The 66066-nt window shown below is 34.5% G+C and overlaps 1 protein-coding gene and 2 long non-coding RNA genes across 4 annotated transcripts; 1 reads left to right on the top strand and 2 right to left on the bottom strand.

The window, feature by feature from the left end:
- Positions 1-23044: 23044 nt before the first annotated feature.
- hoka lies at positions 23045-60084 on the bottom strand. Its single transcript, XM_075306440.1, has 3 exons — positions 59948-60084; positions 56482-56565; positions 23045-23629 (listed from the first exon to the last, which is right to left on the bottom strand). The coding sequence occupies exons 1-3, from the start codon at positions 59991-59993 to the stop codon at positions 23469-23471; spliced, it is 291 nt and encodes a 96-aa protein (XP_075162555.1). The 5' UTR covers positions 59994-60084; the 3' UTR covers positions 23045-23468.
- Positions 50939-54869, top strand: LOC142236177 (uncharacterized). The gene is made up of 2 exons (XR_012721927.1): positions 50939-51128; positions 54453-54869. It is a non-coding gene; the product is annotated as an uncharacterized LOC142236177 (long non-coding RNA).
- Positions 51761-53240, bottom strand: LOC142236234 (uncharacterized). 2 transcript variants are annotated; one of them, XR_012721951.1, is made up of 4 exons: positions 53025-53240; positions 52311-52387; positions 52151-52243; positions 51761-52080 (listed from the first exon to the last, which is right to left on the bottom strand). It is a non-coding gene; the product is annotated as an uncharacterized LOC142236234 (long non-coding RNA). The 2 variants fall into 2 exon arrangements; XR_012721950.1 differs by having other exon boundaries at positions 52311-52384.
- Positions 60085-66066: the final 5982 nt, after the last annotated feature.

The following is a 66066-nucleotide window of genomic DNA, read 5'->3' as shown; positions in this document are numbered from 1 at the left end:
ATAGAATAGCGGCGCCCACGAACCGAATAAACAAAGTTTATTTAACAGAAACAAACATTTAGTTTGGCACCGTGGAGCAGTGGTTGCTACGTCCGACGTGCATGCCAAGGGTCGTGGGTTCGATCCCTGCTTCGACCAAAGTTTTTTTTTTTTACTTATGTTCCAGATATGTTCGGAAGATTCCGAAATATGTTCAACATTACATTGTACTATATTAAATTTTGAACTGTAAAATGTGTCTTATTAAAGACCTTAAGTCAGAAAAGAACAGTGTATGATATAAACGAAATGGACTGTGTTGTTGTTTCAAAAATAACTTTTTTTATTGAAAAAATAAAAATTTTGTAACAAACGAATTTTTTTGGTGATAAAAGTTTAAAATTTTCGAAGCAATTCAAAAAACTCTAACAAAAGAAACACTTTTTCGGTACACGTTTTCCAAACTTTTTTTTTCGTTGCGTGTAGAATTTCACCACGGTCATGTAAGGGGACTGAAACCAATAGTAAAGTTATAATATCTTCCACCCTGTGGTTGTTGATATTTATAATAACTTTGTTTTCAAACTCGTTATGTATCTGCTGTATTTGTTTCCGCATAAGAAGGCTATAACGGGCGACATGGCAGCCGTTATGATTGTAAAACGATATGTGTAACCAACTTGGCAAACTCAATATACTAACCACAAGACAAGACTTTTCTATATGTAGACAAGTAGAGAGTAATATGGACACTTAATGAAATTAAATTACTTCAAATTGCCATCCCAGCAAAAGCTTGTTGAATTTTCAGCAGCTTTGTAAAGGAAGAAAAGTCAAACAGCACTTACCCTTGCAAGGAATTCATTGATGAATTTATAAAGAAATATCCCACTTAAGTACGCTTCTTCTATGTATGAATTTCAACACTTTCAGAAGCACAAAATATGGATGTGGAGAGCATGAAATCGTAACTTTCTACATAGTTCGTAAGAAGTCGCGATAAAATACACAAAGAACTCTTCTTTACAGGAGTGCAACCTTGTAAGCGAGAGACGAAGCACCCGCTCACCCTAGTGCAACTCAGCTGCGTTAATTTCAGCACCACCATTATTTACATATTTTAAGTACGTTGTTCGTCTTATATGTCTTATATGTGTAGAATGGAGCGCTATATTCTGCACTGCAAATGTTGTGAGGAAAAGTAGTGCCTACAGTATGGATAATATAATTTTACTGCTTCCAAATTTACAATTATTTTTTGCTGGGATATTTTAACATACCATAAAATATTTAAAAGTCCAAACCGATTTACAATGGAGTATTACCATAGGACATAAATAAATTATTGGACCACAAGGAGGGGAACACAACACAATTGTCATTTAAGAAAAGTTTTCTCCTTATGGGTGTATCAATGAAAACAATCCTATAAATACAAATGTATGACATTTTATATTTGAATAATAATTTTTTTGATTAAAATATAACATATAAAATATGAAATGCTTATTTTAGGCAAGGCTGTGGAGACAAGTCAATTTGATGATTTTTTTCTTAACTTTAATAGTTTTCTGTTTATTTTAGTTAAATAAACTAAAAAAGGGGTAAAGTTATACACAAATGAAGCATAAATATATAGTAAATGCGTGTCTCCCTCAAAATAGTTCAAAATTTCTTAAAATATGCAAATTTTACCAATAATGCGCCCATCATGAACTTTGTATGGTACTAAAGAAGTTTTTGCAATTATTTTTCCTTTAAACTTCGAAATTGACTTTAACAAATTTATTATGTCTACCTAATAAATTTTCTTAAATTTGCCACACTGTGGAACAGGGTATTATAGGTTAGTGCATATGTTTGCAACACCCATAAGGGTGGTGTCTTTGGCAGCGTGAGTTTCTGAGTCGATCTAGCCATGTCCTTTAATCAAAGTCTACAAAATATAATGTGTCGGATATATGAAGCAAACATAAACTGCCATAAATTAGGACGGGTGGAATTTTAAATAACCACTACCATACAACAGATGACAATTATGTTACGAATATTGTTTATATAGAAGTAAAATGTTGAAACATCGATTTAGAAATGGTCTATCAGTTATGGACATTAGAGGCCATCAATTTACTGTAAATAATTTCGAGTGGCTTTGATGAAAAAAACTTTCTCCCAAAAGACCGGCTCAGATGTCAGTTAGGAGGAGGTTTAATTTAAAATTATAGCTGCCAAGGACATCGGGTGTATACACTAATATAAACAAGTAAGGAAAATCTAAAGTCGGGGGGGACCGACTATATTATACCCTGCACCACCTTGTAGATCCACATTTTCCGATCTGGGCAAAATTTGCTAGACTTCTATAAAATCTATACACTTGGTCGATAAATTAGGCAATAAACACGAATTTCACTAATTAAGAATAAAATCAAACAATATTAACATTTTATTTATATTTATTGTGTTTGCTCTTAATTATTGATATTGGGCTTATATTGCGATCTACACTTTGATCATAAAAATGTGTTCACAGACAGACGGACGGACGGACAGACTGACATGGCATTATTGCCAAAGACACCATGTGTCTATCTCGTCTCCTTCTGGGTGTTACAAACATATGCACTAACTTATAATACCCTGTTCCACAGTGTGGCGCAGGGTATAAATATGGGAACCATTTAAATCTGAAGCAATTTTAAAGAAACTTCGCAAAAGTTTATTTATGATTTATCGCTCGATATATATGTATTAGAAGTTTAGGAAAATTAGAGTCATTTTTGCAACTTTTCGACTATGCAGTGGCGATTTAACAAGGAAAATGTTGGTATTTTGACCACTTTTGTCGAAATCAGAAAAACATATATATGGGAGCTATATCTAAATCAGAACCGATTTCAATCAAATTTGGCACACATGACTATATTACTAATTGTACGTGCTCCTAGTGCAGAATTTCAACCAAATTGGGCCAAAACTCTGGCTTCTGGGGCCATATAAGTCCATATCGGACGAAAAATATATATGGAAGCTATATTTAAATCTGAACCGATTTCAATCAAATTTGGCACACATGACTATACTACCAATTGTGCTCCTTGTGCAAAATTTCAAGCTAATCGGGATAAAACTCTGGCTTCTGGGTCCATATAAGTGCATATCGGGCGAAAGATATATATGGGAGCTATATCTAAATCTGAATCGACTTCAGCCAAATTTGGCACGCATATCTACAATTCTAAATCTACTCCCTGTGCAAAATTTCAACCAAATTGGGCCAAAACTCTGGCTTTAAGGACCATATTAGTCCATATCGGGCGAAAGATGTATATGGGAGCTATATCTAAATCTGAACCGATTTCAATCAAATTTTGCACACTTAACTGCACTACTAGTTGTACTCCTAGTGCAAAATGTCAAACAAATTGGGCCAAAACTCTGGCTTCTAGGACCATATTAGTCCATATCGGGCGAAAGATATATATGGGAGCTATATCTAAATCTGAATCGATTTCAACCAAATTTGGTACGCATAGCTACAATGCTAAATCTACTCCCTGTGCTAAATTTCAACCAAATTGGGCCAAAACTCTGGCTTTAAGGACCATATCAGTCCATATCGGGCGAAAGATATATATGGGAGCTATATCTAAATCTGAACCGATTTCAATGAAATTTTGCACACTTGACTATACTACTAATTGTACACCTAGTGCAAAATTTCAACCAAATTCGGCCAAAAATCTGGCTTCTGGGGCCATATAAGTCCATATCGGTCGAAAGATATTTGTGGGAGCTATATCTAAATCTGAACCGATTTCAATCAAATTTTGCACACTTGAATACACGACTAAGTGTTATGTTTGTACAAAATTTCAAGAAAATTGGTATAAAACTCTGGCTGCTGGGTCCATATTACTGCATATCGGGCGAAAGATATATATGGGAGCTATATCTAAATCTGAACCGATTTCTTCCAAAATCAATAGGGTTCTATTGTGACCCAAATTAGAAACATGTGCCAAATTTGAAGGCGATTGGACTTGCGACCTAGACTTTGATCACAAAAATGTGTTCACAGGCAGACGGACGGACGGACAGACGGACATGGTTATATCGACTCAGGGACCGACCCTGAGCATTCTTGCCAAAGACACCATGTGTCTATCTCGTCTCCTTCTGGGTGTCTATCTCGTCTCCTTCTGGGTGTACATATGCACTAACTTATAATACCCTTTTCCACAGTGTGGCGCAGGGTATAAAAATTACTTTCCATAGTCGTGAACAGACGGTGACAAGATGAAACGGAAATGTTCACAAAAAATCAAAACGGTATGTTCACAATTTCGTCCACGGGCGTTCACGATTTCATGAACGGCATTCGTTTTTCTTTGGCCATGAAAAGTCTTAAAATAATCGTTAGACGTTATTATGGCAACTCCCTCAGTGGTGCAATGTGCTAAGGCGACTGTTAATGCGTATGGCGTAGAAAACACAGGTTGGAGTCACGGTAGCGGAAATCTTTTTTAATTCTGTTTATAAATTCGTAACCATTACGTTTTCAGATCGTGAACGCTGGTTGTTATTTCGACAACGCTTGGTGTCATTTTATCGTTGTCAGATTGAACGAATCGTTTTGAAATGCATGATTTTTTCTATGAGTGTATGGAGATTTCTCAATTAATTATCTCCATATACAAAATCTGGGCCGGCGGGAATTTTCCGCATTTGTTTATGAATTTCAAATCAACTCTAAATGTACAATTTCTGATAAAACTTATGAAAATTTTAGACTGGGAAAAATTTCGTAAAACAAATCGGAAGATGGGTTTATATGTAAGTGCTGTATCACAAAATTGTCCGGTATGACCCATCTTCGAACTCGACATGCCAGCCAAAAACAGAACGTTAGGTTCTACTGCTATATTGCATTAAAATTGAACCTTCATCAGGAGTATATATAGGGTCATAAATCTGTAGTTTAATATGTTAAAAATGGACAATACAATTGATCAATTCACCCCATATTCTAGTAAAACCTACTATTTATATCATCGTGAAATTTCACCCATATAAATACACTTTGAATGCCTTAAAATCCAGTACCCTAATGGAATCTAGTTTGTCGAAATATTTCCTAGTTACAAAGATATGAAGTGTTTTTCAAATTTTGTTTCGCCGGAGTCGAGCAAAATTTTTACGACTCCGGCTCCGACTCCGACTCCAGCAAAATCTTCAGACTCCGACTCCAAGACTCCGACTCCACAGCCCTGGTTTTAGATATAGCCCCCAAATATATCTTTGGCCCGATATCTACTAATATGGCCTCAGATGCCAGAATATCAGCCTGATTTACTTTAAATTTTGCACAAGGAGTGCAATTGGTAGTCTCGTAAAGTGTGCCGAATTTGGTTAAAATCGGTTCAGATTTAGATATAGCTCCACTATATATCTTTCGCCCGATATGCACTTATATGGCCTCAGAAGCCAGAATTTTGCCCTAATTTGTTTTAAATTTTAAATTAATGTTGTAGCTATGCATGCCAAATTTGTTGGAAATCGGCTAAGATTTATATATAGCTCCCATATACACCCTCAAAAAAAATTGCTTCTGTAACATATACAGAAGCATACATATTTTCAGGATTGGTCCAAACAAAATATTTTTTGTATTGTTCAAACATATTATGTTTCAACTGGTAGTAAAAATATTAATTTCTTATTTCGGCAAAAATGGTCAATATACCAACATTTTCCTTGTAAAAATCGCCAGTGTTAAGTCAAAAACTTGTAAGAATGACTTAAATTTTCCTATATTTCTAATACATAGCTATCGACTGATACATCATTAAGAAATACACTTTTGCAAAGTTGCCTAAACATTGCTTCAGATACAATGTGGTGCAGGGTATAATATAGTCGGCCCCGCCCGACTTTAGACTTTCCTTACTTGTGTTTTACTAACATTGTGCTCCGTCCCGGTCATTAGCCGATTTAAATTTTAAGTCTAAAGATTTTGTAGAAGTCTAAAATATGTTGTCCAACCGTTTCAGGGTCATGGTACATAAACCATTATATGTTTTATAGCACCTAAATATTTTGAAGCTTTTGATATGGTATCGAAATAATATAGTCGGCCCACCCGATTTTAGACTTTCCTTACTTGTTTTTGTTAAAATAAGCCATATTCAAACAATCTATTTTATAAAACCTCCGCATTACCTTCCTTCTCTTTGTACTTTTTTCCATTTCATAACACATTATTGGATATTGTTTCCGTATGTGTACATTGAACTCACCCTAATGATATTAATTTGTTAAACATTTAATTTCTATTGAAGAATTCATTCTCACAATTTACTATGTATATTTGTTTTCAAATATTTGTAAACCCAAATCAATTTGAAAACTCTCATTTTTACCCAAAACTATCTAAATAAAATCAAAACAATTTAAATTTATGTGAAGTCCTTAAACCACACTCACACACTATTACATCGGTTTATTTATTTACTTAGTTATTTTCTAGTCAAATTTTCCGACACACAACATGTCTACACTCATTCATACATATATATTACAACAATTACTCACATGTACAAAAACATACACGCAAAGAAAAAAACGTTTGGAAAAAGTGTACCGAAAACGTTTTTCTTTTGTTAAAGTTTTTTAATTTCTTCGAAAATTTTAAGTTTTTATCACCAAATAAAATTCGTTTGGTACAACATTTTTATTTGTTCAATATTTTTAATTTTTTATTTTTAAACCAACAAAACAGTACATTTCGTTTATATCAAGCACTGTTCTTTTCTGACTTTAAGTCTTTAATAAGACACATTTTAAAGTTTACTATGAAATTTAATATAGTAGTATGTAATATTGATCATCTTTTCGGAATCTTCCTAACATATCTGGAATATATGTCGAGCAGGGATCGAACCCATGAGCCTTGGCATGCAAGGCGGATGTACTAACCATTGCTTCACTGTACCCAACTAAATGTATGTGTCTGTTATATAAAATTTGTTTATTCGGCTCGTGGGCGCCGAAAACTATGCTATATAAATATAACTGTTTGCGTTGCTTGTGCGTTGGTGGCTATAGCGATAATTGTCTGCTGATGTACATGTTAAAATTTTTATATTCAACATTTTAAAAATATATTAAACAAATTTAAAAAATTAACATGTTTGACTGGAACACTAATTTTTGGCATTTATTGTCAAATATTATTCATAAAACTCACAAAAAGACAAAAAGATTTCATAAAATCGGATATTTTGTAGAATCATTATTTCTATGAAATTCGATTATGAAAAATCGAATATTCGAATTTTTATTGGTAAAAATAATCAAAAAACGATTTTTGACTAAAACTCAATAATATAAAAGTCGAAAAATCGATTATTGGTTTCTACTATAGATCCATAGGTCACAGCATGCATTCCCTGACTTCTGCCACTCAACTGATCGACAATTGTGTTTGTTGATACTCTACGGGAAATGGATCATCCACAGGGCCGGTACAGGACTAGTCCCTGGTGTGTATGGACCAGTCCCAGTTCTGGTCAAAACGTATGGAAAGGACCGGCCACTTGAACGTGGGTTTGTCATTGATGGGGTAAATTTACATTTTAGGACACGTCCTGGGACAATTTAATAGGTGTACAAATCCGTGAGGTGTTTCCTTTAGTGGACTGTATATAAAGATTAACTCTCGGAAATGTAAAGATTTTTTGTAACGAAAAGAGAAGAAAGCAAAAGGCAAAGTTTAAGTTTAAGAATTCAAAAGTATGGCTTTATTCAGGATGACGGCAGCTTACCAAGGGCAATGACGAAGCACAAGTGAAGTTTTACAACAAACGAAGTGACAGTCAGACATTGTGGTTTAGAATTTACAACAATTAAATTCATTTTGAGTAAAAGCTTTAGGGTTATCGCATAAAGGTTGAATTCAAGTATCGATAACAATAATTCATATTAGGTATTGGCAATTCAATTATTTACGTTAAATTCAAAATATTCAATAATGTAGATATTCAAAATATTCAATAGTTAATGAAAACAAAAAAGTTGGGGAACGGAGTTCAACAATAGGAGCACCCCATAGACAGGTACTCATGACCCAGTCTCGAACAAACTATTGAGAACCTGTTTCCTTTTTGGCACGAATCGAATCAGAAGTAAAAGACTTTCGAACTATGTTGAGCAATAGGTTATTCTGATAATCGTATTTCACTAAATGTGTATATCCAATAAGATTTTAATTTCAAGCGAGTATGGAAATCAATAAATTATGACTATTTAAAAATTGCGACAAACTGGAGCACTGGTCCTGTGATATGTCCGTCAGTATCAGTTTGCATCAATTTCCCGTAGGGTAGCTACTTCATGTCGGATACGAAGTTGGGTCTTTGCTAATGCAAAATATTCTATCTTCACTAAAAATTTTATGTTTTACTCGTATCGTGACGATTACAACAAAACCAAAATATTGAAAAGAACTGCACAACGATTCCTTTTGAATTTGATGGCTCTGCAATGCTTGACAGTGTTATCGATTTACATTCTTTCTGTTCTATACATTAATCGAAATATTCGAAGTATTCGTGGATGGTATCGCCTTCATTAGAACATCGATTACTTCGCATAGACTTGTGCAGGCCTTTGGTGTGCACCACCCCTCATTCTGGCAATTAGTGTTTCAGTGCTTGCTTGAAATCGGTTCAGATTTAGATGTCGTTCCCATACATATATCTTTCGCCCAATTTCACAGCATGTAGACTTAACGTTCTTAGAATGGATGCCAAATTTGGTTTAAATCGGTTCAGATTTTGATATAGCTCGCATGTATATCTTTAGTCCGAAGCCAAATTTTACTCCGATTAGGAATTAGACAGGTAGCAATTTTTGGTTAGTAACGACGGAAATTGAGCATTATAGATAAATAATCAGTGAACCTGTACAATCGTTGGCTATTTCTTTATGTCTGAAAAAGCCGACAGAGGATATTCAAAAGTAAAAACCGCTTGCTGAAAAAAGGATGCGTCCTACAAGGCAAATATGTGGGCAATGTAAAAAACCAGTCTGTGTGGAGCATAGCTGGGTACAAACAAAATGGTACAGTTGCCAAAAAAAAAAAAAAAAAAAAAAATATATATATATATATATATATATATATATATATATATATATATATATATATATATATATATATATATATATATATATATATATATATATATATATATATATATATATATATATATATATATATATATATATATATATATATATATATATATATATATATATATATATATATATATATATATATATATATATTTATATGTTGAGTTTTCATTTCCTCTTTTTTATACCATAGGATGGGGGTATATTAACTTTGTCATTCCGTTTGTCACACATCGAAATATTGCTCTAAGACTCCATAAAGTATACATATTCTGAGTCGATCTGAGCATGTCCGTCCGCCCGTCCGTCTGTTGAAATCACACTAACTGCCGAACGAAACAAGCTATCGAATTGAAACTTGGCACAAGTAGTTGTTATTGATGTAGGTGATGATGGTATTGCAAATGGGCCATATCGGTCCACTTTTACGTATAGCCCCCATATAAACGTACCTCCAAATTTGGCTTGCGAAACCTCTAAGAGAAGCAAATTTCATCCGATACGGCTGAAGCTTGGTACATGGTGTCAGTATATGGTCTCTAACAACCTTGCAAAAATTGGTCCACATCGTCCATAATTATATATAGCCCCCATATAAACCGATCCCCCGATTTGGCTTGCGGAGCCTCTAATAGAAGCAAATTTCATCCTATCCGGCTGAAATTAGGTATATGCTGTAAGTATATGGTCTCTAATGATCATGCAAAAATTGGTCCACATCGGTCCATAATTATATATAGCCCCCATATAAACCGATCAGCAGATTTGACCTCCGAAGCCTCTTGGAAGACCAAAATTCATCTGATTCAGCTGAAATTTAGTACGTGGTGTTAATATATGGCCTCAAACACCCATGCAAAAATTGGTCGAAATCGGTCAATAATTATATATAGGCCCCATATAAACCGATATGACCTCCGGAGCCTCTTGGAAGAGCAAAATTCATCCGATTCGGTTGAAATTTGGTACGTGATGTTAGTATATGGTATCCACCAACCATGCAGGAATTGGTTCATATCAGTTCATAATTATATATAGCCCCCATATAAACCGATCCCCAGATTTGAACTTCGGTACCTTTTGGAGAAGCAAAATTCATCCCATCTGGTTGAAATTTGGTACGTGGTGGTAGTATATGATATTTAACAACCATGCCAAAAGTGGTCCATATCAGTCCATAATCATATATAGCCCCCATATAAACCGATCCCGAGATTTGGTTTTGGATCCTCTCGGAGAAGCACATACATATGTCCGTTAACAACCATGCCTTTATCTCAAACTGAACCGCTTTTTACCATATTTGACATGCAGAGCTGGAATGTTAATTCTACGGCCTGTGCAAAATTCGGGCGAAAGATATATATGAGAGCTATATCTAAATGCGTACCGATTTCAATCAAGTTTAACACACTTTACGCTAATATTAATTGCACTCCTTGTGCAAAATTTGAAGCAACTCATGGTGAAACTCTGGCTAGTATGCGAAAATATTCTTTCGTTCTATATACAGGAACAAGGCAGTAGTGTGAACCGCCGACATAACTTAATGAAAAATTTTGATTAGCACAATGAAAACGTTCATAAATAGCATGAAATGTTTCTTTAGAAACACTCGTTATAATGAGGAAAAACGTTTTTGTATTTTTATACCCTCCACCATACACAGATAAAAATAAGTTTGAGAACCAATAACTTTTGTTGGAGAAACAACGACAACATTTGTTAATATTGTTGCAACAAATTAATTTTTAATTTTAGTAACCATTATTACGAAAAAAATTGTTAGCAATCCTTACCATCGGAAGGCAACACATCATTTGTGTTCTCAATAACATAAAGTGTAAGTAATTTGTTAAACACCAAGCATTACAAAATATTTGTTGGTGAACGTTACGTTTAACCCTCAATAAATATTTTGGAATTTGAACGACAATATTTGTATATGGTTTGTTGAATGTCTATTTATGTTCTATAACAAATTGATTGGTATCTTGGCCAAACAAGTGATCTTGTATTTGTTAATAAGCAACAGAAATGTTGTTTTTTTTTAACGCCAATATTACTCACTGTAAACTTCAAGTAAAACTGAGTAGTTTAGATTTTGCTCTATTGTTTTAAAAAAGGGACGTTCGCCTCCCTTCCCATCACCAGGGACATTTCCTAGCTCCGCCAATGTTTCTTAGTTACATTAGTAATATATTTGTATTCTCCGCTATTTGTGTAAAAATATGTAAGATTATTTTAATGTCTGACAATTGACTTAACACTTGGTCTGAGATTCAAATTCTCTAGATTTTTAATATCATGTTCTATATCGACATACCATATTATGAAATATATTCAATATTACATAGAGAATACAAGAAGTGTCAACATACGAGGTACTCAAGGTCTAAAGTATCCGTAAACAATGAAAGGGTGCAACGATGATATTATAAATGACATTGCTGAAGTGATTCTTATATTGCACAAAGTTATACGGTACGCTTACATTGGACAAATATTTTAGAGCAATAAAAAATAAAATCGTCGCCACAGTTGAACAAGCAAAACTCTTTAGTTCATACACCCTCAAAAAAATCGCTTCTGTAACATATACCCCAAACACATTTTGCTTCAAGCATATATATTTTCAGGATTGATCCAAACAAAATATTGTTTGTATTGTTCAAACATATTATGTTTCACCTTAGGGCATACACTGGCAGAAAAAAATTTTAATGGAATTTTCTTTGTGTGGATATATTTTTAAGGCGCCAATTGGTTACTTCCATTTCTAAACATATATATCTCTCTCTTTCTAAACAAATATATGTTTATAGGCTATTTCTAAATTAATATATGTTTGCATCTAAACATATTATATTTACAAACATTTTATGTCCCAAACATAATATGTTCTAACATATTAACATATATGTCCCAAACACGTTATGCTAGTTTATGAACATTTATGCTGCACTTAAAAATATTGTGTTAAAAAATTTGAGTTTCAAACATATAATTTTTACACCCAAACATATGAAAAGTCTTTTTCGTCCGTGTACTGGATATATAACATCACAATAGGTATTTCGAAAATGCTACATGAATAACATTTCACACTCATTTTGATGGCATATTAGCCTAGTGTGACTATACCCTTAGACTTTCAGTTATCTGTCTCTATGCTTTTATTGTAAAAGAAGAATAATTCCATGTATAAGAAAATGCGAATGTGGTGGTTAGTGTCTGCGTAAGTCAGTACTCAACAGAAATATGCAAATAGAGCAAAAACATTACAATGACAAACTGATCGGAATATTTTACGAAAAATGCAAATACTTCAAAGTGCTTCGAGGTATTTTGCGTATCAACGGATACATATGCAAGTTAATAAACTGGTATTGGATGATGTCCAATCCGTAAAATGTAGGCAATATGCAAGAACACGACGCAGCCGCAGGCATGTGCAATTCACACAATGCTTGAGTGTGGGTGTATACATCAGAATGTACTGTGGGGAACAAAAGTGAGTGCATGTTTTCACTTTTTGCAATCTTTATTAAACATAAAGTGACTAGTTAAGCCCACAAAGATTGGTCAGATGAGGACTGGAAATACGTTATATTGTCATATGAAACAAAAATAAACCGCTTTCCATCCCATGTAAAAGAACATTACTGGTAACGATAAAGTCTCCAAAACCGCCACGTTATGAAAACCGTTAAACATGGTGGGGAAAGCCTCATGGTATTGGGTTGTTGGTAAACTTGACAGCTGGTTAGTGTACAGAAAAAATATTATCAAAAATTTTCCAATTAAAATTTAAATTAAGTTAAAAAAATCTATTAAAAAATTAATTGATTGAAAAATTTTGTTTAGTAAATAGTAAAGAAATGGTTTTCGGGGCAAAGTTTTCAAAAGGTCACCACAAAGCCGACCTCTCAATTCCATTGACAATTTGGTGTGTGGTCAAAAGGCGTTTGAGATTACACCAAAGAGCATCAAACAATGGCTATGAGATCTAAAGCCAAGTTCAGCACAATTAGTCGGATGTTAAAAAAAAAAAAAACAAAAAACAAGTATATATGGCCGTCAGTTCTGCCAGGCCCAATCTTGTGCCAAGTTTTATGTCTTTAAAATACGAAGGTAAATTTTGCTTAGCATAGAATACGCATTTCTCTAATATAAAGTTTTTTTCCTTGTCCAAAAGTCGATAAACTTTTCAAGGAAGTCTTATTGTCCTTACATTTAAGTGATTTCACTTAAAAATGGGTATCATAACATAAAAGAAACAAGTAAGGAAAGTCTAAAGTCGGGCGGGGCCGACTATATTATACCCTGCACCACTTTGTAGATCTAAATTTTCGATACCATATCACATCCGTCAAATGTGTTGGGGGCTATATATAAAGGTTTGTCCCAAATACATACATTTAAATATCACTCGATCTGGACAGAATTTGATAGACTTCTACAAAATCCATAGACTCAAAATGTAAGTCGGCTAATGCACTAGGGTGGAACACAATGCTAGTTAAAAACAAGTAAGGAAAGTCTAAAGTCGGGCCGGGCCGACTATATTATACCCTGCACCACTTTGTAGATCTAAATTTTCGATACCATAAAGGTTTGTCCCAAATACATACATTTAGATATCATTCGATCTGGACAGAATTTGATAGACTTCTCTAAAATCTATAGACTCAAAATTTAAGTCGGCTAATGCACTAGGGTGGAACACAATGTTAGTAGAAAACAAGAAAGGAAAGACTAAAGTCGGGCGGTGCCGACTAAAGGGTGATACGGTCAAAATTTGGTCAATATAAACTTGACGTATTTCTTTCAATTTTGCATTTAAAAAACCTGAACACCCCTCATTTTGAAGGTGTGTGTGTGTAGAATGTGGCTCCTATTTTGATTTTGGAATTCACTCTTCAGTTGTCAAAATGCCGTCCAAGCAAGAAGAGCAGTGTATCAAAATTTTGCTCGCGCATCGCGAAAATCCGAGCTACTCGCACGCAAAGCTGGCAAAATCGCTAAAAGTTGCCAAATCAACCGTTACAAATGTAATTAAAGTGTTTGGGGAACGTTTGTCGACAGCCAGGAAGTCTGGATCGGGGGGAAATCGAAAACCAGAAGCCGCTGAGACGACAAAGAGAGTTGCCGGTAGTTTCAAGCGAAACCCTAACCTCTCTCTCCGAGATGCCGCAAATAAGCTGGGTGTATCGTCTACAATCGTCAATCGAGCCTAAAAACGAGCCTGACTATCGAATTACAAGAAGGTAGTGACTCCTAATCGCAATGATAAATAAAATACGACGGACAAAGCGCGATCCCGGAGGCTGTACACGACGATGCTGACGAAGTTTGACTGCGTGGTAATGGACGACGAAACCTACGTCAAAGCCGACTACAAGCAGCTTCCGGGACAGGAGATTTATACGGCAAAAGGAAGGGGAAAGGTAGCAGATATTTTCAAGCACATAAAACTGTCAAAGTTAGCAAAGAAATATCTGGTTTGGCAAGCCATCTGTACCTGTGGCTTGAAAAGCAGCATTTTCATAGCTTCCGGGACTGTCAACCAAGAAATTTACGTGAAAGAGTGTTTGAATAAACGTCTGCTGCCTTTCCTGAAGAAACACGGTTGTTCCGTACTGTATTGGCCGGATTTGGCATCTTGCCATTACGGTAAAAAGGACATGGAGTGGTACGCCGCCAACAACGTGCAGGTGGTTCCCAAGGACAAGAACCCTCCCAACACGCCAGAGCTCCGCCCAATTGAGAAATACTGGGCTATTGTCAAGCGGAACCTAAAGAAGACCAAAAAAATTGCTAAGGACGAGCAGCAGTTCAAGGCAAATTGGCTTTCTGCGGCGAAGAAGGTGGACAAGGTGGTTGTACAAAATCTGATGGCAGGTGTCAAGCGTGAGGCCCGGCAATTTGGATTTGGAAAAGCGAAAGCCAAACTGAATATTTTTCCTGAATTTTATACTAATTGAACTTGAAAAGGAAATTTAATTTGATTCTTTAAATAAACGATTTCACCGATTAACACGCGATTTCCCTTGACCAAATTTTGACCGTATCACCCTTTATATTATACCCTGCACCACTTTGTAGATCTAAATTTTCGATACCATATCACATCCCTCAAATGTGTTGGAGGCTATATATAAAGGTTTGTCCCAAATACATACATTTAAATATCACTCGATCTGGAAGAATTTGATAGACTTCTACAAAGTCTGTAGACTCAAAATTTAAGTCGGCTAATGCACTAGGGTGGAACTGTTCCACAATGTGGAGCAGAGTATAAATATGGGAAACGTTTAAATCTGAAGCAATTTTAAGGAAACTTCGAAAAAGTTTATTTATGATTTATTGCTCGATTATATGTATTAGAAGTTTAGGAAAATTAGAGTTATTTTTACAACTTTTCGACTAAGCAGTGGCGATTTAACAAGGAAAATGTTGGTATTTTGAACATTTTTGTCGAAATCAGAAAAACATATATATGGGAGTTATATCTAAATCTGAACCGATGTCAACCAAATTTGGCACGCATAGCTACAATGCTAATTCTACTCCCTGTGCAAAATTTCAACTAAATCGGAGTTAAAAATTGGCCTCTGTGGTCATATGAGTGTAAATCGGGCGAAAGCTATATATGGGAGATATATCCAAATTTGAACCGATTTCAACCAAATTTTGCACGCATAGTAACAATACTAATTCTACTCCCTATTCAAAATTTCAACTAAATCGGAGCAAAAAATTGGCCTCGTTGGGCAAATGAGTGTAAATCTGGCGAAAGCTATATATGGGAGCTATATCTAAATCTGAACCGATTTGGCTGATATTGTGCAAGTTTTTCGAGACTCATAAAATATTCGGATGTACGGAATTTGAGGAAGATCGGTGTATATACACGCCAATTATAACCAGATCGGTGAAAAATATATATGACAGCTATATCTAAATCTGAACCCATGTCAACCAAATTTGGCACGCATAGCTACAATGCTAATTCTACTCCCTGTGCAAAATTTCAACTAAATCGGAGTTAAAAATTGGCCTCTGTGGTCATATGAGTGTAAATCGGGCGAAAGCTATATATGGGACATATATCTAAATCTGAACCGATTTCAACCAAATGTGGCACGCATAGCTACAATGCTAATTCTACTTCCTGTGCAAAATTTCAATTAAATCGGAGTGAAAGATTGGCCACTGTGGTCATATGAGTGTAAATCGGGCGAACGATATATATGGGAGCTATATCTAAATCTGAACCGATTTCAATAAAATTTGGCACACTTGACTACACTACTAAATGTACTCCTAGTGCAAAATTTCAACCAAATTGGGGTAAAACTCTGGCTTCTGGGACCGTATTAGTCCATATCGGGCGAAAGATATATATGGGAGCTATATCTAAATCTGAACCGATTTCAAAATTAAAATTTGCTTCCTAGAAGCAAGTACACAAAACCCACGTTTAAAAGAGAATTGTGTCTTAAAAGTATCCATACTTGTATTTTCCGCTTCTTTGGCTCGGAATCAATACCAAAATTTTTAATGTAAAGACAAAATCTTTGGATCTGTGCATGCTTTTTATACCCTGCTCCACACTGTGGAACAGGGTATTATAAGTTAGTGCATATGTTTGCACCACCCAGAAGGAGACGAGATAGACACATGGTGTCTTTGGCAAAAATGCTCAGGGTGGGCTCTTGAGTCGATATAGCGATGTCCGTCTGTCCGTGAACACATTTTTGTAATCAAAGTCTAGGTCGCAGTTTTAGTCCAATCGACTTCAAATTTGGCACAAGTATGTGTTTTGGCTCAGCATAGATCCCTATTTTATTTTGGAAGAAATCGGTTCAGATTTAGATATAGCTCCCATATATATATATCGCCCGATATGGACTTATATGGCCCCAGAAGCCAGAGTTTTACCCTAATTTACTTAAAATTTTACACAAGAAGAACAATTAGTACTATGGTCAAGTGTGCCTAATTTTATTGAAATCGGTTCAGATTTAGATATAGCTCCCATATATATCTTTCGCCCGATATGGACTAATACGGTCCCAGAAACCAGAGTTTTACCCCAATTTGGTTGAAATTTTGCACAGGGAGTAGGATTTGCATTGTAGCTAATCGTGCCAAATTTGGTTGAAATCGGTTCAGATTTAGATATAGCTCCCATATATAGCTTTCGCACGATTTACACTCATATGACCACAGAGGCTAATTTTTTTGCTCCGATTTACTTGAAATTTTGCACAGGGAGTAGAATTAGCATTGTAGCTATGCGTGCAAAATTTGGTTGAATTCGGTTCAGGTTTAGATATATCTCTCATATATAGCTTTCGCCCGATTTACACTCATATGACCACATAGGCCAATTTTTAACTCCGATTTAGTTGAAATTTTGCACAGGGAGTAGAATTAGCATTGTTGATATGCTTGCCAAATTTGGTTGAAATCGGTTCAGATTTAGATATAGCTCCCATATATATGTTTTTCTGATTTCGACAAAAATGGTCAAAATACCAACATTTTCCTTGTAAAATCGCCACTGTTTTGTGGAAAAGTTGTAAAAACGACTCTAATTTTCCTAAACTTCTAATACGTATATATCGAGCGATAAATCATAAATAAACTTTTTCGAAGTTTCCTTAAAATTGCTTCAGATTTAAACGTTTCCCATATTTATACCCTGCTCCACACTGTGGAACAGTTCCACCCTAGTGCATTAGCCGACTTAAATTTTGAGTCTATAGATTTTGTAGAAGTCTATCAAATTCTTCCAGATCGAGTGATATTTAAATGTATGTATTTGGGACAAACCTTTATATATAGCCCCCAACACATTTGACGGATGTGATATGGTATCGAAAATTTAGATCTACAAAGTGGTGCAGGGTATAATATAGTCGGCACCGCCCGACTTTAGACTTTCCTTACTTGTTTTTATAAAATAATTTGAGAAACAAAGTATTTGTTAATTTTTAAGAAAATTTTTTTGGTGTGGTTTATAAACAACAACGAGAAACCTGTTTAGTTAGAAGGTTAAAAACTCAGGGGTATGTAAACTTGTGTAAGACTGTGTACTTGTTTACTATTATATTTTCTGGGTATCATTTTTCTTATGGCGTTTTTGCGAACATACCTGTTCCATATCTGCTTAGTTCTGCTCTATTTAACTCCAAATTTCCCTTGCGTAGTTGATATCTATTTGACCTTTAATCCTTCTCTTAATTTTCACCACATTTGAAAGCGACCTCTCAATAGCCGAGATTTTTGGCTAATGTTTATTGGCCCTTCTGCTCGCCTGGCCGTAGCTCTCGGCGCACTGCCATTAGCTGAACACCAATTATTGTCCAAAATAGACAACTTTGATGTTTCATTGTTAGCTACGAAGACCCATAAGGTTAAACAGAGTTTGTTAATTAAACATTTACAATGTGAGTAAGAAGTTTTCACAGAAAAAAAAAAAACTAAAAGAAAGCAAAATAGTTGTTTAAAAGTCGTCATCCCACATATACCAGGGACCTACAATAACAAAATTACCAAAACTCAATTTTGAAAAAGAACAAAAACAAAAATAAAGTTTTGTTGGTTGCTGCAAAATAAAACCCCCGAACATTGAAAAACGTAATAAAGGAGCACAGATACTTTATTCATTTACCTTTTCTGGTCAAGCCATTGACCTTCTTGAGCAAATTGTTAACTTTATTCAGAAGTTCGCCGCTGATAAGGTAGGTTTCCCTAAACGTTCATCTATCTTCGAGAAGATGAACCTTCTTCATAAACTCTGTCCACAAGAGGGAAATCGCTACTTTCTTTTTAAAGCCGTATCTGTATACTACTGACAATGCAATTTGCAAATGTTCACAATCACAATGGTAGAAAATAGCAAGTACAAGTACAGGATGGCTGATATGTAATGTAAACAAATTAAAACGCTATTTTTTTTACAAGCTCTACCATAGAATGGGCGTATATTGACTTTCTCATTCCATTTGTAACACATGTAAATATTGGTCTCATAATCCAAAAGGTATATGTCGCAGTGAAATTCTGAGTCTGTCTAGCTATGTCCATCCGTCCGTCCATTGAAATCACGCTAAATTCCGAATGACTCAAGCATTTGACTTGAAACTTGGTACAAGAAGTAGTTATTGAAGTTGGTCGGATGATATTGCAAATGAACAATATCGGATCAGTTTTTAAAGGAAACTATTATATTTGATTCATGGTGGTGGGTATTTAATGAATTTTAAATACCCACCACCATGAATCAAACATACTGCTGTATATATATATGCCGGCCAAACATACTGCTGTATATACTTGTTTTTATTAAATTTAGTACACAACTTTTGGAAATGTTCGTCTCTCCGTTAAGGTCATATGTCTTTGAACTGAGGCCAATTTCCCTTAAAGCAAAGAAACAAATTTTTGATTTAAAGAAATCGACTTTTAATTCATTGAAATATTGAATTAGATTGAAGATAAAAACACCTCAAATATTGGCTAAGAAGATGTTACATCTGTGATTTATTTATTTATTTACTTTTTTTTTTTTTGATTAAGAAAACATTTTTTTATTTTGAAGTATCCGTCTTAATTTGGATTAGTAAACTAGCATTTGTGAATAGCTTTATTAACAAGTTGTACACGCACAGAAAAATCATATTTGGACATGGTTGCCACATCCATTTAATGCTTATCAAGAGTATGTAATTGTCGTGAAAACTATGTATTTTGTCTTTGTAAAAATAATTTTCGAGCTGAGAAAAATATATGTTGGCAATAAGCATTTAAATGGTTCTCAAATGCCGCAAACATGTTCTTTATTTAAATGATAGAATTTCAGACCATTACATGGTACCTGACCATTCAATTTGTTTGCTTTTTTGCACAGAAAAAAGTATTTTTATAGGTTACGTATAGACATTACATGGCCATAAAGACCATGTACATTGTTTTCGTGACCATTTAATTTTTTTGCAGCGAAAAGAATTGTATAAAAACATTGAGCATGTACACACATTTTGCGCGTCAGTCGTGTGTTGATTGTTTCTTGGAATGGACGGAGAATACGGAATTACGGTGTTTTGTGTTAATTTATTTATTTAGAAGTGGCACGTGGTTTTATGTGAACACAAAAAAGAAAAGTGTAATTGAAAAAAAATGTACCTGTTTTTTGTTCTGCATTTTGATATATGGTATAATTTATTTTTATTTGCAGTTACATGATGTCTGCGTTGGCACATTTGATGGACAATAAGTAAATATGGAATAATTACTTATTGTTGAAATTGAACCGAAATAGAGCGTGTAAAAATAAGTGTTGGTTGATTCACGACATTATAAATACAAATAAACAATGAATTAGTTTATAAATAAATAAAAACAAATAAATAAAGTTAATTTTGTGTTGTTTTTTCTCAAGTGGCGTCCTTTTTTCGACGACGACAAAAGTTCTTTCATAAAGGTCAAAACATTTTTAGGTTGTGACCATGTTCTTTTAACTGGAAGAAAAACATTTTTGACGAATGCCATAACATTTTAGATCGTGACCACGCGTGAGTCGTGAGTCGCTCATGGCAACGGCGTGAGTGTGATTAACAAACCAAAATGTCGTGCGTGAGCGTAAGTCACGAAAATAGTATCTTCGTGAGTGTGCGTGAGTAAAGATTTACGCTCATGAAAATAATCCCGCTCACCAACATAAAACGCTTAAGAGTTAAATTCATTTACAATTTTAGTGACACCTGGGATGTTAAGAGTGTAACAACGCTCTCGATTTTATTAATACTCATGTTTTCAGACACGTCGTTAAGGTAAATTACTCAAAAAATTGTCCGTAAGTCACGATATTTTTCGTGAGTCACGGTAATCACAGCAATTCCTAAAGGTGAGTACTAAGTTCGAAAATAAATCAGTATAAAAACATACGTCTTCGATGCAAATTTTAATATAACTTGATGGAGAATAGCCCAAAGCAAGTGTTTTATAAAGTTTATATTCTTTATAATGGATTATTAAAGAAAAGTAATCGTGAAAAAATGGCAATTTTAGCGGCTAAAGGTAAGTACTATGTACGCTTTTCGCGTTGAAATGTTCGTGGTTACTTTATTAAAACAGTTCAATAAAGGGTGATACGGTCAAAATTTGGTCAATATAAACTTGACGTATTTCTTTCAATTTTGCATTTAAAAAACCTGAACACCCCTCATTTTGAAGGTGTGTGTGTGTGTAGAATGTTGCTCCTATTTTGATTTTGGAATTCACTCTTCAGTTGTCAAAATGCCGTCCAAGCAAGAAGAGCAGCGTATCAAAAATTTGCTCGCGCATCGCGAAAATCCGAGCTACTCGCACGCAAAGCTGGCAAAATCGCTAAAAGTTGCCAAATCAACCGTTACAAATGTAATTAAAGTGTACCATCTGTATCTGTACCTGTGGCTTGAAAAGCAGCACTTTCATAGCTTCCGGGACTGTCAACCAAGAAATTTACGTGAAAGAGCGTTTGAATAAACGTCTGCTGCCTTTCCTGAAGAAACACGGTTGCTCCGTACTGTTTTGGCCGGATTTGGCACCTTGCCATTACGGTAAAAAGGCCATGGAGTGGTACGCCGCCAACAACGTGCAGGTGGTTCCCAAGGACAAGAACCCTCCCAACACGCCAGAGCTCCGCCCAATTGAGAAATACTGGGCCATTGTCAAGCGGAACCTAAAGAAGACCAAAAAAACTGCTAAGAACGAGCAGCAGTTCAAGGCAAACTGGCATTCTGTGGCGAAGAAGGTGGACAAGGTGGCTGTACAAAATCTGATGGCAGGTGTCAAGCGTGAGGCCCGACAATTCGGATTTCAAGCGTGAGGCCCAGCAATTCGGATTTGGAAAAGCGAAAACCTAACTGAATATTTTTCCTGAATTTTATACTAATTGAACTTGAAAAAGAAATTTAATTTGATTTTTTAAATAAACGATTTCACCGATTTACACGCGTTTTCCCTTGACCAAATTTTGACCGTATCACCCTTTACGTTGTACTTCGTTAATTTGTCCTTTTAAAGGCTTTGAATTGCTTAAATAAATGGTTCTTATAAATCCAGAATCTGATATAGTCTTCGTAGGTAAAATCTTTAGATTTATCTTCGGAAAGTGTACTACACTCAAAAAAAAAGTGAACCCTCTATTTCACTAAATCCAATTTAACTTTAGTTCATATTTGGAGAAAGTATCCTTTACTCTAAAAAGTTTTTGCGTACATTAGATAAATGAACTAAAAAACGGAAAAAAATTATTCACAAATGAAGCATAAATATTTACTAAACTCGTACTTCTCACAAAATAGTTCATTATTTCTTTAAATTTGTAAATTTTACTACAAATGCGTCCATCGTGAACTTCGTATGGCACTAAAGACATTCTTGTAATTTTGAACTCCAATTTTTTCTTTCAAACTACAAAATTTTCTTTGACAAGTGAAAAAATTAAACGATGTCTAATAAATTTTCTTGAATTTGTCGAAAAATATTTACTTATTTTTGTGATATCTGCGCAATGCCAGCGTTTGTAATACTGTTTAGTTAAAATTTTCTCAAAAATAATCTAAATTTATTAAAATTAACCAAAATATTTCTTCCTGCTGGGTTCACTGTTTTTTCAGTGTAGTTGAACTGCTCTATTTGGGAGAATATCTGTCATCAAACCTCCTGAAATTTCAAAGGAAACTATAATATTTCATTCATGGTGGTGGGTATTTAAGATTAGGCCCGGTCGAATTTACTGCTGTATACACTTGTTATAAATTCAATTTGTATCCCTGCAGTGCCAACGAACAAGAAAGGAAAACACATCGTATGGAGAGGGTGTAAGGAGTTAAATCTATTCGTAAAAAAAAACTATGTAGAAAATGTTGACAAAGTTTTGCTGTTTGTTATGTTTAATAAAATATTTTTATTTTTTGCCATTGGCATCGTATTCTGTTGCATTTTTGCTGGTTGCCGTGGGTGTACGAGTTTGGTGGTTGGATGAAGATGCGATTCTATGGCGTTTTGTTATCTCATTGTTGTTTGTGTTTTTTTTTGCTAATTTTTTTCAGTTTCGAGTTTTATAATGGGATTGCTTAGGCGTTGTTTATATAGGTGTACAGTGGTCTCCCCTTCTTCTAGTATCCTCCTTTTTGCTGTATTATTGTATTTTATAGACCCAATGTCCCTACGCCACGAGACGTCATTGACTTTCCCCTCCTATTCGTTGTCTGGAAGCTATACGGATATTGATACTAAACCTCATTTGTTGCTGCTGGCGCATATGTGTTTGTGGTCGGTTCATAGTCCTTGCTGAGGATAAATTTGTACAGCACAAAGTAAAGTATGGCCCCAAGCAAAAGTTCACTAATACCAATAAGAGTCACAAGTGCCCAACCGGGTATAGCCAGGCCAGCTGCATCGACGATGTGCCCAAGACGAAGTTTAAGATGATAAAAAGAGAAAAAAAAGGATAAGGATTTTAGTGTTTATTTTAATATGTATGTAAGTATAATTATGGTATATATGTATACTTTTGACCAAACGAGAGTATATAAAAGAGAAACACATAATAAAATAAATATATACGGCCAAAAGTTCGGCAAACATGGAACGTATATAATAATTCTCTTTGAAAACATCTTTTTCTGCGGATAAAAAATGATATTTATTCACGAAATCTGCGATAGCTCCTTGCGACATTTTCATGGACAAAAAAGGCTGGTTTTCATATGTTTCGTTGTAAAAATTCTATGCCTGGAACGCAAAATTTGTAAGAAATTCTTTTTAAGTGCAAGTGTTTTGGACATATATGTTTGTATATTATATTTTCTTAGATATAATATCCATGGATGCAAACATATATTAATTTAGAATAATAAAAATATATATTATTTGTAGAAACATCAGAGTATTTATATCACAATGGACTGAATAGTCTATTTGAGTTTGAAACTAAATCGGGCTGCCACTTTAATCTAACATATACTCCCAAACATATTCTGCTTCAAGCGTATATATTTACAGAATTTGTACAAACAAAAAATTTTTTGTACTGGGCAATATATTTTATGTTTCATAAAGTACATATATTATGGGTCGTGGGACAATTCCGAGTCGGACTAGCGATGTTCGTCCGTCCATCTGTCCGGTTTCTGGAAGAACAAATCTCATCGGATCTAGTTGAAATGCGGTACAAGATGTTAGTATATACCCTCTAACAACCGTGTCAAAACTAGTCCATATCGGTTCATAATAATATATAGCCCTCTATATAAACCGATCCGATCAGGTTGAACATTGGTACGAGATATCGATCTACATCCTGTATTCACCATGCAAATATTGATCAATATCGATCCATAAATATAAATAGCCCCAAAAAACCGTTCCCCAATGCCAAAATTGGTCCATATCGGTCCATAATTATATATGGCTCCCATATAAACCGATTCCCAAATTTGACATGGAGCCTCGACTCCTCTATATAAACCGATCAAGAACCTAAATTGCTGATATAGGTATTCAATTTACGTTTTTTTGTCTAACATAAAGTCCGTGTGGACTAGGGTGTCAAGGTACCTTTTTATACCCTCCATCCTAGGATGGGGGTATATTAACTTTGTCATTCCGTTTGTAACACATCGAAATATTGCTCTAAGACCCCATAAAGTATATATATTCTGGGTCGTGGTGAAATTCTGAGTCGATCTAAGCATGTCCGTCCGTCCGTCCGTCTATCGACTTGATCGATGTAGGTCGGACGGTATTGAAAATGGGCCATATCGGTCCACTTTTGCGTATAGCCCCCATATAAAGGGATTTGGCTTGTGGAGCCTCTAACAAAAGCATATTTCATCCGATCCGGCTGAAATTTGGTATATGGTGTTGGTATATGGTCTCTAACAACCATGCAAAAATTGGTCCACATCGGTTCATAATTATATATAGCCCCATATAAACCGATCCCCAGATTTGGCTTGCGGAGCCTAAAAGAGAAGAAAATTTCATCCGATCCGGCTGAAATTTGGTACATGGTGTTGGTATATGGTCTCTAACAACCGTGCAAAAATTGGTCCATATCGGTCCTTAATTATATATAGCCCCCATATAAACCGATCCCCAGATTTGGCTTATGGAGCCTCTAAAAGAAGCAAATTTCATCCGATCCGGCTGAAATTTGGTACATGATGTTGGTATATGGTCTCTAACAACCATGCAAAAATTGGTCCACATCGGTTCATAATTATATATAGCCCCCATATAAACCGATCCCCAGATTTGGCTTGCGGAGCCTCAAAGAGAAGCAAATTTCATCCGATCCGGCCGAAATTTGGTACATGATGATGGTATATGGTCTCTAACAATCATGCAGAAATTGGTCCACATCGGTCCATAATTATATATAGACCCCATATAAACCGATCTCCAGATTTGGCTTGCGAAGCCTCAAAGAGAAGCAAATTGCATCCGATCCGGCTGAAATTTGGTACATGGTATTGGTATATGGTCTCTAACAACCGTGCAAAAATTGGTTCACATCGGTCCATAATTATATATAGCGCCCATATAAACCTATCACCAGATTTGGGTTGCGGAGCCTCAAAGAGAAGCAAATTTCATCCGATCCGCCTGAAATTTGGTACATGATATTGGTATATGGTCTCTAACAACCATGCATAAATTGGTCCACATCGGTTCATAATTATATATAGCCCCCATATAAACCGATCCCCAGATTTGGCTTGCGAAGTCTCCAAGAGAAGCAAATTTCATCCAATCCGGTTGTAATTTGGAACATGGTGCTAGTATATGATCTTTAACAACCGTGGCAGAATTGGTCCATATCGGTCCATAATTATATATAGCCCCCATATAAAACGTTCTCCAGATTTGACATCCGGAGCCTCTTGGAGGAGCAAAATTCATCCGATCCGGTTCAAATTAGGAACGTGGTGTTAGTATATGGTCGCTAACAACCATACCAAAATTGGTCCAATCACACAAAAATTGATCCATATCGGTTCATAATCATGGTTGCCACTAGAGCCAAAAATAATCTACCAAAATTTTATTTCTAGAGAAAATTTTGTCAAAATTTTATTTCTAGACAAAGTTTTGTTAAAATTTTATTCGGTTCATAATAAAATTTTCATCAATGTCAAAATTTTATTTCTATAGAAAATTTTGTTAAAATTTTATTTCTATAGATATTTTTGTTCAAATTTTATTCGGTTCATAATCATGGTTGCCACTCGAGCCAAAAATAACCTACCAAGATTTTATTTCTATAGAAAATTTTGTTAAAATTTTATTTCTGTAGAAAATGTTTTCAAAATTTTCTTTCTATAGAAAATTTTGTCAAAATTTTTATTTCTATAGAAAATTTTGTGAAAATTTTATTTCTGTAGAAAATTTTGTCAAAATTTTATGTCTACTTTGTCAAACTGAATTATATACGTATTGGATCGATCTTTTTTTATTTAATATATACCACGTATGGAAGTTTTAAGATACCTTGCCATCGGCAAGCGTTACCGCAACTTAAGTAATTCGATTCTGGATGGCAGTGTTTAGAAGAAGTTTCTACGCAATCCATGATGGAGGGTACATAAGCTTCGGCCTGGCCGAACTTACGGCCGTATATACTTGTTTTAAATTCGGTTTTATATTCAATTTTTTAATAGATGACTATGCTACTTCTCATTTGAGTGTCAGAATGCTATGAATAAAAGTGAAGAAATCAAACTAAAAGTTATTCAAAATCTTAAGATGTAAAGTATAAATGGTGTTTTTCAAACTTGTTACTATAACCAAATGCATTTTGGACTATACATTTTTTTCTAAAAGTTCGAAAATTTTGGACGAAAGTTCTTCATAAAAATTACGAAATTGTTTCGTTAAAAGTATGTAACAATTTCAAAAAAAGTATGAAAAAATTTGCTTCGTACGAAGCAATTTCATAACAAGAACGAATTTTTTTCATAAAAATTATGAAACTTTTTCCTAAAAAGTACGAAGTTGTTTCTTACAAACTACGAAAAATTGGGAAGAACTTTTCTTCGTACTTTTAATGAAAAGTTTCTTTGGCAAATTTAGTACTTTTGCGAAGAAAATTCTTTCGGCGTAACACCGCATTTTGTCAGTATCCTATATGGCCTCAAAAGCCAGAGTTTTAATTTGATTCGCTTCAAATTTTGCACAAATACTAGTGGGCTATAGCAATGATACACGTTTTTTTGAGTCTAAAATTCCATTTACAATTTCAGGCAAATCGGATAAAAACTACGGTTTCTAAATATAAGCCCAAAACCCCAAATCGGGAGGTCTCCCTGATCAAGAATATATATATATATACTTTATATAGTCGGAAATCGATATTTCGATGATTGATTTTGTTCAAATTTTATTCGGTTCATAATCATGGTTGCCACTCGAGCCAAAAATAACCTACCAAGATTTTATTTCTATAGAAAATTTTGTTAAAATTTTATTTCTGTAGAAAATGTTTTCAAAATTTTCTTTCTATAGAAAATTTTGTCAAAATTTTTATTTCTATAGAAAATTTTGTGAAAATTTTATTTCTGTAGAAAATTTTGTCAAAATTTTATGTCTACTTTGTCAAACTGAATTATATACGTATTGGATCGATCTTTTTTTATTTAATATATACCACGTATGGAAGTTTTAAGATACCTTGCCATCGGCAAGCGTTACCGCAACTTAAGTAATTCGATTCTGGATGGCAGTGTTTAGAAGAAGTTTCTACGCAATCCATGATGGAGGGTACATAAGCTTCGGCCTGGCCGAACTTACGGCCGTATATACTTGTTTTAAATTCGGTTTTATATTCAATTTTTTAATAGATGCCTATGCTACTTCTCATTTGAGTGTCAGAATGCTATGAATAAAAGTGAAGAAATCAAACTAAAAGTTATTTAAAATCTTAAGATGTAAAGTGGTGATGGTGTTTTTCAAACTTGTTACTATAACCAAATGCATTTTGGACTATACATTTTTTTCTAAAAGTTCGAAAATTTTGGACGAAAGTTCTTCATAAAAATTACGAAATTGTTTCGTTAAAAGTATGTAACAATTTCAAAAAAGGTATGAAAAAATTTGCTTCGTACGAAGCAATTTCATAACAAGAACGAATTTTTTCATAAAAATTATGAAACTTTTTCCTAAAAAGTACGAAGTTGTTTCTTACAAACTACGAAAAATTGGGAAGAACTTTTCTTCGTACTTTTAATGAAAAGTTTCTTTGGCAAATTTAGTACTTTTGCGAAGAAAATTCTTTCGGCGTAACACCGCATTTTGTCAGTATCCTATATGGCCTCAAAAGCCAGAGTTTTAATTTGATTCGCTTCAAATTTTGCACAAATACTAGTGGGCTATAGCAATGATACACGCTTTTTTGAGTCTAAAATTCCATTTACAATTTCAGGCAAATCGGATAAAAACTACGGTTTCTAAATATAAGCCCAAAAAGTAAAATCGGGAGATCGGGCTATACTAAAAGATTGACCGATGCTCACCATTTATGGCACACCTCTTTATGGTCCTGAAATACCTTTAGATTTCCAATTTCTGGCGAATCGCATGAAAACTACGGTTTCTATAAGCCCAAAACCCCAAATCGGGAGGTCTCCCTGATCAAGAATATATATATCTATATATATAAAATTCAAATTATGTTTGTTTATTTGTTTGTTTGTTTGTTTGTTTATTTGTATGTTCCGGGTTGGCGCGAAAACGGCTGAACCGATTTACTTGAAACTTTCAGAGATCGTGGAGGGCACTCATGTGCTGAAAATAGGGTACCTAATTTTTTGACATATGGTCGCGGAGAGGAACCTCCCCTATGTCCGCCTTTTTGAAAATTAGACCAAAGTTGACCGATTTGCTTGAAATTTTCATTGAAGATTGGGGTTGGCATCTAGACAAAGATCGGCTACTTTTTATTTCGATATTTGGTGGCGGAGGGGGGCCTCCCCTTTGTTCGACTTTTTTTTAAGTACAGTGAAAAAACTAAAATTCTCTAAATTATCTGAGATTTAGAGAGAACATGTGGTGAGGTTATGGAATTAATATGGGGTTCCCGATGATTTCATATGTGGATGGGGAGGGGGACCCCCCCCCCCTTGCCCTACTTTTTGAAACTTGGAACAAAATTATGCGATTTGCTTGAAATTTTCATTGAATGTTGGGGTTGGCATCTAGACAAAAATCCGCTACATTATTTTTCGATATTTGGTCGGGGAGGGGGACCACCCCTTTGCTCGATTTTTTTTTGTTTGAAAGTACAAACAAAACTAAACTCACCCGACTTAAATTTTACGGAAAAAATGGGTTAACAAAAATAAAAGGGCATAGGGAGACATCCGCTTCTCTTAAGTACATACAGAGAAACAATTAAACTTTTACCGAGTTACTTGAAATTTAAAGAGGACTAGGGAGAGGTTACGATATTAATAGTTGATACCAGATTTTGTGATATTTGGACGGAAGAGAGGCCGCCCCTTTAGGCTTATAATTTGCTTGACATTTTCTGTGACGTTTACAAAAGATACGCTACATCACTTTTCGAAATTTAGTCGGGGAGGAGGTCCTCCTCTAAAACTGCAAAAAAAAAACAACAATTCTTAAGTTTTCTCGAAATTTACATAGGCAGTGGGGGAAGGTTATGAACGAAGAGGCAACCTTCCTTGCCCCACACTTGAAGGAAAGTTTCAAGAATTTTCAGGGAAGGTTAGGGGTGCTCTTCACTACGGTGTTTGTCGATATTGTATCGGGGAAAGTGACGTCCCTTTAAAACAATAGAGCAAAATTTAAACATCGCCGATCTACTTGAAATTTACAGGGAACGTGGGAGGAGGTGATTAAATTTATACATGATTTTTAAATTAGTATATGATTTTTCGATATCTGGTCGATTTACTTCGATAGAATTTATAGGGACCATTGAGTCCGTAAATGGGAACTCGGTACATAATTTTATGATTTTTGCACAGGCTTCTGCCAGACTTCATTTTAGTAAAGAACTTAAATTTACATGAAATTGGCAGCCAACGTAGAGGGTGCATTATTTTCCAAAATTTTAGCAAATGTTAATGTGGTAAATTTGTTACTATTTTAGCTTATTCCGATTTATTGGATGGGAAACAGTAATTCTTTGTATGTTATTATAATATAGAGCATAATTTTCAGATATGTTGAGGAGAAGGATACCTTTCCTTGACAAACCACACTTAAAATTCACAAGAAATATAGAAGAAGGTACACCCTCTCCCGCCGTATGTGCACCTATAAACGAAAAATCAAGTAGTCCGATTTGTTTAAAAGAATTCAAATCTTTTCGAATTTGTTTTCAGCACCAAGGATATAGTTGACTAAGTTAACGCAAAATATTCCTCCAAATATGCTTCGGAAGGCGCAGCGAAGCGGGCCGGGTTACGCTAGTACTTTATATAGTCGGAAATCGATATTTCGATGTGTTACAAACGGAATCACAAACTTATTATACCCCGTCACCATTCTATGGTGGTGAGTATAAAAATATGGATGAAAAGAAAATGAAATAGGTTAAATTTTTTTCACTTTTTAAATTTCTTCATTCAAATGAACTTCCAGGGTACAACTTCTAAAGCAATGCAAATGATACAAAAAGGGAGTACTTCCGTCCTGTTCTTTGACAAGCCCATGTAAAATTCGTTGGAGATAATCGATGTTTGCACTACCTCCGGATCACAGATTGGGGATCCAAACTATTTTTTGAAAGCTCTTTGTTTGCTGGGGTATTATACCATACGTCAAAAACATCAAAAATCTTCATAAGAATTTTAGATCCATTTTTTCATATTTTTTTTGCAATTTTTTCATTTTCTAATTTCTTTTTTTATAGAAGAGTAAGGATATGCTAATTTCGACCAGAACCGAGCAAAGGCAAACTCTGTGGCAAATTTTTGGGCGAGCTTTTGTCAGTTTAATTTCACATAACCGTATGAAAATCGGTTTTATATGTATGTATATAATTCTAAATCGATTAGATATTAAAGAAATAGTTTGAAATAAAATCAAAGGGTCCACTGAGTATTTTTGGTATGGACCAATTTTTGCATGGTTGATAGATAACATCGCGTACTAAATTTTAATCGGATCGGACGGTTTATATGTGGGTTCTACATAAAAGTTTTCCGTATGACCCATTCGCAATACCATCGGGCCTACGTCAATAAAAACTACTACACTGTTAGAAAAATATATTTTTCATATGTACCGATATAAACAAAATGTGTTTCGGGCACAATTTTTAAACACAATATATTTAAGTGCAAACATGTAATGTTCCTAAACTAACTCTAAATGTTTGGGACACATATGTTAGTATGTTAGAATATATTATGTTTGGGGCATGAATGTTTCATAAAAATAATATGTGTGAATGTAAACATATATACATTTACAAATTTCGAGTAAACATTTATATGTTGTGATATTTTATTCAGAGAGCGGCAGAGAGAGAGAGAGAGAGAGAGAGAGTATAGAGAAAGAAATAGAGATGGAAACCGGGAGGGTTGAAGAAAGATATCAACATAACACAGCGAGAGAATCAACTTCTGTGAAACCGCTTGTATGTTGTTTCGGAAACTGTTTTATGATAAGGCCAAAAATTTGATATGCTTAAGTCTAAATATTATTTAATTTGAATATTAGAATGAGTATTAGGAGTAAAGAGAATAGACATTTATAAAAAAATAAAAAAACAGCATGTGTTTTTTCGCCTTGAGAGCAGGTTAGGGTTTCGGCAACTCTCTTTGTCGTCTCAGCGGCTTCCGGTTTTCGATTTCCCCCCGATCCAGACTTCCTGGCTGTCGACAAACGTTCCCCAAACACTTTCATTACATTTGTAACGGTTGATTTGGCAACTATTAGCGATTTTACCAGCTTTGCGTGCGAGTAGCTCGGATTTTCGCGATGCGCGAGCAAATTTTTGATACGCTGCGCTCTTCTTGCTTGGACGGCATTTTGACAACTGAAACAACTTAACAACTTAAATGAATTCCAAAATCAAAATAGGAGCAACATTCTACACACACACCTTCAAAATGAGGGGTGTTCAGGTTTTTTAAATGCAAAATTGAAAGAAATACGTCAAGTTTATATTGACCAAATTTTGACCGTATCACCCTTTATATGTTGTGATATTTTATTCAGAGAGCGACGGAGAGAGAGAGAGAGAGTATAGAGAAAGAAATAGAGATGGAAACCGGGAGGGTTGAAGAAAGATATCAACATAACACAGCGAGAGAATCAAAAGAGAGCAACTTCTGTGAAACCGCTTGTATGTTGTTTCGGAAAACTGTTTTATGATAAGGCCAAAAATTTGATATGCTTAAGTCTAAATATTATTTAATTTGAATATTAGAATGAGTATTCGGAGTAAAGAGAATAGACATTTGAAAAAAAAAAAAAACAGAATGTGTTTTCGCCTTGAGAGCAACATTTTATGTAGTGTGGACATGTGTTTTGTTTATCATTTTAGCATTATGGGCACAATTTTTTTCTTGGTTCGTTAAAAAAATCGGAACGTACGAGGAGTAAGTCAAAATATTCAGACAAAGGAAATTAAAAAGAAACGGTGGAAAATATACAAAAATTACAAAGGGATCTTCATAAAAATAACGAAAGGGCACTATACTCTTTTTAGAGTTGGGACAGTAAAATGAATAAAGGAGGAAACAGTGAAAAATTAAACAGTAAAATGTATAAAAACAAAGTTTAGTTCCCTTTTATTAATAAGTAGTCCAAGAGGACTTGACGGACACCTTCAAATGAGAAAGTTTATTTTCTTTAAAATGAATTATTAAAGAAAAGAAAAAGGCAAAACAGAGTCATTTTAGAGCGATAATGCCAACTTAATACCGGCCTTAAATGTAAAAATGAAATTAAGTACAAAATACGATAAGTTTTAAATGCATTTAAAATGGTGTTAAATGCTAGTAAAAAACTGTACACGCCTAAATAAATTTATGTGTATATTATAAAATTATTTATGTATGTTTATACTCGACTCCACATTCTTCTTTTGTTAGAGTTTTTGAAGTCCTTCCAAAATTTCAAACTTTTATACCAAAAAATGTTTTTTACAAGGAAAATGTTGGTATTTTGACCATTTTTGTCGAAATCAGAAAAACATATATATGGGAGCTATATCTAAATCTGAACCGATTTCAACCAAATTTGGCACGCATAGCAACAATGCTAATCTACTCCCTGTGCAAAATTTCAACAAAATCTGAGTTAAAAATTGGCCTCTGTGGTCATATGAGTGTAAATCGGGCGAAAGCTATATATGGGAGATATATCTAAATCTTAAGCGATTTCAACCAAATTTGGCACGCATAGCTGCAATGCTAATTCTACTCTCTGTGCAAAATTTCAACTAAATCGGAGCAAAAAATTGGCCTCTGTGGTCATATGAGTGTAAATCGGCCGAAAGCTATATATTGGAGCTATATCTAAATCTGAACCGATTTCAACCAAATTTGGCACGCATAGCTACAATGCTACTTCTGCTCCCTGTGCAAAATTTCAACTAAATCGGAGCAAAAAATTGGTCTCTGTGGTCATATGAGTGTAAATCGGGCGAAAGCTATATATGGGAGCTATATCTAAATCTGAACCGTTTTCAACCAAATTTGACCCCAATTGGGGTAAAACTCTGGCTTCTGGGACAGTATTAGTCCATATCGGGCGAAAGCTATATATGGGAGCTATATCTAAATCTGAACCGATTTAAATAAAATTTAGCACACTTGACTAATTGTACTCCTAGTGCAAAATTTCAACCAAATTGGGGTAAAACTCTGGCTTCTGGGACCATATTAGCCCATATCGGGCGAAAGATATATATGGGAGCTATATCTAAATCTGAACCGATTTCTTCCAAAATCAATAGGGATCTATTCTGAGCCAAAACACATACTTGTGCCAAATTTGAAGTCGATTGGACTAAAACTGCGACCTAGACTTTGATTACAAAAATGTGTTCACGGACAGACGGACAGACGGACATGGCTATATCGACTCAGGAGCCCACCCTGAGCATTTTTGCCAAAGACACCATGTGTCTATCTCGTCTCCTTCTGGGTGTTGCAAACATATGCACTAACTTATAATAAAACAAGTAAGTAAAGTCTAAAGTCGGGCGGAGCCGACTATATTATACCCTGCACCACTTTGTAGATCTAAATTTTCGATACCATATCACATCCGTCAAATGTGTTGGGGTTTAAAGGTTTAAATATCACTCGATCTGGACAGAATTTGATAGAATTCTACAAAATCTATAGACTAAAAATTTAAGTCGTCTAATGCACTAGCATGGAACACAATGTTAGTAAAAAACAAGTAAGTAAAGTCTAAAGTCGGGCGGAGCCGACTATATAATACCCTGCACCACTTTGTAGATCTAAATTTTCGATACCATATCACATCCGTCAAATGTGTTGGGGGCTATATAAAGGTTTGTCCCAAATACATACATTTAAATATCACTCGATCTGGACAGAATTTGATAGACTTCTACAAAATCTATAGACTAAAAATTTAAGTCGGCTAATGCACTAGGGTGGAACACAATGTTAGTAAAAAAATATGGGAAACATTTCAATCTGAAGTAATTTTAAGGAAACTTATCAAAAGTTTATTTATGATTTATCGCTCGATATATATGTATTAGAAGTTTAGGAAAATTAGAGTCATTTTTACAACTTTTCGACTAAGCAGTGGCGATTTTACAAGGAAAATGTTGGTATTTTGACCATTTTTGTCGAAATCAGAAAAACATATATATGGGAGCTATATCTAAATCTGAGCCGATTTCAACCAAAGTCGGCACGCATAGCAACAATGCTAGTTCTACTCCCTGTGCAAAATTTCAACTAAATCGGAATTAAAAATTGGCCTCTGTGGTCATATGAGTGTAAATCGGGCGAAAGCTATATATGGGAGATATATCTAAATCAGAACCGATTTCAACCAAATTTGGCACGCATTGCTACAATGCTAATTCTACTCCCTGTGCAAAATTTCAACTAAATCGGAGCAAAAAATTGGCCTCTGTGGTCATATGAGTGTAAATCGGCCGAAAGCTATATATTGGAGCTATATCTAAATCTGAACCGATTTCAACTAAATTTGGCACACATTGCTACAATGGTAATTCTACTCCCTGTGCAAAATTTCAACTAAATCGGAGCAAAAAATTGGCCTCTGTGGTCATATGAGTGTAAATCGGGCGAAAGCTATATATGGGAGCTATATCCAAATCTGAACCGAACCAAATTTGGCACGCATAGCTACGATGCTAATTCTACTCGCTGTGCAAAATTTCAACCAAATTGGGGTAAAACTCTGGCTTCTGGGACCGTATTAGTCCATATCGGGCGAAAGATATATATGGGAGCTATATCTAAATCTGAACCGATTTCAATAAAATTTGGCACACTTGACTATAGTTTTAATTGTTCTTCTTGTGCAAAACTTTAAGCAAATTAGGGTTAAACTCTGGCTTCTGGAGCCATATAAGTCCATATCGGGCGAAATATATATGGGAGCTATATCTAAATCTGAACCGATTTCTTCCAAAATCAATAGGGATCTATTCTGAGCCAAAACACATACTTGTGCCAAATTTCAAGTCGATTGGACTGAAACTGCGACCTAGACTTTGATTACAAAAATGTGTTCACGGACAGACGGACAGACGGACATCGCTATATCGACTCAAGAGCCCACCCTGAGCATTTTTGCCAAAGACACCATGTGTCTTTCTCGTCTCCTTCTGGGTGTTGCAAACATATGCACTAACTTATAATACCCTGTTCCACAGTGTGGAGCAGGGTATAACCAGTAAGGAAAGTCTAAAGTCGGGCGGGGCCGACTATATTATACCCTGCACCACTTTGTAGATCTAAATTTTCGATACCATATCACATCCGTCAAATGTGTTGGGGGCTATATATATATAAAGGTTTGTCCCAAATACATACATTTAAATATCACTCGATCTGGAAGAATTTGATAGACTTCTACAAAATCTATAGACTCACAATTTAAGTCGGCTAATGCACTAGGGTGGAACACAATGTTAGTAAAAAAAAATATGGGAAACGTTTAAATCTGAAGCAATTTTGAGGAAACTTCGAAAAAGTTTATTTATGATTTATCGCTCGATATATATGTATTAGAAGTTTAGGAAAATTAGAGTCATTTTTACAAATTTTCGACTAAGCAGTGGCGATTTTACAATGAAAATGTTGGTATTTTGACCATTTTTGTCGAAATCAGAAAAACATATATATGGGAGCTATATCCAAATCTGAACCGATTTCAACCAAATTTGGCACGCATAGCTACAATGCTAATTCTACTCCCTGTGCAAAATTTCAACTAAATCAGAGTTAAAAATTGGCCTCTGTGGTCATATGAGTGTAAATCGGGCGAAAGCTTTATATGGGAGATATATCCAAATCTGAACCGATTTCAAGCAAATTTGGCACGCATAGTTACAACGCTAATTCTATTCCCTATGCAAAATTTCAACTAAATCGGAGCAAAAAATTGGCCTCTGTGGGCAAATGAGTGTAAATCGGGCGAAAGCTATATATCGGAGCAATATCTAAATCTGAACCGATTTTGCTGATATTTTGCAAGTTTTTCGAGACTCATAAAATATTCGGATGTACGGAATTTGAGGAAGATCGGTTGATATACACGCCAATTATGACCAGATCGGTGAAAAATATATATGGCAGCTACATCTAAATCTGAACCGATTTTTCAATAGGGATCGTCTTTGAGCCGAAACAGGACCCTATACCAAATTTTAGGACAATCGGACTAAAACTGCGAGCTGTACTTTGCACACAAAAATACATCAACAGACAGATAGACAGACGGACAGACAGACGGACCTCGCTAAATCGACTCAGAATTTAATTCTAAGCCGATCCGTATACTAAAAGGTTGGTCTATGATTACTCCTTCTTGGCGTTACATACAAATGCACAAACTTATTATACCCTGTACCACAGTAGTGGTGAAGGGTATAAAAAATAATATTTTATCCAAAAGCTCAGTCCATTTCGTTTATATCAAGCACTGTTTCTGACTGTAAATCTTTAATAACCCACATTTCGAAGTTTCATTATAAAAATTTAATATAGTATAAATATAAATGTGTAAATTAAAAAAAAAAACAAGTATATACGGCCGTAAATTCGGCCAGGCCGAAGCTTATGTACCCTCCATCATGGATTGCGTAGAAACTTCTTCTATACACTGCCATCCACAATCGAATTACTTAAGTTGCGGTAACGCTTGCCGATGGCAAGGTATCTTAAAACCTCCTAACACCATCTTCTAAATTGTATGTAAGTCCATACGTGGTATATATTAAATCAAAAAAGATCGATCCAATACGTATATAATTCAGTTTGACAAAGTAGACATAAAATTTTGACAAAATTTTCTACAGAAATAAAATTTTAACAAAATTTTCTATAGAAATAAAAATTTTGACAAAATTTTCTATGGAAAGAAAATGTTGACAAACATTTCTACAGAACTAAAATTTTAACAAAATTTTCTATAGAAATAAACTTTTGACAAAATATTCTATAGAAATAAAATCTTGGTAGATTATTTTTGGTTCGAGTGGCAACCATGATTATGAACCGAATAAAATTTGAACAAAATTTTCTATAGAAATAAAATTTTGACAAAATTTTCTATACAAATAAAATTTTGGTAGATTATTTTTGGCTCTAGTGGCAACCATTTTGGTATGGTTGTTAGCGACCATATACTAACACCACGTTCCTAATTTGAATCGGATCGGATGAATTTTGCTCTTCCAAGAGGCTCCGGAGGTCAAATCTGGAGAACGTTTTATATGGGGGCTATATATAATTATGGACCGATATGGACCAATTCTGGCACGGTTGTTAAAGATCATATACTAACACCATGTTCCAAATTACAACCGGATTGGATGAAATTTGCTTCTCTTGGAGACTTCGCAAGCCAAATCTGGGGATCGGTTTATATGGGGGCTATATATAATTATGAACCGATGTGGACCAATTTTTGCATTGTTGTTAGAGACCATATACCAATATCATGTACCAAATTTCAGGCGGATCGGATGAAATTTGCTTCTTTTTGAGGCTTCGCAAGCCAAATCTGGAGATCGGTTTATATGGGGTCTATATATAATTATGGACCGATGTTGACCAATTTTTGCATGGTTGTTAGAGACCATATACCGACACCATGTACCAAATTTCAGCCGGATCGGATGAAATATGCTTCTCTTAGAGGCTCCACAAGCCAAATCTGGGGATCGGTTTATATGGGGGCTATATATAATTAAGGACCGATATGGACCAATTTTTGCATGGTTGTTAACGACCATATACCAACATCATGTACCAAATTTCAGCCGGATCGGATGAAATTTTCTTCTCTTTGAGGCTCTGCAAGCCAAATCTGGGGATCGGTTTATATGGGGGCTATATATAATTATGGACCGATGTGGACCAATTTTTGCATGGTTGTTAGAGACCATATACCGACACCATGTACCAAATTTCAGCCGGATCGTATGAAACTTTCTTCTCTTTGAGGCTCCACAATCCAAATCTGGGGATCGGTTTATATGGGGGCTATATATAATTAAGGACCGATATGGACCAATTTTTGCATGGTTGTTAGAGACCATATACCAACATCATGTACCAAATTTCAGCCGGATCGGATGAAATTTTCTTCTCTTTGAGGCTCCGCAAGCCAAATCTGGGGATCGGTTTATATGGGGGCTATATATAATTATGGACCGATGTGGACCAATTTTTGCATGGTTGTTAGAGACCATATACCAACACCATGTACCAAATTTCAGCCGGATCGGATGAAATTTACCTCCCTTTTAGGCTCCGCAAGCCAAATCTGGGGATCGGTTTATATGGGGGCTATATATAATTATGGACCGATGTGGACAAATTTTTGCATGATTGTTAGAGACCATATACCAACACCATATACCAAATTTCAGCCGGATCGGATGAAATATGCTTCTGTTAGAGGCTTCACAAGCCAAATCTGAGGGTCTCTTTATATGGGGGCTATACGTAAAAGTGGACCGATATGTCAATACCATCCGACCTACATCGATAACAACTACTTGTGCCAAGTTTCAAGTCGATAGCTTGTTTCGTTCGGAAGTTAGCGTGATTTCAACAGACGGACGGACGGACGGACGGACATGCTTAGATCGACTCAGAATTTCACCACGACCCAGAATATATATACTTTATGGGGTCTTAGAGCAATATTTCGATGTGTTACAAACGGAATGACAAAGTTAATATACCCCCATCCTATGATGGAGGGTATAAAAATTGGTGTTCGGTCGGAGCAGGGATTAAACCCACGACCCGGACATGCTAACCATTGCTCCACGTGGCAAACAAATGGATGATTCTGTTAAATAATGTTTTGTTTGCATCGGCTCGTGGGCGCTGCAGACTTTGCTACATAAATATAACTTATAACGATAATTGTCTATTGATGGTCATAACAGCTACGTAGCCCAGTGGATAGTGTGATGGCTTACAAAGTGTTTGGTCCTCGGTTCGATTCTCCGTCCAGGAGAAAGGTAAAATTTAAAAAATTTATAAAATTGAATAATTTCTTCAACATTATTTGTATTACAGAAAAAGGTACCAAGAACTAAAAAATTTCGTGGAAATGAAAATTATGTGAGGGAATGAGCACAATCTTCTTTTGGGAAAATTCTTCCAAGTATATAATATTTTTGGGCTCAAAATGCTTCCAAACATACAATATGTTAACATAAAACAAACACATTAATGTTCCGGCAGTATCCAATAATATATCGTTAGCTTAATGTGTAAAAATTGAATAATTTCTTCAACATTATTTGTATTACAGAAAAAGGTACCAAGAACTAAAAAATTTCGTGGAAATGAAAATTATGTGAGGGAATGAGCACAATCTTCTTTTGGGAAAATTCTTCCAAGTATATAATATTTTTGGGCTCAAAATGCTTCCAAACATACAATATGTTAACATAAAACAAACACATTAATGTTCCGGCAGTATCCAATAATATATCGTTAGCTTAATGTGTAAAAGTGCTAAGTCACATTTTTTTTTAAATTTTACAGAAGAGACAAAAAACTTAATAAATTGTGAAATAAACATATTTTCGAAAAATTGTAAATGTAGTTACCTACCATAAATGCTTTCAATACAAACAGTATACTTTCCGCAAAATCGCAAACAAACAATTGCTATTAAAATTTTTTAGCAAAGCCTACTCAACATAAAATTTGATTTACCAAACAGAGATAAAAACAGATATTTAATATATATTTTTTAATGTAAACTATGTATTTTGGATTTATCTGTCGATCTGCATCTTAATCCATTTTTTTGTAAAAGGTTGACTTAGGACCTTTACACATTAAGCTAACGATATGCTTCCTGCAAAATAGGTTTGGAACATATGTTAGAGAAGCGATTTTTATACCCTCCACCATAAGATGGGGGTATATTAACTTTGGCATTCCGTTTGTAACACATCGAAATATTGCTCTAAGACCCCATGTTGGCGAAACCGCCAACACACCATAATTTTCATTTTTGAATTCACGAAACTTTTCTAAAATCATAATTATTTTATGATAAATTTATATACATTTTATTTGCATATCCAACATACACTTATTAATATTTATATTTCTATTCATATTAAAATGTCATTATCTTTTCATTGTGTTAAATACATTTTAACATATTTAATATGATTTAGATATATATTTAAACTCATTTGCATTATGTTGAATATGTACTTATGCTACAGATCAATAGTGTAGTTATCATCAATGAATTTGCATTTAACATTGCTCGCTGTTCGTTTCATTCATATCAATCGTTTCATTGATAAAATATTCTCATTGATAAAATGTACTCATTCTCTTTCTCCCAACATGCTTATGCATTGATTGAGTGGCATGCAACAAATAACTGATCTTCAGCTTGTTGTTGTTTTTCACAGATCAATGCATTACAATGAATGAGTTCTTTTTATCAATGATAGCTTTTACATTGAATGAAATTGAAACAGCAGAACTTTTGAATTAAATATATTTGTTGAGAGAAATCACTCAAATCAAATTTCAAATCGAACTATGGTAGCTAAAGTGGATTTTAAAAGTAATTGATTCGATCTCTCTGATTTGGACCACGAAGCAGACAACATCATTAAGTATCTTTACTAAAATCAATAACTTGTAATTTTTTTCTATTTTTCAGCAAATAAATTGAATTTGTTCTTGAACATTTTTTATTTAAATTAATACGGTTTTCCTTTCTTAATTGGGTTTATTTTCATTGAAAATTCTTAGACGATCTTTAACGTAACATTTTTGGTGCCGAAACCCGGGAAATTTCGCGTATTTTTCTCGGTTTTTTTTATTGATTTTATTTTCTGTGAAATCACGTCGTGATTATTTTCGTTTCATATGCCTTAATTGAAATGTCTGACTTGGATGAAATTATACGACTGCAAAAATATTCTTTGGAATTGCTGAGGAAATATGAACAGAGGTTTGATTCTAGGCCAGGTTCTGAGAAAACTTTGGGTTTTTTGTCCTCATTGGGACAGCGGATTGACGATGTTTTTACATTTTTTGAGATCCGACATCGAGAAATTTTGCTAAGGGTCCACAATGGAGTCTTGAATGTCTCCGATATTCCCTACTTAGTGGACGATTTGTATTTTGATTTCTCCGATGTTTATTTTACTATTAAGGGAAAAGTTCTTGATTCTTTGCCTCAGCAATCGACCTCTCATTTCCCATTTGCCAGCAAATCTGCAGTCTCGAATAATCGTTGTGATACAACGATGAGGGTTAACGCGAACCTTCCCAAGCATCTCAAGTTTTCAACGCCTATATCTTTCCGTGACAATAATGCATTCCACGTTCATACACTGTTAGAAAAATATGTTTTTCATATGTTCCGATATAAACAAAATGTGTTTCGGGCACGATTTTAAACCACAATATATTTAAGTGCGAACATGTAATTTTCCTAAACTAACACTAAATGTTTGGGACATCTATGTTAATATGTTAGAATATATTATGTTTGGGGCATGAATGTTTCATAAAAATCATATGTGTGAATACAAACATATATAAATTTACAAATTTCAACTAAACATACATATGTTGTGATATTTTATTCAAAGCGACAGAGAGAGTATAGAGAGAAATAGAGATGGAAACCGGGAGAGTTGACGAAAGATATCAATATAACACAGCAAAAGAGTCAAAAGAGAACAATTTCTGTGAAACCGCTTGTATGTTGTTTCGGAAAACTGTTTTATGATAAGGCCACAAATTTGATATGTTTAAGTCTAAATATTATTTAATTTGAATAAAGAGAATATACATTCTGAACCAAGAGAATAGACATTTGAAAAACAAACAGCTTATGTTTTCGCCTTGAGAGCAGCATTTTATGTATGTGTGGACATGTGTTTTGTTTATCATTTTGGCATTATTTTTTTCTTGGTTCGTTAAAAGAAATCAGGGGTCTTCATAAAAATAACGAAAGGGCACTATACTCTTTTTAGAGTTGGGACGGTAAAATGAAATAAGGAGGAAATAGTGAAAAATTACACAGTAAAATGTAAAAAAACAAAATTTAGTTTCTCTTTATTAAAAAGTAGTCCACGAGGAGTTGACGGACACCATCAAATATAAAAGCGGGCATTAAATTCGACTTTTACAGCTAAAACAATTTAAAAAGTTTATTTTCTTTAAAATGAATTATTAAAGAAAAATAAAAGGAATTTTAGAGCGATGGTGTTAAATGCTAGTAAAAAACTGTTCACTCCTAAATAAATTTATGTTTATATTATAAAATTATGTATGTATGTTTATACTCGACTCCACGTTCTTCTTTTGTTAGTTTCTGAATTCCTTCCAAATTTTAAAGTTTTGTACAAAAACAGTTTTTTATTACAAGATTGTTATTTTTGCAATAAAAAATAATATTTTATCCAAAAATCATTCAATTTCGTTTATATCAAGCACTGTTACTGACTATAAATCTTTAATAACGCACATTTCGATGTTTCGTTTAAAAAAATTAATATAGTATAAATATAAATGTGTAAATTAAAAAAAAAAAAAAAAAAAAAAAAAAAAAAACTGTTCGGTCGGAGCAGGGATTGAACCCACGACCCTTTGCATGCAAGGCAGACATGCTAACCACTGCTCCACGTGGCAAACAAATGTATGTTTCTGTTAAATAATGTTATGTTTGCATGGGCTCGTGGGCGCTGCAAACTATGCTATATAAATGTAACTTAAAACGATAATTATCTACTGGTGACTATAACAGCTACGTAGCCCAGTGGATAGTGTGTTGGCTTACAAACTGTATGGTCCTCGGTTCGATTCTCCGTGCAGGCGAAAGGTAAAATTTAAAAAATTTATAAAAGTGAATAATTTCTTCAACATTATTTGTATTACAGAGAAAGGTGCCAATAACTAAAAAATTTCGTGGAAGTGAAAATTACGAGTATGTTAGGGAATGAGCACAATCGTGTTTGCGAAAAATTCTTCCAAGCATATAATATTTTTGGCTCAAAATGCTTCCAAACATATAATATGTTCACATAAAACAAACATATTAATGTTTCGGCAGTATGCAATAATATATGTGCTACCTGCAAAATATGTTTGGAACATATGTTAAAGAAGCGATTTTTTTTGAGGGTGTAGGAATAAATCACTTACTAAAACCGTTGAGTCTCTAAATGACGATTTTCAATGTGCTGAGAGTACTTCTAATGTAAGAGGTCCATCTTGTCATTCCGGTGAATTGTTGGGGGTAAATACGGATTCGTGCGCACATTGTGGTAAATCTCATTCTATATTGGAATGTTTCAAATTTTTGGCATTGCCCTTGAATGTGAAATATGAGGTCATATCACAGAAAGGACTTTGCCGCGATTGTTTTAGTACTGGACATAATTATGGTGACTGCCCCTCGACTTTTCGCTGTATTTCATGCAAGGGATTGCCTCACTCTATAGTGCATTCGAAAGAAGTGGAGAGCTTGAATCAAGCTTTGACTCAGACTCAATCTTCATCAAGTTATAATAGCTTTGCTCCAAGCCAGTTCGCATTTCATGTGCCTAGTGCTTTTCGGGCTGTTTTACTGTACACAATACGTCTTGTTGTCAATGCTAACAGTGGTCGCTTTCACTTGAGAGCATTCTTGGACCCTGGTTCACAGGATGGCCTCATTACTGAATCAGCGGTCCAGTTAACTGACTTGAATAAGTTTAGATCATGCCATCAGGTAATTGACATTGGGAAGGGTTACACAACGTTGACCACGTTTTTTGTAGACGTCGAATTGTTTTCCTTCACTATAATTTTATCTAATCTTATCTCGTATGATACGAATCCATCGTTAGGACACATAATAATGCCCAATATCAACGTGGACAGTTTTTCCGATACTCTTTTCTATACTAGTATTATGATTTTATATTCGGATGTTGTTTCAGGGATCCATATCCCCACATTTGTCCATGGAAATTTCGTTTTCCAAACTTCTCAGTTTAAGCGGATTTTTATGGATTCTGACGATTTTATGACCGTTAATGGTATTCATATACAAGAATTGATTCTCGAGAGTAAATTCCGATCCTTTTGGGAGCATGTACCCATGAATCTGCATCTAACGTACAAGTATATTTCTTGTGGTACGCAATTTCGAACAACCACAAATCAATCGATTATTTTGAAAGTTGAACGGCTTTACGGCCAACCCACCACTTTTGTCACTATGTCCCTTTTTGGGAGCTTATGGGGGCATGCAGTCGACTGGCATTCTGAAATCCCAGATATTATTGAATCGCATTGGTTTTCAAACGGCGACTCGTTACCCGAACTTTCTTATCTGGGAACTGGAGGATGCCTTGGACTGCTGCCTAGAACAAAAATTAAATTCCATTACGTTTATAATGTCTCGTCAATTGCATATACAGCTTTAGTATATGCTGTAGTAGTGGCAGCTTATAACATTAAAGTCCATATTATTCAAGATAGATCTGGAATTTTACCAATGTGTGCTATGACAATTCGTCGTTTGAAATTGTATGAAGCTTCATTTTTATTTGGACTAACATGGAAAGTTATAGGCTCGGTAAGTGTCACAGAGGTGTCCAGTACCTTTAATTTGGGTAACAGTTCAGCTGTTTTCTATTGGATAAAGAAGGCTATATCGAACTGGAGTGTCTTTGTGTCAAATGGAGTCACTGCTATTCTATGGTTTACAAATCCAGTCGAATATGTGTCACCTACGTTGGATCCACTAGACATATCCTCTCGAGGTATGATACCAGGGGGCTTTGTTAAGAACGGTACAAGTGTGATTGTTCCATCATTTCTTTATGATCCACCATCTTTCTGGACTGAAAATCTGTCAAATTTGTACACATCTGAGAGTGTACGAAAGGAAACGATTGTGGATGACATAACGAGAACAATAAAGTGCGCGGAGCTCGTTTTGAAATATTTGAGTCTTCAAAAGTTTTTTCGGGTAACCTTATTTTGTCTACATTATAATTGCAGTCACAAGGAGAATAGAAAATATGATTCTAATTCTCTTTCTGAAATCAAACTTCCATCTTCGAAGCAACAAATGACATGTATTGATATTGGAGGACTTTTACAATTTGGAAGGCGGCTACAAACCCAAATATATCGTTCTATGAAAAACATCTGGTTCTCGTATCTGGTTCTGGGCAAAGGAGCGTTTGTCGCATTTAAAGTACTTTTCCTGGTTCATACGCACATTCAGGGTAGTATCAATCCTTTATAGAAATACAATTTACAAATGGCCTAGTTCTAAAAATTGTTTCTTTACAGAGTTTCCACACTACAAGTCAACACATCAGCGCCAAAAAAGTAAAATCATTCAACTCATATCACAAATCATCATACTATTACACACCATAATCATCATCAGCTCTATACACACATAGTAACATCAAAAAAGATAATGTCAGTTCTACATCGCTGTGAGTCGGAGCATAGCGGAGCCTTAAGGTTCGACTAAAATACTCCCAACGACTGGCAATCATATCCAGCCTCATCACGAAAAACTGTCGTTCTTCAGGGGGGAGAATGTTGGCGAAACCGCCAACACACCATAATTTTCATTTTTGAATTCACGAAACTTTTCTAAAATCATAATTATTTTATGATAAATTTATATACATTTTATTTGCATATCCAACATACACTTATTAATATTTATATTTCTATTCATATTAAAATGTCATTATCTTTTCATTGTGTTAAATACATTTTAACATATTTAATATGATTTAGATATATATTTAAACTCATTTGCATTATGTTGAATATGTACTTATGCTACAGATCAATAGTGTAGTTATCATCAATGAATTTGCATTTAACATTGCTCGCTGTTCGTTTCATTCATATCAATCGTTTCATTGATAAAATATTCTCATTGATAAAATGTACTCATTCTCTTTCTCCCAACATGCTTATGCATTGATTGAGTGGCATGCAACAAATAACTGATCTTCAGCTTGTTGTTGTTTTTCACTGATCAATGCATTACAATGAATGAGTTCTTTTTATCAATGATAGCTTTTACATTGAATGAAATTGAAACAGCAGAACTTTTGAATTAAATATATTTGTTGAGAGAAATCACTCAAATCAAATTTCAAATCGAACTATGGTAGCTAAAGTGGATTTTAAAAGTAATTGATTCGATCTCTCTGATTTGGACCACGAAGCAGACAACATCATTAAGTATCTTTACTAAAATCAATAACTTGTAATTTTTTTCTATTTTTCAGCAAATAAATTGAATTTGTTCTTGAACATTTTTTATTTAAATTAATACGGTTTTCCTTTCTTAATTGGGTTTATTTTCATTGAAAATTCTTAGACGATCTTTAACGTAACACCCCATAAAGTATATATATTCTGGGTCGTGGTGAAATTCTGACTCGATCTGAGCATGTCCGTCCGTCCGTCCGTCTGTTGAAATCACGCTAACTTCCGAACGAAGCAAGCTATAGACTTGAAACTTGGCACAAGTAGTTGTAATTGATGTAGGTCGGATGGTATTGCAAATGGGCCATATCGGTCCACTTTTACGTATAGCCCCCATATAAACGGACCCCCAAATTTGGCTTGCGGGGACTATAAGAGAAGCAAATTTCATCCTATCCGGCTGAAATTTGGTACATGGTGTCACCATATGATCTTTAACAAACATGCAAAAATTGGTCCACATCGGTCCATAATTATATATAGCCCCCATATAAACCGATCCCCCGATTTGGATTTCGGAGCCTCTAAGAGAAGAAAGTTTCACCCGATCCGGCTGAAATTTGGTAAATGGTGTTAGTATATGGTCTCTAACATCTATGCAAAAATTGGTCAACATCGGTCAATAATTATATATAGCCCCCATATAAATCGATCCCCCGATTTGGCTTGCGGAGCCTCTAAGAGAAGCAAATTTCATCCGATCCGGCTGCAATTTGGTACATGGTGTTAGTATATGGTCTCTAATGACTATGCAAAAAATGGTCCACATCGGTCTATAATTATATATAGCCCCCATATAAACCGATCCCCAGATTTGACCTCCGGAGCCCCTTGGGAGAGCAAAATTCATCCGATTCTGTTTAAAGTTGGTACGTGATGTCAGTATATGGTATCCAACAACCGTGCAGGAATTGGTTCATATCAGTCTATAATTATATATAGCCTCCATACAAACCGGTCCCCAGATTTGGCCTTTGGTGCCTTTTGGAGAAGCAAAATTCATCCGATCTGGTTGAAATTTGGTACGTGGTGGTAGTATGTGATATTTAACAGCCAGGCCAAAAGTGGTCCATATCAGTCCATAATCATATGTAGCCCCCATATAAACCGATTCCGAGATTTGGTTTTGGAGCCTCTTGGAGGAGCAAATTTCAGCCGAGTCAGTTGAAATTTGGTAATTGTGGTAGTATATAGCAGTTAACAACTATGTCTAACTAGGTCCATTTCGGACTATAGTTATGTATATCCCTCAGATAAATCGATCCCCAATCACACAAAAATTGGTCCATATCAAGTTCATAATTGTATATAGCCCCCATATAAGCGACCCCCATATTTCAATTCTGGCTCTCTACCACGTATGGACTAACTCACAATTTAGAAAACGATGTTAAGAAGTTTTAAGATACCACAACCCAAGTAATTCGATTGTGGATGACAGACTTTCGTAGAAGTTTCTACGCAATCCATGGTGGAGGGTACATAAGATTCGGCCTGGCCGAACTTACGGCCTTTATACACGGATGAGAAAGACTGTTTTTCATATGTTTGGCTATAAACATTATATGTTTGGAACACAATATTTTTGAGTGCAAGCATATAATGTTCATAAACTAGCATAACATGTTTGGGACATATATGTTAATATGTTGGAACATATTATGTTTGGGATATAAAATGTTTGTAAATATAATATGCTTGGATGCAAACATATATTAATTTAGAAATAGCCTATAAACATATATGTGTTTAGTAGCTTGGAGCGCTATTTAACAGGGAGCGATATTGAATTAAGTTGGTGGTGGTTGCTTGTTATTACAAAATTAACATTTTATTTTTCCTTGGACAATTGATCAGCTACTTCTTTGATCCTTACAAACTGTGTGGTCCGCTGTTCGAATCCCCGTCCGGCAAAAGGTAAAATTAAAATAAAAAAAATCATACAATTGAATAATTTCTTCTACAATGTTTGTATTACAGAAAAAGGTGCTAAGAACTAAAAAATCTCGTGGAAGTGAGAAAGATATGTTCACATAATAACATATTGTTTTTTGGAAGACAACATTATTGAATTTGGATGCAAAAAAACAAAATGTTTGGAACTTAGACTACCCAAACATATATTGTTTAGACCAATATGCTTTCAAACATATTATATATTGGAAGAGATCAAACATATAAATGTTTGGGCAATACCCAAAAATATATATGCTTGAAGCAAAATATGTTTGGGAGTATATGTTACAGAAGCGATTTTTTGTGAGCGTGTACACCACGACTCAGAAGATAAATACTTTATAGGCTCTAAGACCAATAGTTCGGTGTGTTTCAAATGGAATGGCATCCTATCGTTGAGGGTACAAAAACTGTAACAAGCTGGACCACCGGTACCAGTCCTGTGCACCCTCAAAAAAATCGCTACTGTAACATATATTTCCAAATACTTCAATTATATATTTTCAAGATTTGTCAAAAAAAAAAACACAATATTGCTTGTATTGTTCAAACATATTATATTTTACCTTAGGCATACACTGGTAAAAAAACATTTTTAATGATATTTTCGTTGTGTGTATACATTTTTTAGGCGTCCATTGGTAACTTCCATTTTTTACTTGCAGCTTTCTATCTCGGTCTCTATTTCTAAACACATATATGATTATAGGTAATTTCTAAATTAATATATGTAATTTCTAAATATACATGTATCCACACATATTATATTTAAAAAAATTTATTATCCCAAGCATAATATGTTCTAATATATTAACATACATATATGTCCCAATTTATATTAGTTTATGAACATTATATGCTTGCATTTAGAAATAATGTACCAAAAATTGGAGTCATTGGCAAGTTTCATCAATTTCAAGTTGGACTATTGTAGGCACGCAATTGCGAAATAATATCTTTCTTTCTAGTTTATGTTACCAAATTTTTATTAAGGACTTAAATATTATCTAAATGTCAATATGAAAATGTATATTCTTTGTCGTAGCTACATATCCACGATATGAATTGAAATAAAAGTAAATTATTTAACAGTAGAGTTTATTTCGATTGTTACTGCAAAAAAGAGAAAATCAGATTGGTTACATTTTGCTCCTCCAGTAGGCTCTGAAAGACACATCTGGGGATCGGTTTATATGCGAGGGGCATATATAATATGAACCGATATGGACCTATATATTGGCGAAATTTCCTCTTCCAGTAGGCCCTAGAAGTCAAATCTTCACTGAAAAAAGCTTGCCCGATTCCGAACCAAAGGAGCGCAGAATAAAAGTAAGGATATCTAGACATAGTACTAGGAATAAAAAATTTAGTCGTTTTTTTTCTGTTTGTTTCCTTCACGTGTTACCAAAGTCCTTTAAAAACGTGTACATTTCCCAATTCAGACTCAACTTCAAGTACACACAGAGAAGAGATTGGTTGGAATTCGGTTGTATTTATGAACATTCTACATTTTGTTTTTACATATATGTTATTATTTATTCTGACTGGCAACCATTTGGTGAGATTTTCAACAGGTTTTCTGTCGTGCCACAAGATAAATGGTTGTGACAACCAAAACTACCTCCTTTGAAAAATTTTGGTTCAAATTGGTAGATACGACCAACCGTAAAGAGATTTCTAAACTATCATTTAGTAGTCACAATTTTCATATGGTATTCACAACCTAACGTCATTTCAAATGTTTTTTAAATGTCATTTTATAAATGAACATTTATTGAAGAAGACAAATGTATTGTATTGAGAATGTTTTATAACAAAAGATGACAAAGCAAACAAATTGTGAAAGTGTGACAAAAATATCGAATCTTATCTGCTCTTTACCATGGACGGGATCGACACACAGCATGAAGGATCTAACATAAGAAGAAGATGTTTCCAGAGGACAAAAAAATCGAAACAAAGGTTTGTATTGGGAATAAATGTTTATGGAATAAGTCCATTAATAATTCTGTGGTCACAACCCTTAACAGCCTAACTCGAGTTAGGACACAATTGAGTTATTAGCACATTCGTATTCAGCGTATCTAAATTTATTTGCTTTAAATTTTTCATGTTTGTATCTCTTCTAGGAATCTGTAGCAAAGTTTTCCAAAAAACACCTCCTGATTTTCAGTGAAGATTCAAAACCTTAAACTCCTGTACTGAAAATATTGCAAAACAGACTTAGGCTGTTATGGGTTGGGACCACACCGAAAAAAAAGTTTACTATTGTTTACGAAAAATGAACTAACCCATAGTAAGAATGACCATGATTTGGCGCCAAAGATTTTTTTCATCTAGATAAGTTCATGATTTTCTTATAAATAAGTTTATGTATTGCATCGTATTTTAGTTCATTCTTACTACGCTGTGGGAAGAATGTACTTACACTCATTCAAAATATTCCTGCTATCCGGAAAAATGAACAAGTTTTTGGGAATCCTATATTTAGAAATTGGTTTAAAATAAACTGTTTATCAGTATAATTTTCAAAGAAGTAAATAAATTGAGGAATTAAAGGTACAACAAGCCTGTATACAACTAAGAAATTTTTCGTACAATATAAGACAATTTTTCATAACTACCAGTATTTTATTTCAAAAAATTATTATTATATTACATAAAACTATGGCTTATGATATACAATAAAAGAAATGTTTTTATTCGTACGCTGTATGCTGTTACTTTTCGGTATTTAGTAATTGCTTCTTCAAAAGAGTAATATTCTATGTTAGTAGAATGAAACTAATTAATATCAATTTCCATTTTTTATCCATATGAAAGATATATGCCATAAGTTGCTATTTTCATTTCATTTTTGTCCAATTTCACCGATTTCGCTAGTTTTTGTTGTGTGGATTTGCGTCATAAGCCTCTGAAGTTAAAAAGGTATATAAAATATAAAAATATTATCAAATTCTATGGTATTTTGATCTTTAACTTACAAGAGAATTTTCTTAGAGCAAATAGGGATATCAGCTTAGTTAGCATTAAACAGTAAGAAGATTCCAAAAAATACCATTAGATTTGCTGTCATCCTGCAAATGAAAATTATTTTTAATAAATAGAAATTTTGGCTTTATTACAAATGGACGAAAAACTTACCACATTGAAAAAAATCATCCAATTACTACATTAGTGGAATCATATCCATGCACAAATGGGACATTTTTGAAATCCTTCTCAGAATATAAATGAAATAAAAATATTATAAAATTAGATATAATTTCCAATTGTCAATATAGCATTTAGTATTTATGGTGGATATTAAGTTCGAGTTTAGTGGCTAAAATCCCAATTTTTCATGATTAGTTTTCTTTAGAAATACATGGGAACAAAATTGAACCGTTTTTGTGTTCATTTAAAATTTATATCAAATTTTTAGTAATTTGAGGTCGCTGAATCCAAATTTACACTTATTTTTTTAAGAGCTCGACTTTTTGAGATATACGGTTATGTTCAAAATTAAGGCACTTCCGCTATATATATTGGAATAACTTGAAAACGATTCATCATATTAAATTAAAAAAAACAGCGTTCTACATAAGCTTAAAAACGATTTTCTGTTCTTAATCGTGTAATCCATTTAAAGAATATAAACTTAATAAAAAACTTGTTTCGAGCTATTCTCCATCAAGTTATATTTAAATTTGCATCGAAGGGGTATAATTTTATACTTTTCTTACTGATTTATTTCTGATTTTAGCACCTAAACTCGAACTTAGTACATACCTTAAGGACTCGCTATAACATAAAAATATAGACGCAAAAAATTGTATTGTGATCCAGATGTAGAGTAAATATAGATCATTTTATTACCACTCATTATGAATATTTTTATGTAAACCAATTTAAAACCGCACTGATTTTAAATTATTAATAGAAATATACAGTTTCTTAATATGTGATTTATTTTAGAGTTATTTATTTTTTTATCAATATAAAGTGTTTTTGTTTTCTCTTACATCACACCATTCACTTATCAGTTTCTAAAATGTTACGAAATAAATGTATTTTTATTAATAAACACAAATACCGCACGCAAGCCCAAAGACAATAAACTCTAGGAAGATAGGAGATTGGCTACTGAGGAGATCAAACCATTTACCGTGTTAGTTTCATACTCGAACCAAATGCGTATACGACAAGTATTGACATAGCATTAAAATGCAAATAAAAAGAAATTAAGTGCACGAAATAAATTTCCATAAAGGGGAAAATGTAATTTTTTTGTTGTTGCCTAAAATGTAACATTGTTTCATTAAGAAAATTAAGTTTTTCATTTAAAAAAAAGGAAACGAAAAACAAATAAAAAATTACGAACATGTATAGAACTAACGTGGTAAATGCAACATTTGGTATGACGCAAGCCAATTTCCTATCTTCCTAGAGTTTATTGCCTTTGCGCAAGCCCACCACGTGTGCGCTTCATAAATGCATCAACAGAACTGAATGCACCAATAAAACTCAAAGACACAAATAGTCATAAAGGACACATATGTAAAGAAAAACAACTCCACACACACACACATGATCCCTTTCTGATCTCGCTATTGCAACAAAACAACTATCACCACAAAAGATACCAACAACACACATTCCATAACATCATCGCAATAACAAACACAAACAAAAAAAAAAAGATGATGCAATAATTTCATAATTTCTTCTCACTTCAATTTCCAGTATCACGTTTATTGATTAGTTGGTATTCTATCTATAGAATAAGGTAAAATATATTCAAAATTTACGAGGAATCCATAAAAAATTATATACACCCGTCAAGGATTAAATTAACTACTTTTTATTCTACTTTATCTAAAATGTTCAATGTGAGGAAATATACTCCAACTTATAGTAAAAACCGAAATAAGCTGTAGGAAGCCGCCATACGAATCGGTACTGTGGTTAAGTTAATTTTTACTACAAAATTTTTTTTCCATACAAAAATTTTTCTTAGTAAATTGTCCACATTTCGTAGTAAGATTTTTATATTGCCTATGTCTTTTTATAATACAATCAACGTTGCATTAACTATTGTATTGGAAATTTATTTAAGGAAAAATCCGTCCCATTTCGTAGTTAGTGAACTAAAAAACATTTACTGAAGTTTTATAAGTTTTCCTTTAGCTAAGTTAATTTTCGCAGTGGTTACGAAAAATGAACTATATTACAGTAAATTTTTTGAACTATGTGGAAGTTAAACTGGTCCTAAAATTAACAAGACACCTTTTTTTCTGTGCACAGATCTCCTTGAAGTTTGTGGTTCAGCTTGGATCCTGTCTGATGCAAATGTTTGTAAAAATTGAAATCGCGGACAAGTTGAAATAAAAAACAAGAAAATCAAGTCTAAAATCGGCAAGTAAACAAGTCAATGCAATTTCCCAAAACCGCATTTTTTCCCTCTGTTCAAAATTTCACGTCAATTGGAGTAAAACATTGAAGTCTATGAGAGTTGTATCTAAATCTGAAACGATTTCAATCGAATCTAGGTGATTTAATAAATACATGTCCTCAGTGGGATCTTTTAATTAAGCTATGGGAAATATAGTATTCAAAAAAGTTGCATACTATTAAATGCATACTATAATTTAAGCTTTTATTACTTTTATGACACTATTTATCAAAATAAAAAAAAACTATTTGTAGATACTCGTATACAAACTGCACTTCTTTCATTTGAACATTGGTAAATTTCAAATTGGGTGTGGGTACCGTTATTTAGATAGTGGGACCAATTTTTTTCGTAATGTATTCCGAAAGTTGATCGACACAACCGAATGGTGGTACTTACAGTAGAATTTATTGGTTGACAAAATCAACTCTGCACCCTAAAAAAAAAATCGCTTCTGTAACATATACCCCAAACACATTTTGCTTCGAGCATATATATTTTCAGGTCCAAACAAAATATTGTTTGTATTGTTCACCTTAGGGCATACACTGGTAGTAAAAAATTTTAATGAAATTTTCTTTGTGTGGATATATTTTTAAGGTGCCAATTGGTTACTTCCATTATTTTACTTGCAGAATACTCTCTAGGTCTCTCTTTCTAAACACATATATGTTTATAGGCTATTTCCATATCAATATATGTTTGCATCTAAGAATATTATATTTACAAACATTTTATGTCCCAAACAAAATATGTTCTAACATATTAACATATATGTCCCAAACATGTTATGCTAATTTAATATTGTGTTAAACAATTTGAGTTCCAAACAGTCTTTTTCCCAAACATGTTATGCTAATTTAATATTGTATTAAACAATTTGAGTTCCAAACAGTCTTTTTCGTCCGTGCACTGAAAAAAAAGTATGCCCGGTGCCAAAGATTTTGTCTTTACTTTAATAATTTTGGTATAGATTACGAGCCAAAGAAGCGGAGAATTCAAGTAAGGATATCTTTAAGATACAATTCTCTTTTAAATTTGGGTTTTATGTACTTGAATTTTTCTGAATTATTAAAGTCAAGTTGACCTTAGCCCGAAAATTTTTTCTTTCATGTTATGATACCCATTTTTAAGCCAAATCACTTAATTATAAGGACAACATGACTTCATTGAAAAGTTTGTCGACTTTTGGACAAGAAAAAATTTTTATATTAGAGAAATGTGACTTCTACGCTAAGCAAAATTTGCATTCGTATTTTAAAGACATGAAATCTTTGGCCTCACGACAATATTTTTTTCAGTGTGTGCATGTCATGTAAGTTCTCCTTACCATCGTTCGATTGGCATGACCGAATTATTTGGGAGACACAACTGCTAACTGATAGTAGCTGCAACTGCCAATAGGAGGTTAGCAATAAATTCGATCATCCCAACCAATCTGTGTTCTCTGTGTAGACATTATGCTATGTTTCAAGTAAACAACGTCTTTACAATAACGCTTTTTTAAACGCTTGTTAGCTTTAAAGTCAAAATACAAAAAGTCAACAAATTTGAAGACATGTTCATTAATTTTGAAGAATTTTGAAAGCCATGTTGACCTTAGTCAGATAAAATTTTCTTTCATGTAAAGATATCCATTTTGAAGTTGAACCACTTAACTATAAGGACAAAACGTCTTCATTTGAAAGTTCGTCGACTTTTATATAAGAGAAATGCGCCTTCTGTGCTAAGCAAAATTCGCATTCGTGTTTTAAGGACATGAAATCTTTGACCTCATGTCAATAATTTTTTTTCCTTTGAAGCGTATCGAAATGTTGATCTCATGTTATGTCTGTAAGTTCCTTGAAAATAAAGTTTTTACAGAAATGCTCTGATACTTACTGAAATATCTGCGGGTTAGTGTTCTGCGACCACGCATAACGCGACGAAGTCCTTCGGTTTCCTGTGTGCAGCAGGTGAAGAGAACTGAAAATATATAATATTAATGCCATGGGAATTTTTTTTCTTACAACTATTAATAATGATAGGACTTTTAGAACAGCATGCAAAATTATTATGAGTTATTCGATGTGGTGTTCTATGTAGAAAATCTCATCAGTGCCAATCTCGTCGGTATTACCAGATGGTAATAATTTTTTGCATATGTTATGTTAGTTAAATGATCTAAACAACGGGAACAAATTATACGCAAATAAAACATACAGATTTACTAAATTCGTACTTCTTCATTATTTCTTTAAATTTGTAAATTATACTACAGCAAAAATAAAACCCTGTGCCAAATTTCAGGACAATTGCAGTTAAAGCGCGAGCTGTGCTTTGCACACAAAAATACATGGACAGACAAACAGACGGACATCACTAAATCAACTCTGAATTTAATTCTAAATCCATCGGTATACTTAATGGATCTCAGAATCAGAGAATGAAACCGCCGAGTCGCGCCGCCGAGTCGCGCCGCCGAGTCGCGCCGCCGATATCAGTCGCCGTCTACCATTTTTTGCCTGTCGACGCCTCCGCCGAATATGTCGACTCACTTCGATCCAAATTTAGCCGCCAATTAATCAAAAATATCGATTTAAATCAGAAAAATGTATATATAATAGTCGTATTTTTTCAACATTTTGAACACAACCAATCATTTTAAAGCTGCTATAATAATTTTGCAAAAATGTAGCTCAGAAAATTAGAATGAAAAGTAAATTTGTTTGTAGGATTGGTTGTACAACTAATCTCATTACTTTAAGTTGATTTTATAATGGATAATTGTCCGCCGTCGAATGGACAAATTTATATCGGCTTAGCGTTTTTGTTAAATTGGCCACTTGAGGCTCCGAATCACAAAATAAAGTCAAATTAAATAAAAACAAGTATATACGGCCGTAAGTTCGGCCAGGCCGAATCTTATATACCCTCCACCTTGGATTGCATAGAAACTTGTACTAAAGACTGTTATCCACAATCGAATTACTTGGGTTGCGGTAACACATAACACCGTCTTCTCAATTGTAAGTTAGTCCATACGAGGTATATGTTAAACAAAAAAGGCAGATTAAATACGTAAATAATTCAGTTTGACCAAATTTTCTATAAAAATAAAATTTTGACAAAATTTTCTATAGAAATAAAATTTTGTCAAATTGAACTATTTACGTATTTAATCGACCTTTTTTGTATGGACCGTATGGACTAATTTACAATTGAGAAGGCGGTGTTCAACAGACGGACGGGATCGTCTCAGAATTTCACCACGACCCAGAATATATACTTTATGGGGTCTTAGAGCAATATTTCGATGTGTTACAAACGGAATGACAAAGTTAATATACTCTCCATCCTATGGTGGAGGGTATAAAAATGTATATATAATTGTCGTATTTTTTTCCAAAATTTTGAACACAACCAATCATTTTCAAGCTGCTAAAGGGTGATACGGTCAAAATTTGGTCAATATAAACTTGACGTATTTCTTTCAATTTTGCATTTAAAAAACCTGAACACCCTCATTTTGAAGGTGTGTGTGTGTAGAATGTTGCTCCTATTTTGATTTTGGAATTCACTCTTCAGTTGTCAAAATGCCGTCCAAGCAAAAAAGCAGCGTATCAAAATTTTGTTCGCGCATCGCGAAAATTCGAGCTACTCGCACGCAAAGCTGTCAAAATCGCTAAAAGTTGCCAAATCAACCGTTACAAATGTAATTAAAGTGTTTGGGGAACGTTTGTTGACAGCCAGGAAGTCTGGATCGGGGGGAAATCGAAAACCGGAAGCCGCTGAGACGACAAAGAGAGTTGCCGGTAGTTTCAAGCTGGGTGTATCGTCTACAACCGTGCATCGAGCCAAAAAACGAGCCGGACTATCGACTTACAAGAAGGTAGTGAATCCAAATCGCGATGATAAACAAAATACGACGGCCAAAGCGCGATCCCGGAGGCTGTACACGACGATGCTGACGAAGTTTGACTGCGTGGTAATGGACGACGAAACCTACGTCAAAGCCGACTACAAGCAGCTTCCGGGACAGGAGTTTTATACGGCAAAAGGAAGGGGAAAGGTAGCAGATATTTTCAAGCACATAAAACTGTCAAAGTTCGCAAAGAAATATCTGGTTTGGCAAGCCATCTGTACCTGTGGCTTGAAAAGCAGCATTTTCATAGCTTCCGGGACTGTCAACCAAGAAATTTACGCGAAAGAGTGTTTTAATAAACGTCTGCTGCCTTTCCTGAAGAAACACGGTTGTTCCGAACTGTTTTGGCCGGATTTGGCATCTTGCCATTACGGTAAAAAGGCCATGGAGTGGTACGCCGCCAACAACGTGCAGGTGGTTCCCAAGGACAAGAACCCTCCCAACACGCCATAGCTCCGCCCAATTGAGAAATACTGGGCTATTGTCAAGCGGAACTTAAAGAAGACCAAATAAACTGCTAAGGACGAGCAGCAGTTCAAGGCAAACTGGCTTTCTGCGGCGAAGAAGGTGGACAAGGTGGCTGTACAAAATCTGATGGCAGGTGTCAAGCGTGAGGCCCGGCAATTTGGATTTGGAAAAGCGAAAGCCTATCTGAATATTTTTCCTGAATTTTATACTAATTGAACTTGAAAAAGAAATTTAATTTGATTTTTTAAATAAACGATTTCACCGATTTACACGCGTTTTCCCTTGACCAAATTTTGACCGTATCACCCTTTATAATAACTTTGCAAAAATGTAGCTCAGAAAATTTGAATGAAAAGTAAATTTGTTTGTAGGATTGGTTGTACAACTAATCTCATTCCCGTCGAATAACTTTAAGTTGATTTTATAATAGATAATTGTACGCCGTCGAATGGACAAATGTATATTGGTTTAGCATTTTTGTTAGATTGGCCACCTGAGGCTAAAAGGAATTACTGGGAGTGGGGCTGAAACTGATTTAGTAGAATATATAGATTTTCAATTTCACAAACAAATTCATCGTACTCGTTGCTCACAGTAATATTATTTATATGATGACAACCGTATTTATTGTCAAATACAAAACAACAGCTTGTTTTATTACCTCCTCTCTATTCTGTTTGAATCATTGAGTCAGCCATTCATTCATTCATTGGCTACACATCATCATGAGTAATTTCCTTATCTTATCTCAATAAAATGAATAACTGAACGTAATTTGAAATTATTTCGTATGACTTTTTTGGCACATCGTAAGGCACAAGATATGATTAAAATATCGTTTTGTTAATTATTTCATTAGCACAAAAATACCTAAACAATGAAATCATTTGCATGCTGCTATTTTAGTCTTATTAAATGTCTTTTTAATTTATTATTGACCACAGTTTTTTGTTAATTATTTTCAATTAATCTTACTTAAGAAGATCACCAAATATGTTGAACTTTTTTTAATAAGTTTCATTTTGAAGTAGCTTTATTTTTTTCGAAAAATCTTAAAAAATAGAGTTTGTTATAGTAGTATCGATTGTAACTGTTTCAAAGTCGTTTTAGCACTAAATGTTGAAGATAGAAATAGGTATTTTTCAATACACTTACCTTCTTATCTTTTGGTATGTTGCAATTGTTATCTGGAGCCAAGATAAGATAAACATAATGTTAACTGAGTAATTCGAAATGGAAAAACAAACATATTTGTGTATTTTACTCACTTAAAAGGCTTTCTATTGTCTCATTTTGCCGACAGGTGGCTTAAAATACCAGAAGTGGGTCGAAAAAAATGTTGCCTTTGCATTTCTAACTGTTATAAAGAGAAGTTATTCAGTTCCCTGCGTTTTTTTATGAATTCTCCACACACGGTTCTGGCGATTTAATTGTTATGCACTGAAAAACAAAGTCCGCAGTTAAACTAACGCTGAATTTTATTTATTTTTATAATAAACTTCTACTGAAGACTGTCATCCACAATCGAATTACTTGGGTTGCGGTAACACTTGCCGATGGCAAGGTATCTTAAAACTTCCTAACACCGTAATATATACCACATAGTCCATACGTGGTATATATTAAACTAAAAAGGCCGATTAAATACATATATAATTAAGTTTAAAGTTTCTATAGAAATAAAATTTTGACAAAATAAAATTTTGACAACATTTGCTATAGAAGTAAAATTTGGAACAGAATTTCTATAGAAATAAAATTTGGAAAATTTTTTCTATAGAAATAAAATTTTGACAACATTTTCTATAGAAAAAAAATCTTGACAAAATTTTCTAAAGAAATAACATTTTGACAATGTTTTCTATAAAAATAAAATTTTGGTAGATTATTTTTGGCTCGGGAGATCGGTTTATATGGGGGCTATATATAATTATGGACCGATGTGGACCAATTTTTGCACGGTTGTTAGAGACCATATACTAACACCATGTACCAAATTTCAGCCGGATCGGATGAAATTTGCTTCTCTTAGAGGCCTCGCAAGCCAAATTTGAGGGTCCGTTTATATGGGGGCTATACGTAAAAGTGGACCGATATGGCCCATTTGCAATACAATCCGACCTACATCAATAACAACTACTTGTGCCAAGGCTCAAGTCGATAGCTTGTTTCGTTCGGAAGTTAGCGTGATTTCAACAGACGGACGTACGGACGGACATGCTCATATCGACTCAGAATTTCACCACGACCAAGAATATATATACATTATGGGGTCTTAGAGCAATATTTCGATGTGTTACAAACGGAATGACAAAGTTAATATACCCCCCATCCTATGGTGGAGGGTATAAAAAAAAATATTTGTTTGCACTAAAATCTTATCATTTTTTCACAGGCCAATGAAGCATGTCCAAATAAAGTTGACACCGTACATATAAGTTCAATATGAACTAAAGTCAAAGAAAATTTTCATAAGATTCCCAAAAGTCGTAAGAATGAACTACTGTTTGATTAAAATGCTCAGGGTGGGTCCCTGAGTCTATCTAGCAATGTCCGTCTGTCTGTGAACACATTTTTGTGATCAAAGTCTGGGTCGCAGTTTTAGTCCAATTGACTATGGCAAGTTTCTGTTTTGGGTCAGAATAGAACCCTATTTATTTTGGAAGAAATATGGACTTATATGGGCTCAGAAGCCATAGTTTTACCCTTGTTTTCTTTAAATTTTGCACAAGGAGAACAATTAGTACTTTAGTCAAGTGTGCCAAATTTTATTGAAATCGGTTCAGATTTAGATATAGCTCCCATTTATACCTTTCGCCCGATTTAAACTCATATGACCACAGAGACCAAAGTTTTATCCCGATTTACTTCAAACTTTGCACAGCGAGTACAATTGAGGTTCTGGATATGCATGCCAATGTTGGTTGAAATCGGTTGAGATTTAGATAAAGTTCCCATATATATCTTTCGCTCGATTTTCCATCATATGACTACAGAGGCCAAAGTTGTAGTCCGATTTACGTGCAATTTTGCAGGATTAACATAATAACTTTGCATGTCAAATTTGGTTTAAATCGGTTCAGATTTCAATATAGCTTCCATATATACGTCTTCCGATTTGGACAAAAATGGCCACAAACCAACATTTTCCCACTGCTAAGTCGAAAACATGTAAAAATTACTCCAATTTGCCTATACTTGATGTAGGTCGGATGGTAGTGCAAATGGGCCATATAGGACCTCTTATACGTATATATATAATTATATATAGCCCCCATATAAACCGATCCCCAGATTTGACCTCCGGAGCCTTTTGAGAGCAAGTTTCATCCGATCCAATTGAAATTTGGTACGAGGTGTTAGTATATGGTCTCTAACAACCATGCAAAAATTGGTGTAAACCAATCCCCAGATTTGAACTCCAGAGCCGATCCGGTTGAAATTTGGTACGAGGTGTAAGTATATGGACACTAGCAACCATTAGCGTAGCTAGACAATTTTCCTAGCTAAAAATTTATTGACTGAACTTATAGGTTCAATTAATGTTTTATTTCATAAAATTGAATAAAAAATTAGACATCAAAATAACTCGACAATTAATTTATAATAAAGCAACTAAAAGTAGTTCCACACTTTTCCCAGCAAAAAAATTGTGAGTTGTTCTAAAGGCACAACTTTAAAAGTACTTCCAAAAATGTCCTCAATTATTTTAACTACACAGGAAGTTTTTTTACTTCATTTTTTTCCATATTTTAATGTGTAATTTTTTGTTTTCTTTTTATTTCAAATAGTTTAAAAAAAGAGTAAGAATAAATAAATTGGTACAAATTATTCAAATTTTGTCACAAAACTGCTAAATCCATTATAGAAAAATCGATAATTTTGGAAATTATTCGAGGAAAAACCTTTCAAACAAGCGTCAGAATGCATTAAAAATCATAAAAACAATATAAAAAATAATTATTTGGGAAAATATAACAAAATTTTTTAATTCACATTCAAAACACTGAATTTGGATCACAACTTAAGAAGTGATGCAAATTCATTGCAACGGCTGTTGAAACGGTGGACATTTGTCCTATGACAAGCTCATATTACATTCATTGCTTCTCCGCCAATTTTGCACCACTTCTAGACCAAAAAGAACATTTTCACTACTTTTTTGGTAACGCTTTTTCGCAGCATTATTAAGATATTAATTTATGAAAGAATAGTTTTAATATGAATTACTATTTTTTTATTTAAATTGACTAAACTAAATCAATCATAAGTTCAACCACACCTTTATTTCATAAATATCTGACTTCAAACATTGCCATCGGCAACTGCTACCACAACCCAAGTAATTCGATTGTTCATGAAAGTATTTAGCGGAACTTTGTGCGATTGTATATACTTGTTTAATTTTTATAAAAATTAAAAAAACTATTGACATTTATTGAAAAATGGAAAATCATAAATAGAGTTTCAAATTCTGGGGGGGGCTAAAATTTTTCTGGGGGGGTCTAAGCCCCCTCCCCAGAGGCCTTCCTACGCTTATGCTAACAACCATGCATAAATTAGTCCATATCGGTCCATAATTATATATAGACCCCATATAAACCAATCCCCAGATTTGAACTCCAGGCCTCTTTGAGAATTAAAAATTCATCCGATCCGGGTTTGGTACGTGGTGTAAGTATATAGTCTCTGATAACCATGCAAAAATTGGTCCATATCGGTCCATAATTGTATATAGCCCTTTTATAAAACGGTCCCCAAGTTTGAGAAGCAAAATTCATCCGATACGGTTGAAATTTGGTACGTGGTGTTAGTAAATGGTCTTTAATAACCATGCCAAAATTGGTTCATATCGGTCCATAAGCATATGTAGCCCCCATAAAAACCGATCCTCACATTTGGTGTTGGAGCCTCTTGGAGGAGCAGATTTCATCCGATTCAGTTGAAATTTTGTATTTTGTGTAAGTAAAGGGTGATTCTTTTGAGGTTAGGATTTTCATGCATTAGTATTTGACAGATCACGTGGGATTTCAGACATGGTGTCAAAGAGAAAGATGATCAGTATGCTTTGACATTTCATCATGAATAGACTTACGATCTGCCACAACGTCGAATTTTCAGTGAATGGGCCCTAGAAAAGTTGGCAGAAAATCCGCTTTTTTATCGACAAATTTTGTTCAGCGATGAGGCTCATTTCTGGTTGAATGGCTACGTAAATAAGCAAAATTGCCGCATTTGGAGTGAAGAGCAACCAGAAGCCGTTCAAGAACTGCCCATGCATCCCGAAAAATGCACTGTTTGGTGTGGTTTGTACGCTGGTGGAATCATTGGACCGTATTTTTTCAAAGATGCTGTTGGACGCAACGTTACGGTGAATGGCGATCGCTATCGTTCGATGCTAACAAACTTTTTGTTGCCAAAAATGGAAGAACTGAACTTGGTTGACATGTGGTTTCAACAAGATGGCGCTACATGCCACACAGCTCGCGATTCTATGGCCATTTTGAGGGAAAACTTCGGAGAACAATTCATCTCAAGAAATGGACCGGTAAGTTGGCCACCAAGATCATGCGATTTGACGCCTTTAGACTATTTTTTGTGGGGCTACGTCAAGTCTAAAGTCTACAGAAATAAGCCAGCAACTATTCCAGCTTTGGAAGACAACATTTCCGAAGAAATTCGGGCTATTCCGGCCGAAATGCTCGAAAAAGTTGCCCAAAATTGGGCTTTCCGAATGGACCACCTAAGACGCAGCCGCGGTCAACATTTAAATGAAATTATCTTCAAAAAGTAAATGTCATGGACCAATCTAACGTTTCAAATAAAGAACCGATGAGATTTTGCAAATTTTATGCGTTTTTTTTAAAAAAAAAGTTATCAAGCTCTTAACAAATCACCCTTTATATGGACACTAACAACCATGCATACTTATATATAGTTCCTATATGAACCGATCCCCAGATTTGACCTTCGGAACGTCTTGGAGGAAAAAAATTATCCAATTCGGTGGAAATTTGGTACATTGTGCTAGTATATGGCCGCTAACAACCATGCCAAACTATGTCCATATCGGTCTATAGTTATATATAGCCCTCAGATAAACCGATCCCCAATCACACAAAAAATTAACCATATCGGTTCATAATTGTATATAGCGACCCCCATATTTCAATTCTGGGTCCATATCCGTTCGTAAGTATTTGTAGACTTACTTATATATACCTTTATTCGTCGAACTGAACGGACGTGTTTTTTAATAGCGGAGTATTTCATCGTAATAAGTACTTATTACGAATTTCACGTGTGGTGGAAATAATAAACCACCATGCAGCGAAATTCAAAGTCATCCACTGGGTTGCTAACTTCAGGGCCCAGTGGACGGGTAACGACTGAAGTTATAAATTTGGGCATCGACCAAGAGTCAGGCCCAATTAGTCGACCTGTAGACGGGTCGACTGGCGGTGACACTTTGGCAAGTCGAACCTTTTCTAAGGTGACGACATCAAAAGGAGGCAATCCCTCTCGAAAGAGATTCAAGGAACGAAGAAATGCTTTGTTTATCCTAAAGAAATTAGGATCAGTCGACCCAAGCACGTTGTCGGCTAAGCAAAGCGATTCCTTAAAATGGGCTCAAGGAGTTCTTGAAGCTGGAAAAAGGGAACGATCACCGGATGAGCTGCCATCCTCTAAACGGGATCAAAGATCGTTTGCCTCAGTTGCAAAAGACAGCCTTGTGATGGCTATTATTAATAAAGGAGCATTGGACGGTATGATTCCAAGGCAAAAATGGGGGGAAATTGAGAACGCGATGTCTGGTGTCTACTCAGAGGTGCGAAAAAAGTTTCCCGGACCAAGTCCTCGACGGCAAGATGCTGGATGGTATCAAGGACGATATAAGTTAATAGCTTTTGCAGACCAGAGGTCTATGGATTGCTTTAAAGCTGCATTGATGCTAATTGGTGAAGTTTGGGAAGGAGCCGCTTTGGAGTTAGTCGATAAAAAAGACATACCGGCTAAACCTAGAGCACATGCATGGATACCGGCAAACCCTCCTGATCCTGAGTCAATACTAGAGAGACTAAAAGAATGTAACC

This window comes from Haematobia irritans, chromosome 4 (assembly GCF_050003625.1).
Source record: "Haematobia irritans isolate KBUSLIRL chromosome 4, ASM5000362v1, whole genome shotgun sequence".
Classification (NCBI taxonomy): domain Eukaryota; kingdom Metazoa; phylum Arthropoda; class Insecta; order Diptera; family Muscidae; genus Haematobia; species Haematobia irritans.
This window is presented reverse-complemented; position numbering and strand designations above follow the sequence as displayed.

Bases quoted from the DNA above. Each gene is read 5' to 3' on its own strand.
- hoka (XM_075306440.1), bottom strand. From the start codon at position 59,993: ATGAAACTTATTAAAAAAAGTTCAACATATTTGGTGATCTTCTTAA. The intron at 56,566-59,947 runs GTAAGATTAATT...ATATATTTTCAG, and splicing joins ATATTTGGTGATCTTCTTAA to TTCTCTTCACCTGCTGCACA. The intron at 23,630-56,481 runs GTAAGTATCAGA...TCGTCGATGCAG, and splicing joins ACTAACCCGCAGATATTTCA to CTGGCCTGGCTATACCCGGT.